Source organism: Syngnathoides biaculeatus, chromosome 15, assembly GCF_019802595.1.
Source record: "Syngnathoides biaculeatus isolate LvHL_M chromosome 15, ASM1980259v1, whole genome shotgun sequence".
NCBI classification, from domain to species: domain Eukaryota; kingdom Metazoa; phylum Chordata; class Actinopteri; order Syngnathiformes; family Syngnathidae; genus Syngnathoides; species Syngnathoides biaculeatus.
Genome location: NC_084654.1, coordinates 17,484,276 through 17,556,364, shown reverse-complemented (window position 1 = coordinate 17,556,364; position 72,089 = coordinate 17,484,276). Strand labels below are relative to the sequence as shown.

Sequence of the window (72,089 nt, the reverse complement as noted above, 5' to 3'; positions counted from 1 at the left end):
TCAACTATGATTCATCCAACCAAACAACATTTCCCTTTTTTTTTTTTTTTTTAGAACAACTCTACAAAACAAGCCATCTCTTTCATGTTATACATTTGTTGATCCATCTTTCGAGTGAAATCGGGCAGATGGCGGAGACGCATTACCCGAGCCCACGGATGTAACTCATGAGGAAAATCTGGACCCGAGTCATTTTTCGTTTCTTGAAGAATTATTGGGCAAAACTTAGCAAATCACCATGTCAACATCCTGTGATGAAGCGATTATTTTGATTCTGTTTGTGGCTTATGCGGGGGATGATCAGCGGTGTCATCATCCATGTCCTTATTTTGGATGGAATTCAGGAGTAATAGTGTCAAGATGTGATGTAGCCACGTCCTTGCAGAGTCAATGGGATTTATCGCTGTGACGCAATGCAGTATTTTTGGGTTTCTTGCTCCTTCTCCTCTCCCAGCCAAAGCCTCACCTTTTTTTTTCTGTACATTTCTATCATCAGTGCAGATTTCATGAGCGAGGAAATGACCGTCTTTTTTCAAATTTGCATCTGCATACTCCTTATGTCGCTACTCCGGATTCTAAATGGAATTCCGGTCACGCATTTCGAATCCAACTCATCGATGTCACACCGGTCCTAACTTGTTGACATTCTGAGCAAGCGGGGGGCTCGGAGAGGGGGGGGGGATGCAATGGAGCAAAGCAAGCTAATGCTGAGCAGAACGATACAGAGGGGAGGCAGCTGCGTATTCGCCGTTTCATCTCTAGCCGAAGTTCAGCTGAGGACACGCTCTCACATTCACTGCCTCGGGATGAGCCACACTTATTTTGGAAGGCAGTAGACGGGGGTGGGGGTGCATTTCAGTCATTTAAAAAAAAAAAAAACTGCACCGCATCAGAAACAAGTTCTGCTATTTCTCAGTCACGATAATCCGCTGAGATGGGCTGCAGTGTTATAGTTAGGACCACATAAACCAAGTCAAGACAAGGACTGACGCAATAAGCGCATTTGCGTGCGTGCATTAATCGCACAGAAAACTTGAAAGTCGTTTGGTTCCGTCAATTGAAGTGAGGTGGACCGCACTGCACCAGAGTTCTCGTGACTCTCTATCACATAACTATCTAGGTCTCGGTTTGTTTGCTTGGTGCAGACCAGTAGTTCACACTTGACCAAATAAACAGCCCTAACAGAGCAATTTCACTAAATTTTAACACTGTTAAACAAGATGTGTTGGTGTGGAACTGAATCGGATTGTTTAGTGAACACCTGGATTTAACACTTGATTAAAAAAAAAAAAAACACACACTAGCTTAGTACTCAGATGAGAGTTTGTTTTAAGAACCCTAAAACGAGTGTGAGGAAGCAATTCAGAAATATGAGAATGCAGCATTCGGTGACCTAAACATTCAGTTAGAGGTTAGAGAGAAGCAATATTGAAAGTTGATACTGGTGTGGTGGATACGTCATTACTTTATGGTACATTATCATTTTCCTTCACGTATCAGGGGAGGACTTATGGGGTCAGCAGTTTAAAAAGGGAAGTCCAGATTCCTCTCTCCCTAGTCACTTTTGCAGCTCTCGTGTGGGGATTCAGGGACATTCCAAGGCCACCCAGGAGAAAGTCTCCCCAGCATGTCCTAGCTCATTTCCCGGACCTCCAAGAGACATCGTTACCTGAGCCTAGTCTGAGGCTCTCCCGTATTTTATCACTCTATCTCTAGGGGATAGTCCAGAACCCCCACAGAGGAAACTGATTACAGCCGCTTTTAGCCGCGATCTTGTTCTTTTAGTCATGGCCCACAACTCATGATCAGAGGTGAGGGTGGGAATGAATGTTAACAGTAAAGTGAGAGCTTCATCTTTCGGGTAACCTCTGTCTTCTCCACGGCAGACCGGTACAAAGGCTGCATCAGTGGCGTGCAAGGGGGCAGATGGGTCGGTGGCCACGGGCATCCAAACGGTTTTGGGTGGCCGTCGAAACGCTCAACCCCGATTCACACAAACCTTGTGTGACCCAGGATTCAACACACCTTTGCACACCACTGGTCCGCATCACTACAGACGCCACACCAATCCATTCTTCCCTAACTCGTGTACAACACCCCAGCATACTTGATTTCCTTCACTTGGGGCAGAATTTTATCTGCGACCAGGATATACAACCTTTGTGAAAATCCGTCTGTCTTCACCCTTTTATTCATAAAAACAAATGCATACCCTGATAACCCAGCAGATTTGAACAAATCCAAAGCCCTACCCAAGACCGAGTTAAAACACAAATGATTCCAAAACCAAGACCCCTCAAAAGCGCTCTGAGACTATTATTGAGACAAAGACCAATCTTGAATACTACACCACCGGTGGGATGTTCTCACAGCTTACCATGGATATGGAGGAACCATAAGGGGAAGATTTTGGGGCTGGTGGGCGATCCAGTATGGAGTAACACATCAGAGGCGAAGAAAATTGCTGAGAGAAGGAGTTCATCAGAGACATGGCAGCTCTTCCGTGGTAATTGTCTTGACATTTAAATGGCTAAAAGGCTATGGGCCCAAGGGAGAGGTGGCCCTGAACATAATGGGAGGCATGTAATGAGAAGCAGGACGTATGTAAGGCCCTCATGCGTGCTCTGCATAGGAGAGGGCACCCATAATTGTTAGCTTCCTTATGAGCATTTAGCGCTATTTGGAAATATTTATGTACCCCAATATTGCTCAAATTGCATCAAGATAATTAACGGCAATTTCACGGACATTTAATAAGATTTGACAAAAAATTGCGCTGCTGGGTTACCTCGTACATGTTGCAATAACCGGGGGTTTCCTTAAACTTTCTTTAACCTACTGTATCTCTCTCTTTATGTAAACAGGGGTGTGTGGTGGTGGTGGGGGAGGGGGGGTCGCTAACCTAAAACAGCTTTCTTCCCCATCTCCCTTTTGAATATCAGCCCAAGTGCACGGCCTTGGTCTAATCACTTGAGGTGTTGTTTCGTGAGCGAGAAACTATGGTCGCCTCTCACACAAAATCAAAGATCAAATGAGAGGAAGACGAAATAAAGAAGGATGCAAATTCATTTGCAACAGCTGAACTTCTTGATAGGAAACTTTAAGGAGGCATTTGTTGTCGCTGGTTTTTTGTGGACATGGAAGGTCGCATTCCTGTGCTCCCGAATGGCTAGCAGTCAATTAAACATGAAAGAATAATTGCTGACTAATCATTTTTACTGTGGTACAAAAGCTGCCCTGTGATCGAGATGTTTTGCTGAAAAAAGGAAGTAGGGGCGTGTTTTTGTGATTTACTGAACCCGGCAATGACAAGAAAGGAAGTATTGCCTAGAAACTCTTGGGATTTTTACTGGAAGAACGCTAGACAGCCTGATGACTCACTTCAGTCCGGCTGAAGTGGTTCTGATTTGTTTTGTTTTCTTAACGCGTGAGGCTGCTTTTGATTTCTTCATTGTGCCACAAGTTATCCATTTGTTGTGCCTCGCAATTACATCCATTCTCCTGAAGTCTCCCGATCCAGTGTGCGCCCTTGAAATCTGATTGGCACTAAGGATGATGACCTTCTTCTTTTCCAGACCAAACAAAATCAACGAGACATTCACGGGAGACTCTTACAAGATGATTACACCTTTGCATGTTTCCAGTTTGGATAAAGCTGTCCATTTGAAAGTTCTTAAAATATCCTCTTGGTCTCTTCACTCGTAAAGTGTGTCGCCAGTACGGTGTTCTTCTTTTCTAATCCTTACTGGGAATGTTTAAATGAGCATTTTAATGTAATCGTAAAGGTTAAAGTAATGCTCTATTTAAATGTTATTCTTTTACAGAATCTTGCAGAACCTTTCAAAGCAAAAAAAAAAAAATTATAACGTTAATGCGTTAATTGCAAGGCAAAGAGGGTACCATTTACATGGGTTTATTTATATGTATTAAGTCATCTGTCTGTGATTAAAAATGATGTAAGTGCCTCAGTGAAACTGCTGGAAAGGTTAAGATGTGAAAGTGGTAGAAGAAAAGTCAATGTTTCAAATAACTGTGCACATTTGGGATTTTGTTATATTTCTGTAAAACTATCAGTCATCTTTTAACTTTCCATTTTAGTGGATGAAACATGAGCGATTCAGGAGGTTCCTACTGTAATGGTACAGTTGGAATCAATTCCAGAAAGTCTCTCCTCCCCAGTGGCCATTCAAGCAAATATTATAAAGTGATGTATTTCAAAACAACGTAGACTTCCCCTGAAAACTTCCAACACTTTTTTTTTCTTTACAGTTTAGTGTTTTAACAGGCCTCAAATCACCAAAAGTTTCGCAATGGAATCCAAAATGTCCATTTCCATCACTTTATCCCAAACACGAGTATCGGATGCTAATCCCATTGCTAACTTGTTGGACTGACAGATGCAAAAAGAAGGGGGAAAAAAAACAATTGACAAAAAAAAAATAAAAAAACCATCAGAACCATTGTGGCCCATGTGCTTCCCAGGACTGGGTTTCAAATCGAGGGCTTAATGTAATTCTCTAGCACAACAAGATTTGTGTTAGTTCCAGAGGAGGTCGTTGAGGTTAAGAGCTGTTAAGTAGTAGTGTTTAAATCCTTTCTAAGCCCAACCATCACAATGCCGGGCCCCCAGACTCCTCTGGACTCATTTCACCTCAGGGTGTGGTGCGGACAACCCGAAAGGCGGAGGAGGAGGATTTAACGCAAACCGCCATTTCCTTAATTTTTGCTATGTTGAATTACACCTCAGACAGGTTAAGTTGAAGATTGATAAAATGGCATTGACCTCCCACAGAAGAGTGTTGTTAACAACCCAAGAAAATTTGAACTAGTAAACTGAAGAAAAAAAACTACGTGCATCAAATGAGACTCATGAAAGATCAAGCTTTTGTCCCCACTTTAAAATGATGACATCAACAAAAATATATCTGCTTAAAACCTCCAGTGGGTGGAATATAGCCGCAGTCGTTCTGGGACTTTCCACACCCTAAACGAGAGGGACTGGCTGACAGCTAGTTCTCGAGCTAACAGATTCTGGGCTCATCTGCTGCGTCACTTCTGCCCGTGGAGATGTGTCGGTGTGAAGGTCCACATAACAGACGCTTCGGGGAAGTCGACGGTTTATTCAACATGGCTGCACAAGTCATTCAACCTGTGGCTCCCACTACACGACAAAAATTTCAACACCTACTTCCAGGTACAGTAATTATAGTTTATACCGACAATTTCGGAATTCAAATAACCGCGCAATTCACTAGACTGTGGCATCCAGGTAAGATGCATTTTCATGGTGTAGACACAGCTTGCTAGCTAACTGCATGCTGTAGTAGTGGAAATATGCAACATAATTATTAACCAATAACGCCCAATTGTGCCGGATAGCCATTGATACGAAGCCTCTGATCTGTGTTTATAAACAACAGTAGTTCCAAGTTGTACAACTGGGGTAAAATACTTTCGAAAGCTGATCCTGATTGATTTGCGTTATTTTTTATTTGCTTGCCAAGCAAGAAAAAAAATGCACATTTTTGAATCACAGATTGAGTGTGCCAAACGTGTGTGTACACGATGAAGACCCATTGATATTTTGGGGGATTTTTTTGTATCCCACTAGAATGGGTCCATCTCTGCATTGCCAAGCAACAAAATCCCATTTCCATACTTAAAACTAAAATAGGAGCATTGCGTACGTTCAACCTAAAGCAATCGACAATCGTTTGGAACCGGAATCAAAATGAGGAACCAGAATAGTTCAAATTCAAACGATGTCCAATCCTAGTCATTATTTGGATCAGGAAGGGCATCTGGCTTAAAAACTGTGCTAAACAAATATGAGCGTTCATCTGAGATGCTACGCTGTGGCGACCCCAAACGGGACAAGCCGAAAGAAACTTTCTTTCTAATCCGAGTCATCCAGTACCATATTAGACATACTCCCAAAAATCTGGAAAACTGAAATGGTGAAAGGGTTTATTGCCGTAGTTACATAACTGAGTCTGCAAATTTTCAGTATTATCTTCATAGACAAATGTATTTACAAATAAATCTGAATTCACGTTACAGGGTCTTGAATTTGTCTCAAACTGTTTATTAATACAAATTAAGGTTTGGCCATTTATCTCAATGATGTAAAGTGGCAAGCAAAGCAATTTTTCTTCCATCAGATGGCATGCATTCCATAAATTATCTATTTATTGACTTTTTGTTACATTTTCCTTTGGTGCCGTGAAATTTGCCTCAAGTGAAAGACCTCTGCTATGGCTCAGCAAAGGTTGGGAAACGCTGCATTCAATGAAGACTATACCAGATAAACTACATGTAGTCCTACATGAAGAATACATTTTTGGAGACAGAATTAAGAAGCCGACAAGTCAAAGGAACCAAAATGACATTTATCATAATTAAGCATGAAGATTGACTCACATTCTAAGACAGATTTTGTCAGACATATGTACCCACCATTACATTACGAAGGTATAACGAGCAGCTTTCAGCGCTCACAAAGGTCACTGCATCCTTAATGCATCAATTAAGAACGTGATGTCGGGCCCCTGTTAATACCACCACGCGTGTAGAGTTGGACAGGAAAATTTAATAAATGTTATATCTCTACATGCACGCAGTGGAAGGACCCCCTGATTAGATCTATATCTACATGCATAGACAGACAGGCGGCAGGAGAACAGTAGGTCGTAGGTCGCGGGCTCCAGAAATTAAGTTATTTAACGCACCAATGCCTTCTTTGAACCCTTCCAGAATATAGAATGGTATCATTTATCTCCAAAAAACAAGGTAGGAAAATTGCCTTTTCCCGAGTGTGCGAGTCACTTAAATTGAATGGAACGGCAACTGCATTTCTTCTCGTTTGTTGAACTTTCATTTAATTCAAAACGCTTCTTCTCTTTGAAATTTACAGGAGAGTCTGTTTTTCCATACTGCTTATCCTCTTCAGAGTCACGGATAATTGGAGCCCATCCTAGAACTATCAGTCCTGGAACGGTTGCCAGTCAATCACAGGATGGGACACATATAGAGACAGACAACCGTTCACATCGAGTGGGAACAGAACCAGCGCTGCCGAAGCTGAAGACAGGCAAGTGTACTATTGCCCCCATCGGTGAAACAATGGAGAATCCAGCTATCATCCATTTCAAATGAAGCGTATCCTCACTAGGGTTGCGGGTTAGCTGGCGCCATTCCAGGACTATCCCTATCCTGGACTGCTTAGCAATCAATCACATACTGTATCACGTTAAGAGGCAAACAAAAACATTGGCACGCACATTCATACCATCGCTGAGTGGGAACTGAACCCACTCTACCACCACTGAAAACAGGGTAATATATTACTACACTGGACAAATGGCGGTGGGCCATCCAAGTCTGGACTAAGCCAAGATTTCTTGCTGACCCATGGCCAACTGCTGTTAATAAAGATAAAGTACTTGCACTGTCACTCTCTGTTTTTTTTTTCCTGGTACAGTGGCGCTGTCATTGTACTCCGGTACACCTTGTTGTCATGAGCAAGGTTTGGCCACTGCCAAGAGGGCCGTGGCCAGGCCACTGCTCTGGGCGGTGACACCTGTCACCGGTCACAGCTGTTTCACGTTCGGACTGTAACACCGTTCGAACAGGCATTTAAGTTGGAGTTTTTGTCACTGGCATTTGCCAGTTCGTTGCCTTGCGTTAGTGAGTTGCATTCACTGCCTGTGCGACTCTCCGCTTCTATGCGTAAGTTAGAGTAACCGATTAAGAACACAGCGATTCAGTTAGTCTCAGAGTCATTGAACCCTTGCTGTATGTCTTTTGGATCCCGCCTAGCCTAGCATTTCTGTACCTCTCCCTTTTCGGACTGCTACACCGTGTATGACCCAGTTTCCGGAATAATCCACATTGAACATTATGGCTCTGCCTCGAAGTCCTGCATTTGAGTCCGCGCCTGCACCGATGGTTTGTGACATTGTTGTGATCACGTGACCATAATGAGCCAATCAAAAGCTGCCTGGTTACCAGAAGAGATTTGCCAAATTCAGGACAAAGCCTGCTCAAAAGCTCAGAACATTCATTCAGGAAAAAATATATTTTTAAAGTTATTGGATGGACCAGTACTTTTGTGTTCTTCTGGAACTCAGCACTAAACTGTTCTCTCATAGACTGCAATGTCATGTTTTTCTTTTTTTAAAAAAAGCAGGACAATTAAAAACCACTTCCAAATGAAACACGAATTCTTTGATCAAACGTATCCACTGCACTCATCGGTGGAAATACACAAGGAAACCGAAAACCCAATACAGGCGCGCTACACGACTGACACCCATACAAAGAGCAAATGAATGTTTCCTCTGGATAGCATGGCTTTTGGGACAACGTAAGCAAACATTTAGTGACGGTTCATTGATAAAGAAATGTCTCAATGCAGTCGCGGGGATATACAAATGTCTTTTTTGGAATATGGAATGCAAGGTGCAAACTCCACCAGTTCTGATTTCAGTTAGGCTTCAATGTTAATTGAAACTTGAGCCTGAAGTATAGAAGTAAATATGTGCCACCAGGATTTGAATTCTAAATGTAAAGTGATCACATTTTCAATAGTTGCAACAATTCCCCATCTGAAATTCAACTGGCTACAATTCGCTGTCTGAAATTCACCGTGTGTGTCACCAGGCAAGGTTACTTCAGGTCAGAACCAAACAGCCAGCCAATTCAGTTGCGCTTTCTTAGTATGTGACGTCACGTGACTAACAAAACGCAACTGCGATTGGCTGAGTGTTCGGTTCTGACCTGAAGTAACCTTGCCTGGTGGCACTGACGGCGAATTTCAGACATCGAATTGTAGCCGGTTGAATTGTTAACATTGAAAAGTTACACCGAAATACAACCATTGAAAATGTGATTGCTTTACATTTCAAATTCAAATCCCGTTTTCTGTGCCATTTCAAATTCAAATCCTGGTGGCACATATTTACATCCATACTGACGATACCTTTGCACGTTTACTTCAATTGTTTTCCAGCCTTTTTTGACTTGAAGACATTAAAATACAAGTTGAACTGAAACATAAGCCTGATATGTGTGTAACCCAATTAAATTATAGGTGTTCTTTGTATTTTAATGTGAACTGTTTTAAGGGTTTGCGTTTTTACGAAGAACATTGTATTTTTTGGCATTTTCCTGCATTGTTGTCCTGCATAATTTATGATAATAAAAAAAAATTCCTGGACAACAAAACACCTTTTCATGTCCGAACCTATTCCCTGGAAAAACTTTAGCAAACGGACACCTCGAAATATCTTTACAAATCTCTGGACTTCCACAACACCATCCCTGATGTGATGATAATGTGTAAATGAAACAGAAGATCTAATGGTTTAGTAATAATCTGCAGACAAAAATTTGATCTATGATTCTTTTACTCTCCTGTTGCCACGTTGAATTGTCAATCCAGGCCAAATCTCTCACAATTGTGCATAGATCCCCTTCACGGCCAAAGCACCCGCACTACGTTCGGTTCAATTTTGGATTGGTCCAGAAAGGCAATGCTGAAAAGACTGTGGAAAGTTCACCAGCAGCCCAAACTACTTAAAGCACTCCCGGTGTGGTCTTTCTACTTGGAATGAATTGTATCGCAACAGAAGCAGCTTTGTACCTATCCTGAATGTATAGTTGGCAGTGTGGCTTTATCTTTAATTCCTTGGCAAGTTACACACAGTCACACTGCTGATGATGTCACTCTTTATGTTGCTCCGGTCTATAGCCCCTGTGGAAGAAACACGAGTCTGGACAAGATTAACCAATTCAAACTATACAGCGGCTGTGCAGACGCTCATATTTTCTCAAGTGCTGGAAACAATCTTTGCTACCTTTATTTATTTTTTTGTTCTATTTTGCCATTAGGAGTGCTGATAGCCTTAGGTTTAACACACAAGTGTGAAAATGTAAACAATAAACTGCAATAAGGGATTTTTGAAGGTTGTAATTAAATAGTAGATATATCTTTCGTTTGACAGAACTGGTGCACGTTCCAAAGAACTTTTCGGAATCTCGGATCCCCCGTGGTGTTTTTTTTTTTTTGTCGCCCAGTGAAGATTTACCTTGGATGAACCAAAGTATTTGGCTGTGGGTGGATATGGGGGAGAGACAGACAGGGAGAGAGAGCGAGAGAGCACACTCTTAGCAGGCTGAGCAGCAAGAGGCTGATTTATAATTAGAGTGAATGTCGGTCCAATACCCCTGCTGTTCTGCTGATTGCTCCATTGCACCGAGACGTAGCTTTTCTGCTGTGATCTTAATTTGAATTCTGCAGCGCAACGACATCTTTCTTTCACAGTGTACACATGGCCTTGGATGTCCCACATGAAGACTTTTGAGCACCATTCTTTAAATTTCGGATGGCCTATTCCGTACCCTAAATCCAATTGGGTATCAGATTTAGATGTGATGGAAATATGCAAAGTACTGCCTGGAGGTAATGAGGAAAAAAAAAAGAATGAAAATACTTATGGACGAGAGCAAAGGGGGTTGGGTTCTACGTTCACTTTTTTTTTTAGTTATATTTGAGTTTTAAGTTTTCAAAAATATCGGCTGTAGTTGCCAGTTGATCGAAACTGATCCGATGCTTTTTGGACAGAATTACATCGAACGGTTGGGATTTTTATTTCATACTCAAGATGAGGCTTCACGGTCATTAAATGATCGGCATTATCAGAATGTGTTGTTGTTCTTCGGGTCGTCGTCATGAAAATGAAATTTCGGCATACTGAAGATATTTTTCCATACGTCATTTCAATATCCATCTTCTCCCGCTTTCCCATCGTTTCAATATCATTTTTTTTTTTCAAAGCAACCTCAAAATGTAGCATTTTGTGAACATGCGTATATTAAGAATAGTTAATGCAGAGCTCTTACGGATGATTAAATATAGAGTCGATCTACATCACACTTGGTCTTGTGTCTCTAGTTTTAAGATTCCGGAAAACCTTCAGGACACAGAATGGTCAGTGGTCCAAAAACGACTGTAAATAACTCCAAGGAAAATATGGTCCAAAGGTCTATCAACAAACTAAACAAAAACAGGTTGAGGCAAGAGTGTACAATTCACAAAACCTCCCCAACAGCTGATGTCCCTCTCTCCCATTCTATATTTACGAGTGTTGTGTATTTTCTTTGGCTTTCGTGTATTCAGTACATGACTATCAGCAGTCACTCACATTTGAAAAATGTAGGGGTGTGGTCAGTCATGCTCGCAGATAAAGTTTCGGCTGTGATTAGGGATGGAATCGCAAGACCTTAAAATAACTTACAGGATTAATATTACTGTAAATTAAAAATAAAATACATAACCAAAATAAAAAAAATAAAATCAAACTCAGAAATGATCATTTCCAATTTCAACTGATATTAGTAGAACATGATATAAAGCGGCATTTAAAATTTATCACCAATAAAAATTCTTGATCTGACAAACTTAATCTGAAGAAAAGCTCAATGCACTGGCCTGTCAAGGAATAAACACGAACGGTCTATACCTGCAATGTTTTGAAAATGCTGAAAGTTTAGTTCAACGTAATCGGCGTTAGTGGCAACAAGCTAGCGATACATTGGAAACAAACATTCCTGTCGGCAATCGTGATGTGTTGTTGTCTGTGTGTGTGGGGGAGGGGGGCACCCACCGCGGGACTGCCATAAATAGGAGGCTGGCTTCCTAGAATGCGCCTTTATGTGCGTGCGCTCGACGTATTGGCTACACCTGAATCAAGCGACGAGATGGATGATAGTCTAACGTCATTTTTTGGGTGGGGGCACGCCGTCACACGACCAACCAAAACTGCCTCACGATCGACGCATTGAGCACCCCTGGTGTAACTGAATTTCCTTTGACATTGCTCAATATGTTGATGACTTTCGACGTAAATGCGCTCGGAGTACGCGAAGCAGAACATGCATGAACATGAACATGTGCTGTCGGCTTAATTTCCGTACATGCTCAGTATGGTTAACTTGCATTTCCTGTTTCCGGGTGAATACTGATTGTTTAGGAGCAGGCTTGTTTAGTTAACGTTTATGAAATAAACACGTAAAATGATGTCAAAACTACACAAAATACGCGACGTCTTTCAACATCTATTTTTTACTAATTGTAACAAATTTTACGTGCGTGATTTTTTGTGCTCGACTGTGCAGATTTGCGAGCACGAAAATGTGAGTGACTATCAGTGATAAATCGGACGGTAAAAATGGTAATGATAACATTAAAACGAAAGTAAGGAAATCACGGGAGGTGGTAGAAAACAAAAAGTAAGTCTTGCTGGATATTTTGTTGTTTTTACAGTAAGTAGTACATGACAACGACCCTTTATACAAGTCGCAAACCAGGAACGCAAACTGGCCATTTTTAATTTTCAGTATTCAAAAAGGTTAGGCTGCATTTTCTAAAATAACCAACCAGATAAACACAGACTCTGAATAAAAACAGTCACATTCATTTGGACCCGTCAAAAATCAACAAGCACCCACCCTTTGTCAACTTCGAGAAATAATAATATGACGTGAGATCCATCACCAAAAACAAAACACTATGCAACTAATCTGTGGCGCTACGCATTTTTGACGTGCAAACTCCATTGTAAACTGCTCGATGGCGTCTGACCTCTTTTGTTTATATTTTGCTTAATGATGTCATTTGTTTTTAGTTAGAATTTGACAAAAGTGTTGCCTCGGTAAGAGGAATGCAAGTTATGCTCTTTTGTGGGCCTGATTTTTACAGACAGTACTGTAATGTGAAAACAAGGATAATTGTGACTTTCATAATCACAGTGAAAATACTACGTTCGTATTTAACTTCATGTGGTTAATAACCAGGCAAACATCATAACAACGAGGTCACAGATGGCATCGACTTAACATACAGACCACCAGTAATTGATGTAACCGCAACTATTTTACACTCAGTGGACGCATTTATGAATTCAGTGCGACGCCACACAAGGAGCCTGTTTGCCTTTTCACGTGTGGTTGTGAGCAGTGTAAACAAAAACACATTTTATTCGACAACATCTTTGACAAATAAAAAAATAAATACTAATAATAGCTTTGTCTCATTGCAAATGCTCCAGCAATTAGTTGAGAATGTAGCCGTGTAAAAGATATTTTTAAAGCTAATGCAAAAGACTGGAGGAAAAAAAAAAAAAAAGTCCTTCGTTCCCATAGATGCTCTCAAATCAGAGTGATACGCAATGGAAAATTGCACCCCTTTGCACATTATAAAAAAAAAAAAAAAACAACAAAATTATGGCTAAGGAGGGAGTGAAGCTAATGGATGGAAAGCTGTTGAACCTTGCCAGTGTTAAATTGTCAGTAGATGTCGCTTACATAATTAAATTGAATACACTTATTTCATTCTCTTTCTCAATATATAAATATATATGCGGCCACAGGTTTCTTGGCTGAGCAGGGAACGGCTCGGGATTCCCCCAGAAGAGCTGGAGGAAGTGGCTGGGGAAGGGACGACGCACGGATCACTGCCCCTCTCCTTTACAAATATGTCTCCATGTGTCACAGTTGGCGCGCCACATTTCAAAGCCACTTTGATTGGCTGCGGATAAAGTCGGCTGTGTGCGCGCCTACAATAGTGCAGACCTTCTTTTTTTCCTTTCGGCTTGTCTCGTGAGGAGTCGCCACACCGTGCCATCTTTTTTTCCATCAAGGCGATCTCCTGCATCTTCCTCTCTAACACCAACTGTCCTCATGTCTTCCCTCACAACATCCATCAACCTTCTCTTTGGTCTTCCTCTCGCTCCTTTGCCTGGCAAACCGCCTTATTTAAAAATGCAAGCTCGCGCGCTTCTGCAAAATTATGACAAAACTGGTCTCACCTCCATGAAAATTTACAGGGATGACGAATATAGTAATCTAACCTCTGTGATAAATGTTGGCCATTCAGCATCCATTACAGCTTTGCTATCCCGAACAGGGTGGGGGGTGCAATCCCTTTATCTGTGGTCTCTTCTCAAGGTTTATTCTCCCCCCCTACGTTTTTGCTTGTCTTGTTTGGGGGTTAGATTAGGGGATCTGGATGATCTTGGTCAAATGTGGACCTGTAAAGCCGTTGGGATTCTTTTGTGATTAAGTGCGATACAAATAAACTTAACTCGACAAACAGAATAAGTCCGGACATTCTACATCAAGTTTGACTTCAATTATACACGGACAGATTTCACACTGAAGTACATTTTGTCATTAAATTGAGACGAGGTCATTATTTCAGTATTAATACTTTTTGTGACAGTTTTGCTTGGTGTATCATGAGGTCTTCTCATGTAATATGAATGCCTCAGCTCACTCAGGGTTGGGAAATATTATTACATATCATATATTGTATACTCCACCAGCAAACACTATAGTGCAAAAAGCTTTTTTTTTTTTAGGAAGATTTAAATCTTTTATAGAAAAACCTGAAACGTTATGAAAGTTATTTTCCCTTAACGTACCAATTATTCTCCCATTAATTCCCATTTCTGAAGAAGAGCTTCCCATATTACTGTTATATAGCAACCCTTGCCAAGGTTCTAAAACCCTAGTCCCAATCTTAATTAGAATCAGCACCCAATTGTGCACTTTTAGAGATAATAAATACCTGTATCCCCAAAAATGTCTGACGATGTCAATTTAAAAACCAAGCATTATTATCTTTGTAAAGGCGCAATGTTGGGTAGCTCTCTGGAAATGGACTGCATTAGGATGTGTGGTGTTCCTCATGTTGCGGCCCGCGGGGGAAGACAAAAGACGGTTCATTCAAACCTTGAACACGCAACATCTAGACCAACTGGGGCTTCACGGGACCGGCAACCCTCTTGCGAAAAAGCTACCCCATTGTACAACACTGTGCTCTCTCGGCTGTAAAGGATGTGATGAGAGGACGTGTGAGACATATGAGGGGTCGATACGGGGCGGTGGTGGTGGGGGACTGGGGAGGATGGGGGGGCATGAACCCAATAGGACCAGTCAGAAAAACAGCTTACAAGTGGGAGGTGAGCACGCAGTATAGCAATTAGTGCACCATGAAGGACATTTTGTACAATACTAATTCGATTTTTGTGAAATGTACTGTCTTTCATATAAGATACAAATTTGTACAAACCACAAATGTGCATATTGGTAAATTTAGAACAGTGGTGTTCATAAATGAAAAGAATTCAAATGGTGACACATCAAGCGCAACACTATCTTGCTGTCTCATGTGAACTTGTACGGCATAAAATCAGTTAACTGTGACATTCTTTATCAAAGGAGACTAAAAAGTGCTCCATCAAAATCATCATAATAAAATCAAGCTGTAGATCTTCCTTTACACTCAAATACAACAAGCTTGCCGTTGTTAATATTAAAACATCACAAATGATTTTTTTTAGAGCTAGCTTGTAGCCCCGACAAGTGAACAGAATTGCTTGGATTACAGTTTTGTTTAGTTTTTTCTCACCACAATAAACCAGAATTGGGGGAAACACAATCATTGGTGCCCCAACCACACCCCAAAAAATTAAAAGATGAAACACTAATTAGGTATCCCCCACATCACTTTTCTTTTCTATGCATTCAAATCAGTCTGAATGACTTGATTTTGAGTACCTGCTGATACAGTACCAAACTTATAATTTACCAATGCATTAAAAGGATGGAGATCAAGATCATTTCACTTTCTTTTTTTTTAATCCAAATAAAGCTTTCCCAAGATGTTACATTTTTACATGGGTGGATGGATTGATATATTTTGATATATTTATTGTTTGTTAAAATAGACAACTGCAATCTATTTTAGGATAGCGTCACTTATTGCTTCAAAAATGTGTTATTTGTAGTCTGGTTCTGTCTGCAGGACTCCTTTACTCTACGCATGATCTAATGTTTTTCAATCATATATTTAAAAAAAAATACAACAACTTGTGGTAGTAACAATGAATTCGTCACTTACATGCACATTTCGGTTACGTCGTCACTGTAGGAACAAACTAATTGGAAACCGAGGAGCCCCGTGTAAGTGCATCCATCACACAGCCCACCATTTATCCTTCAATTTCGTTAGATGATCTACTCCCCATCGCAGTAGAAGCTATCTGGCAGAAACTTTTGTTTGGCTACCTGCTCATTTGTACAATTTAGTAGGACATGTTCGAGATAGAGGTTAGCTTGCTACACTCGACGATACACAGACAACCAGATAAACCGATGGACACGCAGATGTGGGGAAAACTCCCTTCACAAACTTAATTAAAATAAAGATAGCATAAAGAGAGGCCAGAGCTCGTGAAAAGGGTTGATTAGATTACCCTGCTGCGGCCGCGGGGGCAGATTTTTGGGCTTGTCGCCGCTACCAAGCGGAGCACCTCCGCTCCTCACCTCAGTTGCCCTCTGCGCTGCTCCGTGCGGAGCGACACTGCCCCCTGTCGACTGGCGGCGGGACTGCGCCCGGCGTCTGGAGCGAGAGACACTTCTACAGTACATGCAAACATGGGGGGGGGGGGGAGACCAAAAGAGAGAAGCAATAGACATTTATATGACATTTTCTATAAATAAATGCTCCAATTGACAATGTTTATCATTGCAATTTGTGAGTTACCGTATGTTGTCAGTAGTTTTACACAAAAATATACCAACGGGTACCAAAACCAGAGAAACTGATCATTTTGACGGCCATCATAATCCATCAAGGGGGAAATTAAACTCACACTCTGGTGTATATTTGTGCTGCACAGCAACCACACGGAAAACCAGACCGCACGCATGCGGCCTGCTGGGAAAGATGTCGAGAGCGAAAGGGGAAAAGCAAGCGGTGCTGAGTGGGTGGGTGGCGCGCACACACTTTCCAAACACATTACATATGAGGCTTAGTGACGATTTTAAAACGTCCACTGGTTATTTGTGTGGTTCCCCCAAAGTCAGCTGGAACGGGCTCCGCCTCACCTGTGACCATCATGAGACAAGCGGCGTAGAAAATGGACGGCGTTCTTGGCGCAGCGAGTCTCGAGAGGGGCACACTGGTGGGAAGGGGGAATACATTTGCATGACATTACATTTTGGTCCGCAGCCAGGGACGTAACCGAAGGTGTCGCTCTTGGCTCGTTGCCACCTTCGCCTCCCCCCCCCCCGACCCCCCGCCCTTGGCAGGTGAGGGCAGCTGAGGCCAGCTTGGCAACTGCTGCGCCGCCGTGTGTGCGGGCCAAGGAGATGCTTTGCAATCTCATTAAAGCGGACGTCTTCGCGGAACCTACTTTTTAAAATCAACCGTGTCTTTCTGATCTCGAGGAAGGGCACGAGATTTACCGAGCAGCTTCATGCGCTACTCCTTCACTTGACATCCATCCATCGATTTTTATGGTCACGTGAGCTGGAAATGGACGCCACGTGGCTCACGACAAGGTAATAGAATAGTGGGATTTGTCCGAGTCAATTATAAATAAAATCACTACAATTGCAGTGTATAAGATAATGCAAGAAAATAACTGTACGCTGTACATTGAAATCCTGTTGTGATTACAGTGTTATAAAGGCAAATGGAGTCCAATTGTCATTTAATTCATTTTGAATTGTCACGTATTGATTCATTGATGGGGGCACGGTAGATCAGATGGTAAAACTTTGGCCTCACGGGTCTGAGGTCCCGGGTTCAATCCTGGACCTGCCCGTGCCTGTGTGGGTTTCCTCCCACATCCCCCAAAAAACATGCAACTTTAATTGGACACTCCAGATTGCCCCTAGGTGTGATTGTCAGCGCAGCTGTTTCTCTCGATGTGCCCTCCGATTGGCTGGTAACCAGTTCAGGGTGTACCCATTGACAGCTGGGATAGGCTCCAGCACGTCCGTGACCCTTGTGAGGATAAGCGGCTAAGAAAATGGATGGATGGATGAGTCCCTGATTTTATATTTTGAGGTAGATGCGAGGGGCATGCCGACAATCAACATTTTGTTGATTAAACATGCTAAAACTAAACCAGTGTTGGTCGAAATAAATTCATTTGAAGAAAAGAAACAAAGACGAGGTATTAGTGTCACAGCTTGTAAAAATAAATAAATCTGCACGAGTGTACTTTTCTTAATGTTTAATCTTATTTTTAGAATACGCAGATGGTCTTAGGAAATGAGTAAGAGGCCACAACAGGCCCCAAGGCCTGACTTTGGACACAGCTTGTTTGAAACAAAGTTATGGTGACTAAATACCAACAGACGCAGTATACTTGAATACGCACGCACCACACTGTAGTTACAAAACGGTACTTTGCATGAAAAAGAGTGAATGACTGAAATGATGTTGCAGTTTGTTTGTTTACAAGCACTCGAACAAAATTCCAGAATGTAACATTAGCATTGATAACCGGTCCTGGTCAGACCACCAATTTGACAGATCACTTGAGGTGATCTAAGGATACGTTCCCGCCTACAAAGCAAAGTTATTTTATTTTATTTTGGGTGGAACAACTAAAACGCATCGCTTTAAAACCACGTCTCGTCTTCCGTCTGTTACATCCGTGTCAACCCGGGACAAAAAAACTTCTTTGGGAAACACCAAATGTCTGTTTTCCCTTAAATCACGCCCACGCCATCCGCAATCGGCTTCGACGCCGCCCCCGTGAAGGTTTTAATACTGTCGCAGCAGTGGAGGGGGTTGGGGGGGGGATAAGCTAGTCCAACCAACTGTCACGATGTACTTTGACAACACTGAAGTAAAAAAATTAAAGAAAGCAAATACAGGAAGTGAAGGCCTAAAAAGAGTTATCATGGCAGGCAAATATGAAAGGATGAAATTCCTTGCTTACTATAAACTCTAGATGGCGACATTATTGAACAGCAAAGCCATTTCAATTTTGCTTTTGGGAACTCAAGCACTCTTAAAGCCCCACCGTCAGGAAATAAATGATTTTTAGTATGTTATAAATGGGGGGGGGGGGGGGGCAGCCGAAAAGGACCCATGCATTTTTTCACCCCAAAACACGATTTGGACGTAAATGGCTTTTTGTAACTCCCGCCATGAAAATCCTCTGGAGGGATTTGTTTTCAAGAAGAAGCAGGAAGTGACGTGAGTAGCAGATGCCCACTCAAACGATCTCGTCTGTTTCTACTAGTTTTACCCGCGGGAAGGTAGCTCTTTGTTCCTTCGTGTTTGCCAAAATGCCGCCTCGTTGTATTGGTGGATATTATTCTAACACTTGGGAAGATGGATTCATTCTTCATACTTTTCAAAAGACCTGATTTGTCGTGAAAAATGGATTGCACGAGTGCAAAGGACGAGAGCTTTGTGGGTTCCAAATGACAGGTAGGTGTGTATACAGCTACTTGAAAAAAAAAAAAAAAAAACAATAGTTGGGCTGGGGGGGGTAATCTGTCTTTCAGCGAGCTCTGGCGGCGAGCGACCGGCCGCGAGTACGCTCCATACAGTCATACATACTGTCGGGGAATCTGTTGTTAGTTAGAAGTGATCCGCATATCATCTAAATTTGGCTCGAAACTATAGGGTAATACTGCCTGGTGACTTCACTCGATTGTCATATGTGCTCTTCTTCGAAAAAAAAGCTTCAATGTCCCACAGCAAGTTGCCACTATGTGTTTTCAATGTCGAATGTTCCAGTGTAACGTCTCCTGATGACGTTGCAGACAATATGGCGACCACTAGGATGTCGAATGAGACTTCCGCAACTTTGCGCACGGATGACACCCTCTCAGCTCATATTTATTTTTTCGTATAGACATTGAAGTGAATAATTTTGTACGCATTTTTTCATTACAATATCTATTTTAGAAGGTGTATAGGCATGACAGTGGGGCTTTAAGTTTCCACAGTTGAGACTTAAAATTGGAAGGCCTCAAAGTGTTGTAAAATTTCTCATCAGTTTGGAAACTTTGTAATCATACATTTGCAAGAAAAATAAGCCTCAAAACCGCTGCGCTGAAATATTGTTTCCCGATAGCGCTTATCCTCATTATGGATCCAGGCAGCGGTGTAACAATTATTAGTCGATCAATGGACAGATGAATGCCTTGACTCAAGCGCTGTTAGGAGGGCAATGCCCTCGCCTCAGAACCGCCACTGAGGGTTATGCAAAAATATTCCCTGGCATCTCGTGGTTGGTTCTTTCAAATTTCGTCATATTTGCTTTGCCATAGTTGTCTTGGCAAGCTAAGGGTGTATTGTAGTTGTTCCTTCTCATTCAGAGAACATCGTGGCGCTGGCCGCTTTAGAGGCCCGGTCGTAAACCGTAGTGACAGGCAGGGATCCTGGTTAATTCGTACAACCGACCATTCACCCTCACGCCCGCAATTTTCTCTCTTCAATGAACCTCACATACATGTTTTTGGAACAGGGGTCAAAATCCACGTACCTGTAAAAACCCATGCAGGCATGGAGGTGGACAACATGCAAACATAAAGGCCTTAGCAAAGCCTCAAACTGGGGACCTTTTCAGTGCAAGGCGTACCCACTGACCTAAAAAAATAAACTGGATAGCGCATACACATCAGCACATGTCGATTGGTTGAAGCCAGTTGGCCACCATCTTGGTACTCCCAAAACGTGTGGAGAATATGGTTTACAGGTTGGACTACGGCGGGGTTTTTCCTCAAAGTTTGACATGCATAATTAAAACTGGTCGTGTGAGCTTGACATTTTTTTCAGTTCTGGTAAGAAGATGAAGGATTTTTGGTAAGCCATAAAAGGCTTAGTGCAAAGGAAAAGACAATGTGATGACCAAGAAACCTTGCATATTACCTTGGGCCCGATTTCAGTGACATGTTAACTTTTCCCAAAATGCACCGTGAAGCATTGTCGTCATAACATAGCAAAAAACTAAGCATTTTTTAAAATCATAAAAACATGACATTTCAAGTCAATCAGATATATGTTTGGAAATGAGGACTCCCAATGGGAAAATACACACTGAACACATTGTTCATTTGTTGTCTTTGCGAAGTCCTATTTCAAACTTGTTTCCTCGCATTTGAAAATCAAATTCAATTTGCAGAGTTCTGCATTACGAAATTCATCAAAAAATTTCACAGAAAATGTGTTTTCTTGCCTATCCACTGATGAAGTTTGGGAAAATATTGACATCGCTTTTTCGCAAAAAAAAAAAAAAACGTCGGCCTATGAAGGTGAAGCAGAGAGTGAATCGTGAACAACAACCGTAAACAAAACGTTGTTCAAGTGAATTAAGCTCATCAGAAAATAATTTTTTTTTAAAAAACCTTTACAAACAAACTTCAACAGTCTCAAAGTAAATCTTTCTAACTTACCTGTGAAATGTTTTCTCACAGCTGCACAGGTCGGAGTATCAAGATGGCAGATGGAGACTTCAGTTTTGGTGGCCAATGAGCCATCCCGGTTTTATTTTTTTATTATATCAGTGGGCGCACCTGCTTATCAGTAGTTCACAGATAAATGTTAACCACGAGAAGTAAAACCCGCTTAGCAAAAAAAAAAAAAAGATTTCATTTTACAGTTAACTTTGACCAGTGTGTGCATTTGTCCCACTGAAATTTATGTATACAGTATATACACAGACACTATTTATTTTTCAGTTTTATAGAAATTAACTGTGACAAAATGTTTCTTTGAACATTGCCTGAGCAGTTCAGATTTAACGGTGGCCACCATTTTGCCCCGGAATGATATATGTACAGACATTACTTTTCAATAACTCCGAGTGGGGGTTGGTGTAGCGAGGACTTACATTTAACACATGGAAAGCATTTTTCCTTTAGGATTGGCCATATTTCGGAGCCATTTGTCTTTTCAAACTATACTTTTAACACATGGAAAACATTACCCCTTAGTAGCGACCATTTTTTTAGGAGCTATTTTCTGTCCAATCGAATACTTATGGCTCCCCCTTGTGGTTTGTACTGGTCATTACAGATAAAGCGATAAAAAAAAAAAAACATTTCATCGTGATCATGTCAGTTTAAACTGTACTGAACAATTACACGTTGTAGTCAAAGCCACCATTGATGCATTGGGAAAATATATATATATATATATATATATATATATACACACTTAAGCTCTTTATTTATTCTATACTGCTGTACACTACTCGAGACGGTGACTAGAGCACATTAACATGGATTTAACAGTAGAAATATGCTTTTCAAAATCATTGCTTGGTCAAAGGAGGGGAGGGTGGTGCCAATAAAACAATGTATGTACCAGATTGAAGTTTTCACTTGCTATGGAGGTTTTATTCTGTACAGAAGGACAATTTGTACAAAATTAATCTAGATATATATTTATATATAACACTACATGAAACAAGGTAAATCATATATACAATAAATGAATCATATAGTACAGGTCACATAAAAAAAGGACACTTAAGTTATGTTTTGGAAATAAAAATGGTAAAATGAAAAGATCTGCAAAAAGACAAGCCACCAAATAACTTTTTAATAGTCTTTATCGAACGGACTCCTTTGAAAGCACTAAAATAAGTCATAAAACCCATAAAAGAACGTATTTCCCAGCAAGCATGGGCTATATATAGTTTTTTTTTCTTTTTTCAGAAACAAGAAAATCAAGTTTGGTTGAATGGCATTCCTCTGGAGTAAAAGGTACATGTTTAACATGGTACTTTCGAATGTACAACTTTTTGCATTCAAGCAAATACAGTATTAACACAAACGAGCCAAGTCACAAAGTAAGTTCACTGTTCAGCATCTGTGTGACAGCGGCCGTTCTTTTTTTTTTGGGGGGTGGGGGGGAGGGGAAGGCCTGGATGGCCAAACTACTTCACCTCCAGGGACAAGACAACTAGCACATCAAATATAAAGGAAATCAGAACACGCCTGATGCGTTAGTCCAAACAACACTACTGATTCTCCGATGGACAAACGGTGACGAAGCAAACATGCGAGCTTGATGGAGGACATTTTTGGTATTGCTATTTTAGTATTAAGTGCATCTATACCTAGCGAGGTAACTAGAGCTTGATTTTAATAAATTAAAAGCTTTTACAAAGTCAATTCTGGGTTATTTTATGTTAACTCTTTTGTCCAAGTTTATAGGGATCCTAAGTCACATTCAGGAGTACCATTGTTTGAAGTGAGCGGGCAGAACAGCCGCCTGGTGGTCACACATTGCCCGTGAACACAAAGAAGCAAGCATACGTAAAAGCGGCAAATGGCACGTAAAATCAAAAAAAGAGAGAGATGTCCACAGGACAACGTCTTCTTTCCTCGCTGTCTACCTGGACGATGCAAGGCGACGGACAGGCCTGAGTTTGGTCGATAAGTGTGCAAAACTAAAAAGGAAACAAAACAACACGAATGACCAAAACCAAAAGGCAAGTGCCCCTGCTTGAATCTGAGATTTAAAAAACAAAAAACGCACACAGTCTTGGTTGGCACTGACGAGCTGTCGGTTCAAAGACACGAAAGGAAAAAAAAAAAAGTGGTGACGGGAGTTCTTTCCTTTGACCTTTGTTGCCTTGTGTGCTGGAGAACAAAAATCCTTTCAACTGTCCATTCCTGCAGCTCAACCACCAGTCATAATGAAGGAACCGGTGCAGTGTTGTCATTGTTTTTATCCAGGTTCCATACTTAAGATTGAGCAAACGGAGAGGGGTGGGGGGTGAGAGGAACAGATGACACAGAGACAACGGCGAGGGGCTAAAAGACACACGGACGTCCTTCTCCAAACAAAACCAAAAGAACCTGAGAAAGCAGAAATCTGAGGAACGTCGACGAACACGGGACTTCTGCACTGGTCACAGGCCCAGTGTGCTGCACTCCAAGTGGGCAGCCGGAATGGACGAGAACGAAGGAAAAAGCATGGTTGGCCCGGGGGATGTTTCCATGGCCGCGGAGGGACAGTCAGGCGGTTGGATCTAGAGGCCGTCGCGGGGGGTCAACATGTCTTCAGCTCTGCGGTGGGTCTCCAAGGCTTTTGTGGTGTAGATGTCCTGAGGCAACTCAGATTTGCGCCGCACCATGGGCCGATCCTTCCACTGGCTGTGCTGGAGCTGTCACACACCAAGAAAAAAATCAGAGTGAATGAGTCTTCCCGCTGAGCTACTAGGCCGAACTAGGTAACTGCAGCAGGTGTACGTACCCCCTGCAAAACGATCACCGATTTAACACTGAGGAATATCTGTCACGGCCCTGGTGAATCATAACCTTTGACACTTACTACGCAACTTGTACAAACTGTCCAGATAAGACGCAAAGTTTCAGAAAGGAACTTGTGCTCAATTTCCATTTTTTTTTTTTTGTAACGGACGCTAGGGGTTACTCAAGCTGAAAAGGTAAGAATGAGACCGGTGGACTATATGTGCCGAGGAAGTGACTTTTACCGGCCCTGTTAGCGCTGCGCTAGCGTGTTGCTCCTGCGTTACTGGCGCGTCTCAGTGATATTTACCAGTAAGTTTTATTTTAACCCGCCCTATTAGCGTGAGCGCTAGCACGGTACTCGCATTAGGGCAAGCATTAGCACCGTGCTACCATTAAATTCTCCGTGTACCGACCGTCTTTGTAAATATCCCATGTTTCAATGTGGGCACTTGCGGCTTTTACACAGCTGCGACGTATGTATGTACCAAATGGTGCGTTTCCTTTACAAATGTACTCGGTGAGGCTTGTAACCAGTTGCGCTCTGTACCCTGGGAATTAGGGTACTCTTTTTATCCTTTTTGTGTTCCTTTGATGCTTATTGATTAATTTAGTGAGTACATAATATTTTAAAGAGTATTTGGATGTCTTGGGTTAATCGAGCTCCCACTTTCATCAGCCAGTTAGCGACTTTAAAAATAGTTATAGCTTAATAGCAACGTATTAAAACAGTCAAATACTCTCCATGGAATTCATGTCTTTGAAGAAATTGTCTTAATTATATATATTTTTTTAACTAAGCAGACAATTTATCAGTTCTTGGATTTCTTCCCTGGCAAATATTGATACGGGAAAGCAAAATTCCATATTGATGGAGCCCCAAATGTCAGTACAAGGGAAGGTGGTCCTTTGTGATGAAGTTCCGAGCTTGTGGTAATTTTTCTTCGACAAACGGTTATTGAAAAATCTAATATTGGAAAATTTGGTTAAGTTCTACTTACCAGTTGAAAGATGGTGTCATCTTTTATTGTAAAAAATTTTCTATCTAGGCTTATTATTTCAGAGGTTCCCCAGGATAACTTCCCATGAAAAATAACAGGAAACTTTCCACCCAGTTCTCCTACACCGTTTGTTTGTGCATTGTCGTAATTAATACTTTTAATCCTGCATAGTTTAGACAGTATAATTTTGGAGTGGAGTCCAGACATTACTGTGCAGTGGAAATGCAACCTGTGGAAAGTTCAACAGGCTTAAAATAAATGCTTAAAACTCACGGAACAGCATTCGACATCCTGCATTAGTACAAAGACAACTTAAAACACATGACCAGGTTTGAGGCATTCTTGCATATGAAAGCCTTGGTCCTTATAAATAAAATGAACTGTAATTTGCACAGAGCACATGTCTTCTTCTGGTGGGGGGGAATTAAAAAAAAAAAAAAAAGTCAAAACAAAATTTAAACAGGAAAAGATGAAAGGAGACAGAGAGAAGTCAGGTTTACCTGAGTTGCGCCTTCCTCAACTGTCTTTTTTAACCTCTGAACATCTATATAAGAAACATCCGTATCCATTGCTACTGGACTATTGAAGTCAGACGGATCAACAAGCACACAGAACTGAATCCAAGAAAAAAAAAAAAGGGGTGGAGAAGAGGGGTGGGGGACAAAAAAAAAAACAAAACCAAACAAAAAGGGTAGGGGACGAGGTGGAAAAAAAAATTGAATGGCATGCAGAGATGAACGGATCAAGAGCTTCTGCACAAATTACTTCAGTTTTGATTTTTGCACTAAGACCTTTAAAACTTGGAACAGTGTCGGTGTTGGGAATAACCACAACACCAGCAATTTACCTCACATGGCAAAGTGAGCTATAAAACTACATTGTCGGCATTCATAAACCTCGCAAGTCGCTTAATAGATTGACTTGTAGCCATGTTAACCAATAACCATAGACATTTATTTCTAAAATAATTTTCATTTAATACGTATTTACATTGAAGTTTCTATGCTAAACAAATTAAATTTCAAATGTGACAAGGCTCTCCCACAATTGTGTAGTTTGCCTTAAAAAAAAAAAAAAAAAAAAAAAAAATTAAAACTCGAGGTGCACATGCCTCCATTTTAGGATCTACAGCAACTAAAAGGAACTGAACCTAAGATGACATTTTGGCCATGAGTGACCCCACGCGGTGCTCACCTGTGGATTGGACTTGGCGAGGTTCTCGATCTTGTTCCAAGCTTCTTCGCGTTCTTTCGACTTGGCCTTCTCCCTGTCGGGTCAAACGTCGAATCGTTGTTGTGAACTCGGTGGTTTATCACTCCAAGGAGATTGAAGATCAATGGTTTAAAAATCATTATCAACCAAATTATCAGTGGCACCTACTTGTTCTTCTCAGCCCGGAACTGCTGTGTGCAGTCGTCAAAGAGCTTCTGATTCATCTCCATGAACAGCTTCAGAGCATTGTAGATGAGGCCATGGATGGTCCTGCAGATTCACACGGGATTAACGAATGACTTTACATAATGGTTTTGGCTAGTCTGTCATCCATCTGCATGGCAACCGACCAGACAGCAATCATGTTCATTTAGTCTGTTACACACTAAAATGTAATTGTTTAGTTTATCTGGCTTCTAAAAGTGTTATGGTGACTAAACAGTTTCAAACTTTAAACCCGTGTCCCACACATGCAGACGTGTGAGCCCTCGGACAAATAAACGCCTTTGGTTTCCGTGTGTACACAGTTTCTCAAATCACAAATGTCCTATTTATCAATTTTGAGGATTAGATAGCTGAGATGTTGTGGTCTGGCAATCAATTGATCATGTGGGGCCAATCCCGTTAGCCCTTGCAGATGCACGAGAAGGATGAGATATACCATTTCCTACCCCGTGAAACTGAGTGTGGTCTGCGGGGAGCTCACTTGAACGCAATACGTATCGGGACACCACCCTCAATGACTTGCTTACAAGATGCCGGAACGCACAAGGGGCTACATAAAAGGTAAGTGGGGATAATGATTGATATTCATACTACTGTTGATCATGTTTATATTATTGTGAATATAAGCTTGTTTTGAATTGTTGGCTAAAAAGCTCGTTTTACTCAGCCTATGATGACAAATTCACAGCTAATTTACCTACAGTGTAAAGCATTTTACTGCAATGCTGCAAAATGTTATTCATTGTTCTCGTGATAGTCTTTTTTTTTTAATTCTGTTCTATTTGAGATACTTTTTGTGTGAGTTTTCAAATGTTTAGTTGTGTTGTGTGATGTTATAAATTGGTGTCATTTATTGGATGATGTTAGGCCATGAGGTTCATTTATTAAAATATTTGCCTTCAACAAAAATGGGTATTTAGAGTAAAGATCAACTACAGAAATGGATGAACCTAGTCACATAGTAGGAAACATTTGATAAATTTAAAAATACCAGTCACCTTTAGATGCTGTACAAACAATAATAACAGTAGACTAACATTCTTTTGACATAAGACTACTTCAAGACTTGTAAAAATTGTCACCTCTACCTAAGACGCATCCAGCAGCGGATGAGGGGTCACGATGTGTTGTCTCAATTCCTAGCATCAACTTACACTCTTCCCTTAGCCAGGTAAGACAAAAGGAGAGGGGCTAATTGCTAGAATTGGAATTAATTAAACCAATCTACTTGATTTGAAACGGAATTCATTTTAATTTTAAATAATTTCACAGGACTACCTTTTCAATTAAATGATACTACATTATACATTTTATAAAATTGAATTATTAGTATACACTGTTCTATTTTTTAGATGTTTTAATTTCCCTCATGGGATGAACAGTTGCGTTATATACAATTTGACAGCCGTCAATGGACAATTAGGGGGTAATTTGTTACTAAAATGCCTTTGTATACAATTGCCCAGAGTAACTCATGCCATTGAATTAATTATGTACAGTAAAGTGTACATCCATATTCCATATTCGCAGTTTAACTCTTCATATATTTGGCTGTAGAACGCATCTGTGAAAAGCCCTAATATGTCGCAAGATGCTGCCAAACCCGTCTAAATGGAAATATACCATAATTAAAGGCCTATAAATTATGACTTTTTCCCCACACGCTTTCAACCCTGCGGATTATGCGGTGATGTGGGTAATTTGTACATTTTTTCCTAACGGCCGCAAGGGGGCACTCAAGCAGAAAATGTGAGAGTGACATTGGTGGAACATATGTGCCAAGAAAGTAACTTACTGTACGTTTTTTTTTAACTGGCCCTGTAAGTGCTGTACTACTTTGTAGCTGCCGCGGTGTTTTTTTTTTTTTTTTTTAAACCACCCCAGTTCGTGCTACCGTGTTGTTGCTATATTAAGATAAGCTATTAAAACTTTGAAAACGCTGTGTGGCATCTTTCTTTGTAAATAGCTTGTGTTTCAACGTGGCTTTTACACAGATGCGGCTTATGTATGTACCAAGTGGTATTTCCTTTCCAAATGTACTGGGTGAGGCTTATAATCAGATGCGCTCTGTAGGCCGGAAATGACTGTAACATATTGGTGTCAAGGAAGTATGTTGACATCGACAGAAATAATTCCAGTTTGAGGTTCTGAGAAAGTCTTCGCTGTGTGTGCATGGACACACCCACTTTGGGCACGTCAAGTCATACATTTTTTAGGGTGAGTGAGATTGAAATAACCTTTTGATAATAAACTATTTATGTTTACAACTATTCATGCAGGAAACACTTAGGGGGCATCAATCATTTGTATTTGCTTTGGTCTCAAGTGATGCATCTCAATTGAGCGATTAACTTTGTTGGGGAGAAGCAAAATTTAGGCAGAGTTGTTAGTGAATTATCCAGTTTTTGCTGCATCTCTTCATGCAATTGTTTTTTCAAACTCAAATCACCTGTAATCCATTAATTTATGAATTTAGATATTCATGTGTATTGTTCCAGGTTTGATATGGTAACCTGTTTCAGAATCATTTGTGGTACATTTTCAATTTCAATATAAATTATTTTTAGGGGGCCCATTTGCAGCATTGTCGTTGTCGCAGCTAGCATGTCACACTTGCATTCACCGTGTGACATTTGACTAGGCATTGTTTCACATGGGTGTGACGCGCCAGAGCGGTTAGCGCAAGCAGAGTCCAAATGCAGCACTGAAGTGTCAAAAGTGATGCCTCTCACTTGTTCCAGTGGGTCTTTGAGTTGCGGTACAAAGCGGGGAACATGATTGGGAGAATCTTGGCCGCGTTGTCGCTGATCAGACTCATGATGTACTCATTATTCCAGTAGTACAGGGCTCGTTCTGCCACCTAAAGAGCACACACAGAAACTCAGCAGGGTGCACAGATAACGAAGGGACTTCTCGAGAGGAGCTTGTCGCCTGTCTGACCTGGAAATGCGGGCTGGACACGCATTTAGCCAGCTGCCGGAAGAGAGGCTCTTGCACCTTAACAAACTCGGACGGCTCAATGACATCCAGAATCTCCTCGAGCTCATTGAGGAACATTACCTCCTTGGGACTGTGAGTCTTTGGCCAGTACTTGAGGAGAGCCATGACCACCTGTGGAGAAAGCAAAAATCAGCGAATGACGTTAAATTCAGAGGTTAAACCCAGCAACTGAACATTTATTCAACATACCGGCTCAGTTAGAGTGCTGTCCTTTTCTAAAAACTGCACCACACAGTAGGCCAACTAAAAAGAGAAAAGTTTGAAGATTTTAATATTTTAGCACCCACAAAGTATTTTCTCTCTTTTTAATCCAGTATCGCATTCAACCAAGCGCCAATGGCACTTTCACAAATACAGAGCCCAATAAAGTATAAATGGTTACATAATGGACCCCCCCCCCCCCCCCCCACACACACACACACACACACTACCTGTGGATGATAGACACTGAGTGATTTCACTTTGTGGAGAGGTAATAAAACCTTCAACAGGAAAATCTTGTGCTCTTCTTTTAGAGGTAAGGCAAACCCATTGATAATGCTGTGAAACAAACAAATCAAACAATGAACACTTGTTAATTAGAATTACACAATTAAATGTGACGCGTTAATGATTATCTGTTCTATATAAGCCATGCAGTTGACTGGTGACAAGCCTAGGGTGTACCTGACCAGCTCTAGTCCAAAGTCAGCTGGGATAGGCTCTAGCTAACCCAGAATCGATGTCTGTTTAGAATTGTGGCATAGTATTATACTGAGAGGGTAATGTGAATTCCGTGGATTGGATATTAAAGTCTGCAGATTTATTTTATCTTACAACAGAGTGAAAATAATCTAACAAACCTTCCAAGTATTTCCAGTAGTTCAGCAATACCATTGTGATGCTCTGTCTCATAGATAAACCTAAAACAACAAGGGGACATTTTTTAGCTCCTCAAAAACATGACGAATACCACATTACCTCAAATAATGGCATTGAATTACTCAATGTGATACCAGGTGCCTACTAGGGGTAAGGTGTTTTTCAAATTTTTTGAAATGCTCAAGTATCTGCTTTATTGATACAAGAATCCACATTCTAAATACCAGAGTTATACCCACTATAAATTTTTATAGATGCCATTTGTGGTCTGTAGGTAGTGGATGCTGGACTAACAACATTGTGGAACAAGTTTTGTTTCCAGACAGGGGAAAAAGTAGTCCATTTAGGGTAACATTCATTCAAGCACAAAAACACACTTGACACTTGATTAGTGACAGCGATTAAAATGGAGGCCACTATTAGAGCCAGTAAAGCATTCTTTTGCCACCATATCTAGCTTAACATATTGCCCAAAAGTAAAAAAAAAAAAAAAAAAATTACGCAAACTTGACTGACCTATAAAAAATGTTATTGATCTGTTTTCTGATGTACGCTCTCAGGCCGAGGAACTTTCCGTAGATCCTGTGAAGAGTCGTTTTGAGGAAGTCTCGCTCTCTGGGATCTTCGCTGTCAAATAGTTCTAGAAGCTTCAAGAGCAAAACAGGAAAAACCATAAGCATTCTGAACTTCACAAGGCCCTTTTAAGAGCTTAAGTCCTTTTCTTACCTGCATAACAAATTTCTGGTCGATGTATTTCTTTGCTATGTTGGGTTGAAAGTCAGACGATTCTAAAAACCTAAGGAAAAATTCATAGACGAGCTGCAATGGAAGCAAAGAGGGACAGAATTGAGAACAAAATATATATGAAACTCTTAAATACTTCTGTCCCCCCAACTCAGTCTTTAAGGCTATTTGAGGATGGAAAACAACTTTTTAAATTTGTTTTGGGATGAAAAAAAATATTGGATATGGACTTTTAGTCTCAATCAGTGGTTTGCGCTACAGTGGATCTGTATGGTGATGCTTTAGTACAGCGATAAAACAGACCATGGTTACTCTTGATAGTGGCCCAGGTGAACAAGACGTGTTTTAATCAAAATAAACAGCAACCTGGAGGTGTGGCCACGCTGCTTCAAGTGTCGGCTCATCCTCCTCGGGATCGAATTCAGCTCCCGTGGGGTTAGATGAAGGAGGCAGTGTTCTAAACATGTTCACAGCAAACTAGAGGCAGACAAAAAAAAAAAAAAAATATGGAAAGATCATAAATTTTGGATTCGATAAGGACGCGAGATGTTATAAAACAATTACTGAATTGTTATAATCACGTGGCTGCTTGAACACAGACAAACCAAAATAACAGAAAAGCAAATGTGTAATGAGACTGAATTCAAAAGCTATATTCGGTAATTAGTTCTGGTCAAGCTCTGGATAACGCTTGAATGAGGTTTAAATTCTTAACATTGTGTGGCCCTTTCAAGATTTTCTTTTCGTCATTTATGCAAATATTTGAAGCCATAATTAGTCATATGGACTAGTTACATGGCATGTTTGAAGCGGCACAATTGGGACGTGCGTCATGGCATCTTAAATAGAGAAAATTGCATGAGTCAGACATTTTAGATTGGAATTAGGCCTCTTTCAAGTGTGGATTAAAAAGATTGACACATCTGAGATGTGTGCCAATGCAGGTCCAGTGTAAACACACAGATCTAAACTAAACCGTCAATGCAAACATGACAAATTACACCAACTGCTGACATTTTCACAGCGGCATCGACCCGAATTCACACATTTTAAACCTACGGTAAAATGAAAATGCAGCTAAAACAACTATTAACCCTTGTGAAAATATGCTACATTCTACAGCCTTGTCCACCACCAAATTTGCAACATTATTCCAGAAGGAAGGTCGAGATATAATGTGGAGGTTAACAACATTTAGATTTTTTTTACTGTTGTTCAGTCCAGGTCAACTGAACCCGTAGGGGTAAGCTTTAATATTTGTATTATCGTTTACTTGTGCAGATAAACAGTAGATATAGCCATAATCAAATGTTTCCAACATAACTGGAGGTTTAACTTTAAATAGCCAGTCAAAAAATAAATAAATAGGTAAAGATATTAAATTACAATTGGCCACACAGAACCGCAGTGTTAATCCAGCCTATGAAGGTGGAAAATGTGTTCTATCACCCAAGCAGCACTGTACAGTAGTAATCTTTATAATAAAATAAGAAGCTCAAATCACTTTTCACTGCCTTTTGAATTAATACATATGGTAAAATGACATAACATTGCTGAAATTGAAGACCGGCGATTAAGGCCCATGTTTAAAACTCGAAATTTGCCATTCCTCCAAATAAAAACTGTGACCAAGGTTCTGCTCATTTAAAAAAAAAAAAAAAAAAAAAAAACCCAAACAAACAACAGACCTGGTGGACCGACGTCAGCATACAATTGGCCCATTGATGATGCAAATGCAATCAACTTATCTTCTCTGCTATCACGCCAAAGTCAGTGGTATTTTTAGTTTCCTGTAACTATAGGCTGCAAGGGTTCATCTGACAATAATGCATGTGTTTGGTACTGCGGCCTCCTGCAGCGTCAACTGATTCGCCTGTGGGCTCCTGTACCCGCCTGGACGATCATGGGACATCGCAGGTGGACCACAGACAGAGGAAGTCTTGGACTACAAGTGTTGTGGCAGCGGTACACTGCGCTCCATGTAAGGCTCGCAAAGATTGATGGAGTGAAAATAGAAACTGGGGAAAAAAAAGGGCCATTTATCAAAAAAAAAAAAAGTTAAGCTTCTCTAGCAGAGCATTTATGTTAATGGTTCAGTTTCTGTCAAATATTTCAAAAGATTGGCAGTGGAAAAGATGTACTAATGATGACAAGCAACAGACTGCTACTTTTGCTCCAAATGTCAACCACTGCACTTCTCTCGTGAGCAGGAAAATCTCTTATTGGAAAGTCCTCCCAATAGTCATAGCTCATCATTACAGACACTCTGTAAAATATTACTCTTTTCCAAACATGAGTTATCAAATATTATTTTGGTTATTCATGCAGTTATCTAATGATTCATATAATACAGTTATTGTCTCTGCGTCTGTGAAGCAAAGTTGAGAAAAAGCTTGTGCTGTAAAAATAAATGTGTGACCGCCTCATTCCTCCCCACAAAAAATCAGCATCCCCAAATCTACCAGAATCCAGCCAGTCATCTTACCATGTGCAACCTGACATAAACACATCTGGTTAGAGAAGAGGGAAAAAAAAAAAAAAAAAAAAACTAAAACTAAAAACATACATATTATTGTTCTCAGCCCAACTGTATTTCATTACCATTAAAGTCGACAACGCTGTCAAACTCATTTTTTTCGCAGGCCAAAATCATACTTTTAGTTTCTCTTACAGGGCTGTTATGATCACATCACATTATAAAACAAAATCAACGCACACGATTTGCTTTCGTAGCCCACATAAAATGAAGTGGTGGGTCTGATCTGGCTTCTGGTCCTTGAGTTTGACACCTTGGGGTCTAGAGGCTAACAAAAGCTGCTATCCAAGTAGGGATCTGTACGTAAATGGTTGAGTGCTACGCTACTATGAATGGGTCCATTTTTGCATTTGCATGTAGAAAATGTAAAATAACTACCAACAGATACTCATATATGAAGTTAACATAGATTGAGTATGTAAAGAATTGCATTGTGCACACTACATTTCCTAACTGCACCCTCCGAAAGTCAGACAATGCAATCATCTTGGCACTCTTTTGTAAAACTGTACTAGTTACATGAATAAATAAATGATAATCAACCAAATTTAGCCCATGACCAATAAAACTTGGAGAGCTATATCATAAATACGTCACAAATTACTGTATAAGGCATTTGGTACCCACGCGTAAAATATTTAATCATCGCACATTGTCCACCGTTTTAAAAATGTAAACTGTGGTTTTGCCATGAGATATTATTCATTCATAAGTAAACGGCTAATTACGCCACATGAATTTAATCAGTATCAAACTTGATTCAGTAAAAACATTGTCAATTAGTTTTGCTTGTTCTTACAAAAAAAACAAGAGCATGTCATGGCCACATTGAGAGCCAGCTTACCTTTAAAAAAAAAAAAAAAAAAAAGAAAAAGTGAATGGAAAGTGAATCTTATTTTTCCACTAACAAGAACAAAGTCAAGCAAGTAGAATTATTGATATTATTCAAACTTCTATGGCAACTCTGTGGGAGCAAATCAAAAAAAAAAAATTGATGAACCGTAATTACTGTATATTGGTAAAAACTGGAACTCAAAACATCAGTTGTTTGAGTGAGATGTGAGCCTTTAAACACAGTCAAGTGAGTCTTAGCTTTTGAACATGAGTGTTGTCATTTTGTATTTGTTTGTCCAGTTCAATAAATCTATGAGTATAAGTCTCCTTGATTTTCACTTCACTCCAGTGGCGGTATAGAGCTCATACACGTGATTTTCACGGCGCCATATTGCCGTTCAAACAGAGCTGCTCGACATTGTGGTAGACGTCAATCCGGAGGAGAAAATTTACAATACCCGAGACCTGTTGTGTTGTTGCTTGTCAAAATAGACGAGACAGATATTCAAAGAAATCATTCTATGGAATGGCAGCTGAAAAGACCAGAAAATAATCAATGGACTTCGGCAATTAAACATGATAGAAGGTGCGCAAACAAAATACACACACGCTGGTGTAGCGATCGCTTCATTTCAGGTCAGAATTATTCTTCTCAATCTCAAATTCCCAAAAAGTATTTATAATGCCAAGTTGGCTCATTAGAGAACAATGCATAATTATAAAAAAATAAAAGTCTGTTGCAGAGGTTTACGGAGGTTAAGTCACGTGATTTTATGACGTAGGTGGACGAGCTCTATATCCATAGCTCACTTGTGAAACTAAATTTGTCTCATAAAACAAGAGAAAAAAAATGAACACTTTTTATTTAAATAAAAAAATTGTACATAAACCACTGAATAGGCATTATGTGCACATTCCTATAAGAGTTGGTTAAATTCATTTCACTACACTAAAACCCAGTCAGCCTGCCTGCCCATATTTGCTGACTGAGTTTCACCCACATCATAATCAACTTTGGACACAAACACGCTGGCGAACCAACCAGCATCCCCACTGACCATGTGAACCACCTCCGGGTAGATGGGCTCTGTGATGACATTCCTGTTGTGGGTGATGTACTCCACCATCTCGCTCAGGGCCGCCCGCTTCACCTCCTTCCATTTCAGGTCACTCAGCGGGTCGGACAGGAAGTCGAAGAGGACGCAGCACTGCCGCAGCTTCTGGATGAAGAGCTTCTCCTGCTCGGCAGGGGCCACATCTGCGGGAATAGGCAGGCAGGAGAACAGGGTCAAACATGGCTGACGGACGGGCCAACTCCAGCTACATCTGATAAATGGAGCGCTTGGGAATGTCTGACAAGGGGACGCCATGTTTTCACGAGAAGGAGGGCGAGCTCTACGGGAGGATGGGGTAGGCTGAACTGTCAAGAATGAATACTGAACATGGCGACTGAACGCTAGAGATGTAAGCTGCCAAATGAGTCATGAAGACCCAAGTGCGGTGACTATTCCAAACCCACGGGGGGGGGGGGGTGAGCACAGAGGAGGCGAGTAGGCATAAAAGAGAGAGATGCGAAGACAAGGCACTTGGGAAGTGGGTGAATGGTCATGGCCCAGATACTTGAAGCACACGAGAGGCAGAAACGGTGGTCACTATTATTGGTACGTGGTTGTTCCAGGACTTCCTGTTTCGCATCATTTCCAATTGTAAACAAACGAGAAGAGGATATGACAAGGGTCAACCACAGTCATTACAAGTCAACCGATGCGACGGAGAGTATATTTTTACTTCCCTCAATTTCAATTTAGAAAAAAAAGTGAATATTTTGCCGTTATACCGCCACATGTACTGTATCACTGTTGAGTCAAGGCATATATTTTGCATTTGAAAAAGAACTTCAAAGTGCGCCACCAAACAAAAAGTCACAAATTTTCGTGCCAATTTGAGCATTTCATTGTTTTGCCTGTCCACGATACGTTGCTGGCATATACAACAGTATAAATATTTTTCAGATGTGAACTTGGATCATTTTGTGAGGCACAGCTGACGTGCTCTCACGGATTCTGCAGAGGGTGTACTCAGACTACATTGGCTCTGACATACGACATTCCAAGGATGCTCAGTTATTGCCGTACTTGAGTATTTAATTTGATACATGTACCGTATATTCATAGCCTTAAAGTGTTTTCCATATAAATTTTCACTCAAATTATGATTTAGGCAATAGACTAAAGTGTGCCGAATTGGATGAAATGTTGGGCTTCATTTCTGGCAGAGAAACAAGCAACTTCTTCACTGTGAAAGAATTATTGGACGCTGCTCCGTACAACACTGGTATTAAAACAGGAGATCCGAACATCCAAAAAGCTTCTCCTTCGTTGTATATATTTAAAAAAATAATAATGCCATTATAGGCCGGAGATTCATTAACTTTACAGTAAAATGATAACTAGCAGTCATTAATATTATGTTTAGGAGAAGCTTGAATGAAATTCTAATAATTCGCTGGAGTGATCAATGAGTGATCAGCTCCGCAAGACATTTCCTCCGTGTCGCCATCATGCCCAGTATATTTGAATATAAAAGAGTTTATTTTTAGCCTTCTCATGTGTCCTTTGACGAAGAACTGTAAATATCTGCCGGTCAATACGTTTTGTTTGTTTTTTTTTTTTTTTAATGTTGGCAGCACGGGAGAGAAGACAAAATGTGGCGAGACCCTTGTGAGGATAAGCGGCTTAGAATATGGACGAGTGGATTTTAGAGGCGTTTGGAGTGCTTATTCCATGCATTTTCAAAAATTCTATCAAAGTGGGGGGCCATTTGTCACGTTGCTACTGACTGAGTTACGAACTTAGTGACTTGTTAAAAATACTCAACAGCTTGTTGTGTAACAGAGAGAGACTGCAATGTGATCACAAAATTGACGGGAACCACAATGTGACTTCTATTAATGTTACCAACTGTGTGCTTTGGGGGGAGGTCAAGACCGAGCGTGCACACACAGGCTACTGTGATCGTGGAGAACAGAATTTACGAGCACTGTCGTCTGTTCAAGACAAAAGACTAAGTACGGTCACATTGTAGCCACTTTTGCAAGGACATGACTCAATTGCAATTTGCTTTATTTAAGAGCTATGGTCTATGTAAAGACCCAAAGGATGCCATTAATGCACTTATGTAAGGAGACAGACTATTACAGGTTGGCAGGCACATACGAGAACAAGCAACGTGATTGCATGTAGGATGGTGTCAGACTTTACATCACAGGCAGCATTAACAACCAAGACTGCGAAGCGATGTCTTTCTTTAGGGTAACACAACTGGAACAGAACAAAAAGTCATACAATTTTAGAAAGGGACCATTATGTTCGCTTGTACAAAAGCCACATGCTCAATTGTGTCCAGTGCTTGAGTTCAGTTGAAGGAGTACAAGGACCAACCGCATGCTTTTGGGTGAATGATTCCAAATGAAGGACAAGCCTCAACAAGCGTTGTAGTGGTCAATTTCTTTTTGAACTTGGGACAGTTTAGAAATGAATTAAAAGTGCGAGAAAAAAAATATAGCTTCAACTTATTACCCACTCAATTTAAGAGAAAAGCAGTCGTTTAGACCAGTAGTTCAACATCAACTGCTTCCTGTGAAGACATTTTGACAGGCCCATATAGAAATTGAATTTTTAAAAATGAATAAATACACAATTCATCTTTATGGTGAATTAGGACTGCATGATGGTGGCCTAAAATTACTTATTTTCCTCAATACTGTAATCACAATCATTCCTTGTTAGAGGAAAGTATTTCTATTACACTCTTTAACAATCTGTAAGTCAGTTCGAAATGATTTTTTACTAAGAATAAACTATAGATAAAAAAAAAAAAAATCATTGGAACACCCTCCCCCCCAAAAAATTATATTCTACTTTGGCGAGGGCTAACCCTATATAAATGGGCTATTCCAAGATGTAATCATAAAGTGCAAATTGATAGAAGCAAATACAGTTAATGTAGAGAAGGAAAATAGGCTGCAAGTACTGACTTTTCATTTAAAAATCCATCCATCCATTTATTTATTTAACTGCTTATCCTCACAAGAGTCACAGAGTGCCGGTGCATTGACAAACACTGAGCGGGTTGTACTTTGCAACAACGAGCAATAATGCTGAACCTGACGTACGACTGCTGATAATCTCTTAAAAACAGCTTTTTCTTGTTAGGTTCTTATTGTTATTTGATCTGTTCCCTTTTCAGATAAACTCTCCAAACAAATTGTTTTTTTAAAGTTTATTTTCTTCCGGGCTTATTCCCCCACCCTCTCCATGTATCCTGTGACAGAGCATTTTGAGAGAGGGGGGGGGGTGTTGCACTTGATTTTGGAGATAAACGTCTTTCAGGCTGTGATGACTTCTGTTGTCACTGCCTAAACTAGCTGTATGTTACTTGAAAATTACATATAAATGGATATAGGAAGTAAATTGAAATGGGGTACTTAGACCTGCAGAATAAAGCTAGTGTAATTTGCGAGCAATAAAAGCACCCAAACAGAGGACATATTGACCGATATTTACAGGTGGTCAAGTTTTCTAGGTTCAAGTGCTCGGTGTCGATATAAACGCAAAGGCAGACACCGAAGCGGCAAGTATTCAATTGACTCAGAACACTACTAAAAGAGAGCTGATTTACAAAGAACAAAAACACAGCACAAATCGCAAAGGAACATGTAAAAAATATGCACGTGTGCAAGGGTCATAATGACAGAGACCGACACAGAAGGCAACAGCTTGTGCAGCTCAATAGAATTTAATCAATAATCGCCGTGGGTTGCAACTAAGGCTGGGCTGCAGACTACAGTCTGCCTTTCAAACCCAACCACGTCCCTTTGTACAAAAGTGTGAGAGGGGAAGGCCGGCAGCACTGCGCCCAAAGAATGAAACGTTTCCACCTGGGAGCCCGACTGACTGTTAGAAAGGTTTCAAGGAAGGAAGAGATTTGAAAAGTCTCCATCTTCAATGCCAGGTTCCCTCCCCAGCATTAACTTCCATCAACTTGCACAGAAAAGATTCCTCGTTTATCATTTGCATAAATAAGCATTTGTTTCTTGAAAGACGAAAATCAGGAATTTACAATGTCGCAATCTCAACCATTCAACCAGATTCAAGCAATCGTCATGAATTATGCACAAACTTGGAAATTCATCTGATCACAGCTACTTGGGAATAATCGTCTGAGCTTTCTGTAAGTTCCACCAATCATAGGAGTCCCCTATGCAAACTTAACACTATTATGCCAAATTCACTTCCTGCTTTATGGTGTGCAGCAGCAGGCAAGTGCAACTTCAATGTCTCATCACCCAAAAATTATGCAAAGACTGTGCAACATGTCCTACAAGATCACAATATGTTTATCGTAAATTAAATTTGCTCAAAGAATGCACGTCTGTTGAAGTGTCTAAAGACCTTTTTTCAAGAATACAAAAGTGTGCCAGCCACTTCAAATGGACAATTAATTCACTGATGAATTTGGATTTACGGAATCTGTTTTGAGATGTAATATAATAGCCACCTTCAAATGAAAGACACAAATATGGTTTGCATAAGTGACATGCCACTGAGTGAAGCAGCAGAATGCAAATATTTCAATCACAAGTTAGCAACATCTAAAATCAATGTTTTTTTTGTTTTTTGTTAAACGCTGCCATGTAATCAGGCCTGCAATACCACAGGGGGACCAATAAATCTAAGCAGTGCATTAGAGATATTGATCAATATTTTTTTTCCACGGTCGATACCCATTGGGAGAAATTGAGGAGATTCGATAATAAATAGAGCCAATAACTAAATTGGAAAATATTTTGAATACTACAAACTCCAGGACTTAACATTGATTAAACACCTTTAGGCAAATGGTAACAGCTTTTAAAATTCACATTTGTGAGACAGACATTTTTTTAAATTCTAACATGAAGTGCAACATGTCTAATTAAGTTCAATGAAATATTTTCTACAGTAAATGAAGTTTTCTCAAAATATCAATACACACAAGGTGAAATTTTACTCTCATTTTGTAGTTAGCTTAAACTAAAACAAAAAAGTGCAGGGATGAGCAGAAACTCATTAGGTTAACAGAAAATTCAAATCAGTAGTTGACTGAAATTTCCGTACGTTTATGCAAATAAATTGTCGGTGTAGAAGTTGAAACAAAACGGAAGGGGGGGGGGGTCTTATATCGAAGTTGATAATTGTCCTGCAGTGCATGCATCAGGATGCACTTTGAACAATTGCAGCCGCAATTAAAAACTCATATTGGGCAATAAACTCCTCTCAAATCTATGAACTACCCAGTAGAGCAAGTGGAACTATTTAATCGTGTCAATTTCTTGGAAAAAAAAAAAGTTTTAGCCCATTTCTTTCTGTGCCCAATATCTTTTAGGAAATAGTCAATTCATCCCAAATTTGTTGCCCACTTTCATGTTCTACATTCTTTTTCCCAACCACCTGGTGACATACTGGTTTGAAATTGAGTGCCCTTGATATCCTCTTAAGAGTGGGGGGAAAAAAATGACGAATATACACAATTGGAAGCACGCGCTTAACCCCTCCTTAGAATTCATCAACGCTAACCTGCAGAAACGCCACCAAAAAAAAAAAAAAAAATCCAACTGGAGACCTTTTTCGTCCCCTGCCGTCACTTCCGTCGACGTCATCTCGGTCGCGAGGGGGAGGGGGGATGGGCAAAAAAAGAGAGTGCGGCTAGCTAGTTAGCAGGCTAGTAAAAACGAGCCTTTAAGGCAAGCCGCGGCGAGCTTTATCTCTTCGGTTGCCATTCAGCTGACCCGGACTGATATTTGAGCTAAAATCACGCAGCTAAACGCGGTGAAGCCGAGCTGTAAGCAGCGGACGGGAACCGGAGCGTAGCAACACACACACACACCTTTCCCCGTTGAGTCCCAGCGACAATCCAGGAAGAATCATTCGTCCGTACGTACCTCTGAAGTGCATAAGGGCCACCGGCTGAAAAGGCCCGTTGGAATTAGGCGCATCCACAACCATTCTGTCTTCAGACTGAGTGCATGTCAACATGGAAAGCTCAACCGGGAAGGCGATCCACTCAGGGCGAGGGGCCAACCTCCATTTTAGCACAAAGCAGATCAGAAAATGAAGCTCCCTGCCGCGGGAGGGAACTGGCTACTTTGTGACGTCGCGGGCGAGGGGGGACGCTGATTGGCTGATTTCGGATCGCTCCGGCGCAATAGCGAAGGAGGCCTCCTACGAGAGGAGAAGGCTATTGGCTGAGAGTGATAAAAGGGGCGGAGTGTATACTGGATTATTTTGTATTTTTTTTTATCATTATCATTATTATTTTTTCCCCTGGCACCGCCTCCCAATTTGCTTACCCCCCCCCATCCACACACACATCAGAGAGCGGTATCGATTCCACACTTTGGCCCATTTGTGAAGAAGTCTGTCGCTGCAAATTACTGACTGGCGGGCGTGTGCGCAAGAGAGTCATTCAAGGTCCCCTTACATCACAATCATTTTCTTTCTCTCCTGTTTTCTAAATATTTGGTCAAAATGAGCCCGTGACATGGTTTAAGTTAGACACTTCAGCGGTCTGTGAATGGAATGCAAAAAATAAATAAATGAATAATATTGAAGTACATATTGCCCACTTCGTGGTTGGGACCCACCGCCCCATCGGAACGGGAACTCGGCAAAAAAACTATTCTAAAACTTGCATCGAGGAACGCGATGTCGCTATGAATGTGCGGCCACTCCGCGCTTCGCAGAGTGACGCTAACCGACGCTGTGACCGAACATATCACATTATGAGAATACATTGTTATACAAAAATTTATTCATTATATCAAATAATCGATTTCAATTCCTACAATCCAACTGGATCTATCTGTCCTTGGATTTTTAGTCTTCTGGAAAAAAATACTGTATCCATCCATTTTCTTAGTCGCCTATCCTCACAAGGGTCGCGGGAAGTGCTCGAGCCTATCCCAGCCGTCAATGGGCAGGATGCAGGGTACACCCTGAACTGGTTGCCAGCCAATCGCAGGGCACAGAGACACAAACAGATGCACTCACAATCACAACTAGGGGCAATTTAGTGTGTCCAATTAATGTTGCGTATTTTTTTGGGATGTGGGAGGAAACCAGAGTGCCTGGATAAACCCACGCAGGCACGGGGGGAACATGTAATTTCCACACAGGGAGGGCTGGAATTGAACCCGGGTCCTCAGAACTGTGAGGGCAACGCTTTCCAGCTGTGCCACCATGCTGCCCCAAAATACTGTATAGCGATTTAAATCGTTTTAAATGATAATCAATCAATTTCCTCGAGATTAGGAAATAATGCATTGTACTTGTGCATGGAAGAGTTCACTTTGACTGATAAGGGTGTAAAGCTTTACATTGTGAAAATTTCCTTCCCGTAACATTCCAGTATCAAACTGTGTAGTTTTTTTTTCTTTTTTCTGGTACCTGTGAGTGAACTGACCTGAGAAGCACAACATCCCATTTTATAAAATTTCACCAGCCTTGTCTAGTACCTGAGTATTTATTTCAGAGTCACACCGTTTGAAATTTTTAGCTAAAAACCGACTGAACTGATTTCCAAATCCAATTTGTGGATCGGATCATATCGTTCTGGATGAACCGATATCGTCGTTTGGCATATTAAAACAACCCAGTTGTGGAAGCTCCCGAAGCCCTGTGGCACTTTTTGTTGCTTTCACTCTTTTGTCCAATTTAAAGTTAAAGTCTGGACGGAGACTGCGCCATTTGACCAATCCAAAGTTTCAGTAGCCACCTCTGGCCCACGGGTTCTTCATCAAGGATGCTGTGAGGATGACAACGGGAGGCATATGCACTCCATGGTTCATAAAAAGCAAATAAAGAGAAGAAAATACTTGAGATTCCTTCCATGTAGGGCTTTCGATGACAATTCATATTGAATGTAGGGTGGAGATAACTGACTATCAATCTAAAGTGCCCTTTTGTGCTAAATAGGAAACGTGAATTGGTACTTGCCACTCACTGCAACGGGGTGCAACATTACATTGTCGTGCTTCAAAAACAAGCGTGACTCATTCTCTCTATGTACAGGAAGTCGAAGGCATGAACATCTGCATTTTGTGACGTACACAAGCTTTGCAAAATTATCAAACAATAACGTGGACATTTAATGAACAGTCACTCCAAAGCAGCATTCAACGTCTTAAAGGTCTACTGACATCCCTATATACATTTTAAAATAGATATTGTTATAAAAATTCCATATAATATTATTCACTTCAATGTCTATACGGAAAAAAAAATGAGCGGAGAGCGTGTCATTCATGCCAAAGTTGCGGAGGTCTCACTGGGCGTCCCAGTGGCAGCCATATTGCCTGCAACGTCACCTACAGAAGATGCTGTGCCACCTGCTATAGGAGACGAACGACAGAGCTTTTCGGATTTTTCCGACGCCCCTTCTGACACGGAAGCTCTTTTCGAAGAAGAGTACATCTCACACATTGAGTGAAGTGACTGGGCCAATATTACCCTATCGTTTCAAGCCATATTTAGATGATATGCGGATCACTTCTAACTAACAACAGACTCCCCGACAGTATGTATGACAGTATGTAGCGTACTCATGCCGGGTGAAGTAACTACTTCAGGCAGGGGTGCCTAGACACCGGTGGCCGGTGGTGGTGAGAGCCCATTTCTCCTCCCGCACGCAGCCAAACCACCTTCTCACCCAATCCACCTCCAAGAACGGCGACCCCGGCGGCGATGAAGAACGCCAGCCTGCGCACATCAACACATTTAGCGCCCCTGACTTACATACTTTATTAAGTTATTATGACGCAGATCTTTTTTTACACTCTAACATAAGGATTACGTCGTCCCCGCAACTATGATTTTTTAAATAGCTCTACACACACCTACCTCTCATTTAGAACCCACAAAGCTCTTGTCCTTTGCACCCGTCCAATCCATTTTTCAGGACGAACCGGGTCTTTTGGAAAAGTGTGATGAGTGAATCCATCCTCCCGAGTGTTTGACCAAAATCCAGCAATACAATGAGACGGCGTTTTGGCTAACACGTAGGAAAAACAGCTACTTTGCTGCTGGTAAAAACACGCGAACCCGCCAGTGTGGGCGTCTGTAAAAAACATCACTTCCTGCTTCTTCTCCAAAAGAAATGCCTCGAGAGGATTTTCATGGCAGGAGATGCAAAACTCCACATAGGACAAAATTATGACGTGTGGCGAAGAAACGGATGGGTCCATTCTGGCTGCCTTTTTTTTAACATTGAAAACATACTAAAATCATGCTTTATGTGTCAGTACACCTTTAAAAATGACACTCAAATTGTAAAAGCTAAGATATACTAATAGAAATGGACTGTTTTGAGTGACGAAGCAGCATTTTGAAAATGATACTTTTGTGTGAGACGAATACATACGCTGTATTTGTTTATAATAGAGGAAGTCATTTTGCATGATGCAGCAAGAACACAATGCAGCTACATTTGTAACACACGACCATCATCTCAGAATCATCGCATAGATGTCATTTAATTATGTAGCCGTATTATAAATTCACTCTCAGATCCTGATTTACATCGTCAGAGGAGCAGCCGTTCTAAAGTACAGAACTCAGCAGGAGTACCCAATTTATTCTTTAACACTGGTTCATTTTTCCAAGTTGTTATTATTCCAAACATTTTTCTTTCTACGCACAAGAAATTGCGTATTTCATTTCTTTCAGCTGAGCCCTATAAATAAAGTTGAGTTGGGAGTTGTGTATGGACCGCGTGTTGAACATCATTTTAACTGTCACCCAAGCACGAAGAGGAGTCAAGCACCTGACAGACATGTAAACTTTAAAGAAGGAGAGTGGAAGGTTTCAAAAGATATGTTGTCACTTAGTGGCGTTAGTGATACTAGTAAAGATAGTTCATACATTGGAGTGCTCTTATTATACTGCTCTACCAGATACTTTACTCTAATGTCTTTGTAGTCAAAGCTCTAGTTTTCGGTTTCATGGTTGTCATCACAGTTTTTTTTCCCATCTCCGGTATAAATTGGTAGCACAACAAACCATAAAAAAGCCAAAGAAAAAGCAAAGCCTCCATTTTCTCTCCGACTTATCCTCACTAGGGTTGTAGGTGAACCGCTGTGCAGTTATAATAATGTTAGATATCTCATGAGGTGTAGTCTCACAGCATTTGCTGACATTCGGAGGGATCTACCGCAATTCCCGGCCTACAGAGCGTACACTGCTTATAAGCCTCACCCAGTAAATTTGTCAAGGAAATACCATTTGGTAAGTACATAAGCCGCACCCGTGTAAAAGCTGCAAGTGCCCACATTGAAACCCACAGTCAAACACGAGATATTTACAAAGAAAGATAGTACACTTGATGGTACACACACAATGCTAGCGCGGCGTTAATGCTAACCCTAATGTTAGCACCGCGCCAGCGCTCACGCTTATAGGACCGGTTAAAATGAAACGTTTTAATAACTTAGCTTAGCTTAACTAAATCACTGAGTCATGACAGCAAGACAGCAGCAACACACTAGCACGGCACTAATGCTAGCACGGCGCTAACAGGGCTGGTTTGAAAAAAATATACCAGTAAAAATCACTGAGACACAGCAGTAACACAGCAGCAACGCGCTAGCGCGGCGCTAACAGAGCTGGTTAAAAAAAAAAAACATACCGGTAAAAATCACTGAGACACAGCAACACGCTAGCAAAGCACTAACGGTAGCGCAGCAGTAAAAGGGCCGGTTAAAAAAACAAAAAACAAAAAAACATTGCGGTAAAAGTCACTTCCCCGGCACATATATTCCACCGTCTCACTCTTACCTTTTCCGTTCGAGTGCCCCCTTGCGGCCGTTAGAAAAAAATGCACAAATTAGCCGCATCACCGCATAAACTGCAGGGTTGAAAGCATGTGAAAAAATTTGCGGTTTATAGGCCGGAAATTACGGGAGGTTTGCACAGTTTTTGATATTTTTTTTTCAGCCAATTTTTTTCATTTATTCAGAAAATTCCTGGTTGTACTGCTCTTGACAAGCATGACTTTGGAGGTCTCACTGTAACAAGCGCATCAGTATGCAGTCCTCGCCTCTCACTGATACTTGAAAGCCCCTCAAACAGCTACTACGACATTCCACAGCCATGACAACAGGCAACAGCTTTTTTTTTTCTCTCTCTAAAGTTGCCACTTACTCCCTGATTGGACCGACTCAGAGTAGAATGCGCCAGGACCATTTTCGACTTAACATATTGTGCGCTGGATGGATATCCCCGACTCCCCACCCCCAGCCGAGTTTAAAGCGACGACGATACATTCCGTCTTCCCAACAAATCCAATTCAACCTCAAGAAACCGACACAATGCTGATCCAATCCAAAAATAAACACAACAGCAAACCTCTACGTCAGTGGGCCCCAAACTGCATACACCACATGCCACCTAAATAAATTCGTGGGTCTCCAAGTACCGCCATAATTACCAACGCTAAAATATATTAGCTTAGTAGGCCTAAGTGTTCATAAAAAACAAGGCGTAGTTTTTTTTTAATTAAAAAAATTGACTTTTTAATTGTTGCCTGTCCACCCATCGAGTGTGAAATGAAGCAAAGTTGTTGACGTGGGCGCGGGGTGCATTTGTGTTTAGTGACGTCATCATGCCACACTGCTACTGTACACTCCACACTTGTTGATGAAATGTTGCCACCTAGAGTGTAAATGCAATATTTTTTTAAATAGGCGATAGCTTTCATAAAATGTTGCTAAATTTGTTGCTGTTTACTGCAAAATGAAAAAAAAAGTACCGAGCAATTTCATCCGGCGTGTGTTTTAAGTATGCTGGAGTCTTGTAATCCTTTTATATATTTTTACAGAGAAAAGTCAGACATTTTTCCTTGGAAATGTTTGAAATTGTGAAAAAAAATCCCCAATATTTGTCATTTAAAAACATTTTTTTCTGGCATCAGTCACCTCCAACGTCTAAATTTGGTCAATTAAATCAAAATTTCCATAAATTGATGGTACTAGTCAATCTCCACATGGGTCTTCATTTTATCCATCCATCCATCTATTTTCTTTGGCGCTTATCCTCACGAGGGTTACGAGGAGTGCTGGAGCCTATCCCAGCTGTCAACGGGCAGGAGGCAGGGTACACCCTGAACTGGTTGCCAGCCAATCGCAGGGCTCATCCAGACAAACAGCCGCACTCACAATCACACCTAGGGGCAATTCAGAATGTCCAATTCATGTTGCATGTTTTTGGAATATGGGAGGAATCCGGAGTGCCTGGAGCAAACCCACGCAGGGACGGGGAGAGCATGCAAAGCCCACACAGGCGGGGCTGGTATCAAACCCGGGTCCTCAGAACTGTGAGGCCAACGCTTTACCGGCTGGATCACCGTGCCGCCTCTTCATTTTATTGTTACTTTATTTATTTTAAATAAATTACTGATTAATGTCAAGACTCAAAAATGCTTGCTCTGACGATGCAATTTTACCGGCATTTTTTTTTTTTTTGCTTTTCTGATTTTTTCATTTTTTTTGGAAACATGCATCTTCTGTGGCTCTGAAAAAAAAATTACAGGCACTTACATTGTTGTTCAAAAATTATGCCTACTATGCCTAGTGTACATATCAGTGTTTCTTAGGCTTACCAGATTAATTTGAAAATGTAATAAAATGCACAAACCACGCTGACCAGCTAAGAAGAAATGGGTGAGCCTAATCAAATGTAGATGGGAACAGAACCCGTGACAGCCACAGTAATGAACACTTTTTCTTCATAATAATAGAATCTGATAACATTTTATGCCGCAACAGCAGAAATAAAATGTATGTAAACGCACCGGAAAATATTGCAACATTGTAAGTGGGCTAAAAATACTCTTATCTCCATCTCCAAACATTCCCCGTGCAGTCACGAGTCATATTTGTGACCACATTCAAGGCTTTTCCACCGCATGTGTTGGTGTCATTTTTCCATACCATGGATTTACAGTTATTTCAATTCCATGTGCATCATGTTTTCATCAAATCATAAACTCCTTTTTTTTGCTATATTAAAGCCCAATGTTAATATTCACACTGTGTACAATAGGGTTACAGCAGCTGACCATAATATTAAATATACCAGCTCTCCTGCAACCCTTGTGAGGATAAGTAGCGAGCCAAATACTTTTTGAGGTACTTGATGTATTTGGTGTAAAAAGATTCAAAATCACTGCTCTGAAATGTCCATAAGTGTGATTTTGAGTTGAAATGGTTGTTCATCACTGTGAGGCAGAAACCGCATTTGTCCAAATATGGACAATTTGATATTTGTCCCATAAATTGTTACTGTTGGTTTGTCTCCAACTCATCTGGTATTTTTACGCATGATTATCAGCAGATTTAAAGCGCTGAAAATAGCTTGAGAACTAATCTATTAACACTCTTGGAGCATTGCCTGACGAGTGTGGGAGCCGTGCGGGGTAATTTCATTTTTTTTAGACAATAATTAGTAAAAAAAAAAATACTCAGGTTAGATACATCTGAGTAAGCTCATTTTGTGAAAATTACATTTGCATGGAGATTTTATCCCACGGCTTTGTTCGCGCACTGTTTTATTGAATGCATCATTCATAGCTGTAATCTCTTTGAAAAAAAAAAACAGTTTGGGCAATATGATATAACACAGTCGTTTGCGTTTGTCAAGTATTGAAGGCAAAGAGTCCCAACTGGGTTTGAATCCAGGTCACTGCAGCGAGCCTCATAACATGATACTCACCACGTGAACCACTACTTAGACAAAAACACATTCTGTACGTGCGCACTGCTGCAGGATACTGTAGTTCAGAGTGCATAAAGCTGCAACTCTCTCCATTAGGGATAAAAAAAAAAATTGATTTCAGCCTTGGGAAGCGTCACTCATAAGTAGAATATCAGTATAAGCTCCTAAGCCTTTTATAATGGGAGGTAAAAATTTTGTCAATTGTTCAGTATTTCATACATTTCTGCATCGTTCTTAAAGCCCAAGTGTCATCCCTATAAACATTCTAAAATAGATATTGTAATGAAAAATACAATATAACATTATTCACTTCAATGACTATACAAAAAAATAAATATGAGCAGAGAGCGCGTCATCCATGCGCAAAGTTGCGGAAGTGTCATTCGACATCCAAGTGGTGGCCATATTGGCTGGATCTACTATCCGTGACGTCACGCCGGACATTCGACTTTGAAAACACGCTGTGCCACCTACTATGGGAGCGAACACGCCGCTTCTGATAGGAAAGCTCTTTTCGAAGAAGAGAACATCTCGCAATCGAGTGAAGTGACCGGGGCAATATTACCCTGTAGTTTCGAGCCATATTTAGATGATATCCGGATCACAGCCAAACCACCTCCCCGGGTGATCCACCTCCGCGTGGCAGCGATAAAAACAACGCCGCCCGCGAGCGATGATGACACCGCGGCCAGACAAGGCTGGCGGCTGGCTCGGCCTTGTCGACCAGCCCGGCGCCGATTCACAAGGCCTGCGGAGGCTGTCCTTCAGCGGCTGCTGTACGGAAGCCTTCCAATTCGCACATCAACACATTTAGCACCCCTGACTTGCGGATTACACCCCCCCAACTATTGTTTTTTTTAGTAGCTGTATACACACCTACCTGTCATTTGGAACCAACGAAGCTCTCGTCCTTTGCACCCGTGCAATCCATTTTTCACAACGAACCGGGTTTTTTTTGAAAAGTATGAAGAGGGAATCCATCCTCCTGAGTGTTCGAGCAATATCCGGCAATAAAACGAGCCGGCATTCTGGCTAACACGAAGGAACAACGGGCTACCTTCCAGCAGGTTAAACTAGTATAAACAGACGAGCGGGAGTTACAAAAAGCCATATACGTTTTGTGGTGGAAAAAATGGATGGGTCCATACCGGCTGCTGTGTTTTCATTAATAACACACTAAAAATCATGCATTTCATGACGGTGAAGAGTATGATCTTCATGTAATGTAATTTACAACAGTAAACAATCTCCTTAAAACACATTCACTGCCATTGACGGCTATAGAAGTCAAATACCCATGCTGACAGAGGAGGCTGGCCGTGAATGAGTTTTAAACTAAAACCACTTAAACTCTCTTCACTCTTGTGACATAAATGAGGATCAGACCCCATTTAATGACCAATATATGCAGAAATTTGTATTTTGGATGTTGAAGATAAACAGGAGAGGCCCACAGCCTTCTGTATTGTGCAGATTGTCTATTGAAAAAAATGGATGTAAATTGCCAAACCTCGACCTCACCGCCTTTGCCTTGGAATTCGGACCAATACGATAAGCACAAGTGGTTGGAATCAATACCGTGAATTTAAACACAGCCGTGCTTGCTGACTAGTATCATGATTTAGATCATGGAAGGATGGACAGACTATCAACTGCGTCTGTGTTTATTTCAAGCCCATGTCAGTGTTATCATAAATAAAATATCTTTTCTGTTCTTCAGGTACGTCTTGAAATCCAACCGATTGCACATCATTTGCATCACAAATAAAGCCGGTGGGCAACGGCCCATCAATTATGCAGCGTGACCCCGGGGTTAAAAAGGTGGTTATGAGGATCCACCTGTGCTATGAATTGTTAATACGCCTGCCTTTGTTGATGCAAGACAAACATTCAATCCCTCCAAAAATGTCACTAAAAGCCGACAGCGGAAGAAGAAGTATGTGAAACACGATAAGGAGAGAGTGAGCGCACATGCACATCTAATGAGAATCAACCCAGTCGCATAATTAACTATGAATGCATCGCTGCAGATAAATAACCCACCGAAAATCAGCCCACATATGACAGCACAGATACATTATTGTGGAATAAAAAATAATGCATACTTTCAATTGGCCATATTAGAGAAATTGGGATTTTGTTGTCATTGTCGAGCAAAATCATATGCAGCAATCATCGCAAAACTTGATGAAGGGGTCAGGTATGGAAAACATAACAGTGCCGTGTGGATTTTTACTTTTCTTCACATAACATTTCTAATTCGAGGAGGACTTAGTAATCAGTGAAGTGATCCTTGAGAATATGGTTGATTAAGTAGAATAAATTAATTACATCTTGGCTGAACTCTACATGTGTGCGTTTAATTCAACCTTAGTATGGTAAGAAATGTTTGTTGGATTTATTATTTTATTTGTATTTATTTATGTATTATTTAATTTTTATTTTATTATTATTTATTATTTTATGGCTTTACTAATTTTATAAAATACTCCATGATATAATTCATGACAATGAAACAATAAAAAATTATTGCTTATATAATGTTGTGTCATTTTTCACATTCGTTGCCACAGTGTATAAGAATTATTTCAGAAAATGGATGGAATGCCTATTACAGGTACTTACAGAAAATATTTCCCTTTTTTTTTTTTTTTTTTTCAAGAGTAGCTGTTTACTACACAAGTGTACAAAAACACGATTCTCATACTCATGAAGACCTACCGCAGAGCGTTATTTGCAAAGAGGTCATTATGGCCACATGATCTAGTGCAGAGCGGCACATAAAGTAGCAATGCTCATCCGTAATTTCACTTTTCAAGAATCTGACAGTATACCTCAACATATTTTAGATATTTTTCCGACAGTTAAAGTGCGCAATTCTCTCGCTATTGTAAACAGGGCAGGAAGCTAATCGGATACTAGCTTGATGGCGAGATCGGTGGCAGGACTAAAGTGCTCCTTGGTGTTGGTGTGTGTACTTCATTTCTTGAGCCATCTAGTGGCATTTCTGTGCTAAGCAACTAAGTCGGACTGAAGGGCGAAGCTTTGTCCAATTGAAATGGTGGTTAAACGCCATCTTGTGGGACCCTAAGCCTAACTGTGAGGGAGATTTGCTAACCAGCTAGCTAGCTAGCGGAACTTGTTGTTGGTGTCATTATAATGTCTCTGATGAAGGGACCACTAAACATACCTGTGATCTGAGCCAGGGTGTGCAACTCTCTGTTGGCGCTGAGCGCGAAGCACGAAGAGCTGAACCTCTTCTCCTTCCTCACAGCCGAGTGTGACCCCGGCTGCTTGATCCTCATCAGCTGAGTGGTGGGAGGCGCTTTCTTATTGGAGGCCTGCGGAAACAAGCAATCAGTGTGAAAGGGCACGAGGTAATTCAATGTCGGGAGGAAGACGGGAGGAAGCGAGGCGTTGTGCTGAAGGGTCGGGTTCCGACGAGTCCGATCGGGTGGTTCTCGGCAGGACGGAATCCTGTCGCTGGCTGTCGTGTACCTAACAGTATTTAATCTTTGGACAAGGTTTGCAGTGGATCTCGAGGGGGCCTCGAGAATGGGCTGGAAGAGTGTTTACCAACCTCAAATAGTTGCCCAAGGAATCAGATCTTAATGATACTAAAGATAACCGATGCATTGATGCATCCATCCATCTATTTTTTATGGAGCTTGTTCACTGAGGTCACGGGGGAGCTGGAGCTTATCACAGCTGACTTTGGTTGGGGGCGGGGTGGGGGTGGGTATACTCTTAGCTGGTCTTGAGCCAATCGCAGGGCACACTTAGACAAACGACCATTTTTCATAGGACCCTCAAATAATCCAAATGACAATGCAACATCACTACAATGTGTAGCGTTGAAGGCCACAGAATTGTTCGTCTTATCAGGGAAAAATCAAAATGTTCAAGCCATTGAAAAAAAAAAATCTATTCTCGACCACAATCCATTGCAGAAAACAGTTTGAGAAGGGATTTGTTCGAAAACTGAATCGGGGTTTCCCATTACAATGAATGGAAAAAGAAATAATGCGTTCCAAGCCTAGAAAATTAGGCTTTTTAAAGCATTTTTATGCTTTTTCTGACAATAAACTGCATAGTACAAATGCATGTATAGTTTAAATACTTTATATAATAAAATCATTCAAGAAATAGATTTATTTTTTGCTTAAAATGTATAGTTTAGTATTAGCAAACGATTGGCTGGGAGTGCATTGCTGCAGCTGTAGCTATTCGGCCCCAAGCCTTGTAAACTTTTTTTATTAACAAAAGTGCAGAATAACTTTAAACAAGCAGCTTGCTGTCTTCGAGGCCATAATTGGGGGTTAATACGGAAGTCCTCGATAAGAAGAAAAACAACAGTAACTACCGGGACATGTCTGTGTACAGAGGCTGCGTTGTACAGAATAACAAAAAGTCCGCTGGTTGCGCCGTGCGCGTTATGTCATTTCCGTTTTTTTTGTTTGGTTGCGGAGGGCGTTCGAATTGACAATAACAAAACGCATCGTGGGTGTGTCAACTGCTTGCACCGCGCGCATTATGTTATTTCCAGGTTTTTTCGGCAGCATGGGAATTCACAACAAAGCGCGTCGTGGGTCAGCTGGTCTGGCCGCACGCAACACCTTATTTCCGGGTTTTGTTGGGGGCGTTCGAGTACCGATTTTCGTTCGGAAACAGAAGCAAAAAAAAAAAAAAAAAATCTTGACATTTTCATTCGTAAACCGATTTGTTCGAAAACGGGGACGTTCGAGAACCGAGGCTTTACCGTACAGAGTCAAAGTTTAACAAGAGGAGAAAGTCTTTTTTTTTAATCAGGTGAATATCAAAAGCATATTTTGTTTTCTCAGAATTCTGTGCCTTTTATTATGAAAGACACTTCTGTTCTCTAAAAAGTACAAGAAACTTTCAAAACAAATACACTTTTTGTTCTTAAAAGGAAAACACCCCACTAATGCTGTAATACCACTTTTGTTCAACAAAAAAAAAAGTTTGATTCACGCATGGATGTCAACTTTAGATTATGTCACGATCATAGCCGAGCTTTTAACTAGCCTAAAGCTAATGCAGGATGAAGTGCGGTATGCTATATTGGAAAACAAGTCCCCATATATACATTAGATAGAGTATGTTTTTTTAAAAAAGGAGAGACGGATGACAATAAATAACATAACATTAAAAAATGTAAAATAATTAAATAATTCTGCGGCTTTCCAAACTAAACCACGTGGGCCCCCAAAATCAAGTCTGAGATAAAATTGGAGGGACAAACCGAGGCATGGATGCGTGGGGATGGGGGAACATGGGAATATAAAGTCATAAGATCATGCCGCGATATCACATGAGAAAACTTTTTAAAGGACGAAATGTCACTGCCGCGAACGGTGACGTGGAAGCCATGAATTCATGCAACAATTGTTTATATTCCTGTGGCTTGACGATTTGCAAAAGCCACAGAAAATGGGTGAGATGTTTACCGCGTCGGCATCAGAATTTGGAGGAACAACCTAAGCCGACAGACAAAGAAGAAGAAGAAGAAGAACCTGTAGGAAATTTTAGAAGACATGATTCGAGAAATATCTTTAAACGCCGGCAGGGCAAAAAGTGAACACACAAAGGAACCATTGACTACTGGAGAAGAGCATAAAAACACAAATAAAATTTGTGCAATGTGGCTGACTCACTGTTACAGCGGCAGTCCTATTCAATCTGATGTAATTGAATGACGTAGCTGTCATGTGATGTTCTCAAAACAATACTCATCATGAACAGAAATACAAACAACACTTACATCTTGTTCACCTGCAGGCCCGTTTTCATTTGCAGATGTTTTGGTCTTTCCAGACTTAGCGGAGTCCTGAACCAGTCCCACCAAAAGAGCTCGGTTAGTCGACAAGTCCAAAACATTTTAGAATAATTTGAAAAAGGGCACTCTACCTTGTCTTTTTTGCCCTTCTGTGGCATAATGGAAGGCTGTGGAGTGTCAGCAGGGTGCAGGTTCCCGATGGACACCCGCACTTGACGCACCAGCACGCACTACTGTGTGTGTGTGTATGTGTGTGTGCGTGCGTGTGTGCGTGCGTGTGTGTGCGCTCCCACAAGTGAATATTCACGCAGCATGTGACTGATCCCGAGCTGACTGCTTCCCTGAAGGCCACACCGAGGAGGAACTGCCGTTGATGTGAAGGAGAAGTTATTTCATAAAAAAAATAAATAAATAAAAGAGAGAGAGAGAGAGAGAGAGAGAGAGAGAGAGAGAGAGAGAAAGAGAGAGAGGGAGAGAGAGAGAGAGAGAAAGAGAAAAGTTCATCGTGCAGGTTGAATACTTGACAAAAGACTTTTTGGTCTTTTGCGCCATCTACAGAGTACCTCTAGGGGGCAGTATTGCATTATCAATAAAAACCAAAAACACGTAAATCAGCGAATTGGAATTTTATGGTCATAGACGACCACGATATAAATACGTAGTATATCCATCCAACCATCCATCCATCCATCCATTTTCTTAGCTGCTTATCCTCACAAGGGTCGCGGGGAGCGCTGGAGCCTATCCCAGGTGTCAATGGGCAGAAGGCGGGGTACACCCTGAACTGGTCGCCAGCCAATCGCAGGGCACATAGAGACAAACAGCCGCACTCACAATCACACCGAGGGGCAATTTAGAGTGCCCAATTAATGTTGCATGTTTTGGGGATGTGGGAGGAAACCGGAGTGCCCACAGAAAACCCACGCAGGCACGGGGAGAACATGCAAACTCCACACAGGCGGGTCCGGGATTCAACCCGTGTCCTCGGAACTGTGAGGCCAACGCTTTCCCAGCTGAGACACTGTGCCGCCTCGCTCAAGTGACTTCTTTTTTAAAAATTATTCTTATTTTTTTTGGAAAAAGCAACCAGCGATTTTAAATCACTAAATCTGCTTATTAAATCCGAATTATTGAACTCCAACTTAACTGTTTGTACATTTTCCGGGTCTGAACGTGTACACGTGTCCCTAAGTCAATTATTAAATTAAATTAAAAATGCTACTGTCAATTTTCAATACTATAAAATATGCCTTTGCGCAACAAAGGTTAGGAAATATTTCTCTTAAATCGAACAGGTATGATTGATGTTTTGTCAAATTGCCATCATTCCTTCCTTCTTTGAGACGCTTCACTTGCATTTCACATCAACGTCCGTGGGGGGCAGTGTTGTCGTTTCTCTCCTGACAAGTTGGCGACTTGATCAAATATCCAATTTCTTTTGGGAAAGAAAATAAATGCATCTTAAAAACACGGACTGACTCAAGAAAAAGACAAAGAGCCAAAACTGATGCCTGCTTCGACTTCACATATCCACTGGAACAATGAACACACCCACGTGGGTGGTTTACAGAGTGGGATTGTTCTTTGTTATGGTTGTTGCGCCGTCCTTGGAATCCATCTTTATCTTACTTCGCCGCCAGTTCATCATCAGCGCAATGTTATTACTCGGGCGATACGCTGCCTTTCATTTCCTGGGCCACCAAGAAGGAGTGAAAGCAACACTGTGCCCCCCCCCCCCCCCCCCCAACTGTGTGTACATTGCATGTCTGCGTGCGTGCACATGGCTGGCCGGAAAAAAGGCCTGGGCATGAAGCAACAGTACAATATGTGCTGCTGTCGTTCAATAAACGAACATTAAAATGAAGGAGCGTCGCGCACAGAGTTGGAGTAATGGCGCATCTCAGCCGTCTGAAGTCAGATTTGCAAATCATGCACACCTCGAATAAATGACGCCAGTGTTACTTCACGTATGCAAAACAGCAATTTCCCAACATATGTACACTGTGCACTTCATTTACATCTTCATTAATGGGAATTCTTCAACCTGTGCTGCATGATACTCCACGTTTCTATTTTTTTTTTCTTGCACCGTCCTTAAAGTGTGAGTTGCCAAAACGAGAACTCAACAAGCGATTTTGTGTGTGTGTGTGTGTGTGTGTATTTGTGTGTGTGTTTTAATGAGCTGGCAGCCCGACCAATGAGGCTAACGAGTAGACTTGCATGACAAGCGCTTGTTTATTTTTTATTTTTCCCATGAAAGAGGAAAAGTGGGCGAAGTATAAAGCCAGTGATAAATGGATTGCTTGTTACAGTGGATAAAAGAAGAGTGGCGCATGGAACTGAGGAGACGGCGAGCAGGACGAGGAGGAGGTGATGGGGGGCTGGGGGGGGGGTGTTGGGTTCTTTGATTGAGGTGCACAACCATCTGATTAATATGCAGTCCTGTTTACGGGGGTTGGGGGGGGGCGACAGGGACTTACAGTAATTACAGTACATACTAAGTCTGTAACTAACAGACTGGTTCAACCGGACAGACCGTACTAAGCGAATCGACAGGTCTGACCGGGCCTGAACCAGAATGGATCCGGACTGACCCGAACTGGTTGGTTCGGTTCCGGTTTGGGTCGGTTCGGTCCAGTTCAGTTCAGGTCCGGTTCGGTTCCGCAAGGTGGAGGCCATCCCCCGCTGGCCTGTGCCCAGCTCACGTAAGGAGGTTCAGAGGTTTATTGGATTCACTAATTTTTATAGAAATTAATTCGGAATTTTAGCATGGTCGCGGCACCGGACTGTTCATCTATGCACACTCCTGAAGCGGATTCATAAACACTACAAATTTGAGTCTGTCCGTTATCTTTGTCGCTTATCCTCACGAGTTGTCGTAGGGAGTGCTGGAGCCTATCCCAGCTGTCAAGGGCAGGGGGAGGGGTACATCCTGGACTGGTCGCCAGCCAATCACAGGGCACATGGAGATAAACAGCCACACTCACAATCACACCTAGGGGCAATTTAGAGTGTCCAATTAATGTTGCATGTTCTTGGGATGTGGGAGGAAACAGCAGTGCCCGGAGGAAACCCACACAGGGACGGGGTGAACATGCAAACTGCACACAGGCGGGGCAGGGATCGAACCCGGATCCTCAGAACTGTGAGGCCAATGCTTTCCCAGCTGATCCAACATGCCGCTCTCTCACATACCCATCCATTATTTTCCTTATCCTCATTAGAGACTTGGGTGCAATGGAGACCATCCCAGGTGATTCTGGGCGAGTGGCTTGGTACACCCTCACCTGGTTGCCAGCCAGTCACACACACAACTGAAATCCTCTCACAGGAACAATTGACACAACTAAAATGGTCTCACACACACTACAGAAGCACTCACACACACAACTGACACACTCAAACACTTCAGACACGCAATACTGAAACACTTTCTTACTAACTACTGATGTTTTTAAACTCACACACACTGCTACACTCTCACATAACACCGAAAGACCCTCTCACACTGCAAAAATGCTCTCACATTAAATACTGAAGAAACACACACTACTGATGCATTTTTGCTCTCATGTAGGATGACTGAAACACTCTTCCAGCACCACTGAAACAAGGTCTCTCACAGGAACAATTGACACAACTAAAATGGTCTCACACACACTACAGAAGCACTCTCACACACAACTGACACACTCAAACACTTCTGACACGCAATACTGAAATACCCTCACAGTCACTCCTGCCATATTTTTGCTCTCACACACACTACTGAAACACTCTCTTACTAACTACTGTTTTTTTCCACTCACACACACTGCTACACCCTCACGTAAAACCAAAACACCCTCTCACACTACAAACATGCTCTCACACATAATACTGACGAAACACACACTACTGACGCATTTTTGCTGTCATGTGGATGACTGAAACACTCTTCCACACACCACTGAAACACGCTCTCTCACACACTAAATTGTAGTCTCACACACACACTAGCTCATTTGTTTTCCTCACCTTCACGACTAAAATGCTCTCATGCACACTCCCGAAGCACATTCATAAACACTACCAATTTTAGTCTGTTTCAGTAAATTAGATGAGTTAGTTTTATATGAGAAGATATGCGGGTAGAGTTTTTCATGAGGGGAGGGTTTTAGTTGTGTGCTCTATATGAGGGGGAACCCTGAATTAAAACCCTCACGTCCATCAAGATGCACGAGTAGAATGCAACTCGCCAGGAGTGAGACAAACTGATCAACACTTTCGACAGTTAAGACTCCAACCCGACTGACTCCCGTAGTACGAGAAAGTCGATTCATGTTTAATTCATGCGAGAGAGTGAATTTGAATGAATGTGATGATCTTTGACAAACAAGTTGAAACTCATCTGCGCTTGCGTGGATGGCGATCCTGAACACGCGATAACTAATTCATGTGCAAATGCGTAGAAATTAGAGCATAAGAGCTGTCACAAAGCACCAGTAAATTGCTTTGGTGTGATTAGAGTGAAGAAATGCCAAATAAAAACATCCACATGAGTGATAGCGGTCTAGCAAATGCTTGGTAAACAGCACTTTCATGGCAAGCATTGAAATAAAATTCTTTTGAAATATGAGGGAATCAGGGTGAGTCCCCCCCCCCACCCCACCCTTTTCATGACTGGCTCACACTTATGAGGTTCTGGGTTTGAATCTCAGCTCCAGCCTTTGTGTGTGGACTTGGCATGTGCTAGAGCACGGGTGTCAAACTCAAGGCCTGTGGGCCATATCTGTCCCGCCGCGTGATTTTATGTGGCCCGCGAAGCCAAATCTAGAGTCGATTTCCACGATTCTTGTAAAAATCTGTACCAAAATTTCAAATTGTCATACATCATAAATGATAAAGTTGAGATACTACAAACATTTTTGTGCTACCAAGCGTGAATAGTTGAAAAACATTTTACCCTTGTTTTCTGATTCCTAAATGAGTTCATAAATTGATGTAAATATGATGAGATGACAAAATATTTTTGTTTCAAAGTCGTAACGGCCCTCTGAGGGAAACAATGTGGCCCGCGAAAAAAACGAGTTTGACACCCTTTTTCTAGAGCAGGGGTGTCAAATTCAAATTCTCAGTGGGCCAAAATTTTAAATTGAAGAAAGCAGTGGGCCAAGGTTGAACAAATGAACCTTTTAATATGGAACCAAAAGTGTGTAATACTTGTAACACCGGCAGGCCAGCTTTAATACTAATTTGAAATTGCCTCGCGGGCCAAATATTCGAGAGTATCTGGGCTGCGATAGACTGGCAACCAGTCCAGGGTTTACCCTGCCTCTTGCCCCTAAGTCTTCTGGGATACGCTTCACCTCTCCCACGACCCGAGCGAGGACAAGCACACTAGAAAATGAATGTGCGGTCAGGTCCATAAATATTACAAAATAGAGACAAATCTCTCCTTTTTTGGGTCTCAAAATATTGCCACAGTGGGTTTTGAAAGATGTGCTCTAACTGCAGACTTTCAGCTTTAATTTGAGGGGGTTTATCTCCAAATCAGGTGATAGATGGAGGAAAATGCATGTTCAGTTGGTTTCGGGTCAGGTGACTAACATGGCCATTGCTTAACATTCCACATCTTGGGTCCGGTTTTGGGGCGGTCTGGTTCGAATCCAGTTCTGCTTCGGGTTCGTCCTGTTCGGTTCCGGTCTGGTTCGGTTTGGGTCTGAAGCTCAACAGAACGACTTTAATAAGACTTTCAATTGATCATGTAAATTGATAAAGTTGTGTAGTTGAGCTTGTAGGACTGTAAAAAAGTTTTATTGTGGCTTCAGGGAGGAATGGACCTACTCCGGAAAGTCCAAGTGTTAAGGGCGGGGGGGGGGGGGGGTGATTGTCGGGCACTTCGAAAACGCTGGTGGTGACTGGAATGATTTGAAAGACACTAAATCTGGCTACATTGTCCCGAAATTTAACAAGGAATGGCTGTTGAATCTCGTCATGCGGATGACATTTGCGCCATCTTGTCAGAAGTTGTGGTGCAGAACTGTATTCAATTTTGAAATTTCACTCAATTTGACTTTGGAGGGTGTATTTGAGGAGGGGCGGTGGGGGTCTAATGTTGATCACCATACAAGGTTTTGCTCATTTTAACAAGTCTACGAGCAGAAGAACATTAAATCTCCCCAAGTCCTCTTAAATACATCAAAATTGTCATCTTTAGTTGTTTACATTCGTAACTTATGACTTTATTCTTGTTGGATAACATCTTTTTTTTCTTCTCAACCTAATCCTTTTGTCTTGACTATCATGATTTATTCTTGTAAAGTGCACTTTTGGTTTTTTGTGTGTGTGTGTGTGGGAATATGAACATTTTCTTAAAATTATTCCTTGTCATATTTCCATCCATCCACCTTCATAGCCGCTTATCCTCACAAGGGCCATGGGGAGTGCTGGAGCCTACCCTGGGAAAGAATTTCTATAGAAATTCTATCGAAATCTACAGAATTGTATCGAATTTGTACAGAACAACTTGTTCTCTAGAACTTTGGCTGTGATTTTCTATCGAATTTCTACAGAAATTTCTAAAGTTCTATAGTTCTTTAGGAATTCTTTAGAAATGTTCTATATATATTTTTTTTAGCAGGGTATCCCAGTTATCAACGGGCAGGAGGCAGGGTACACCCAGAACTGGTCGCCAGCCAATGGCAGGGCACATGGAGACAAACACCTGCACTCACATTCACACCTAGGGGCAATTTAGAGTCTTCAATTAACCTACCGTGCATGTTTTTGGGGTGTGGGAGGAAACCGGAGTGCCCGGAGAAAACCCACGCAGGTCCGGGATCGGACCCGGGACCTCAGAACTGTGAGACCATCACTTTCCAGCTGATCCACCGTGCCGCCTTGTTATAATTATACTAGAAAATTAAAGTTGTAATATTCAGAGAAGGGTTTTTCTAGAGGAATCTTTTTTTTTTATTGTATGATATTTTTGGTTTGTGGGGGAAATATTGACATTCACTTCTTTGCCATAATTTACAAATGACACCATACTAATTGTTCTAAGGCAATTGAGTTGTGTTTTGGACAAAATAAAGTTTGTGCTGAAATCTTGGTGGAATGAGCGGTGACACTTTTCCATCTTGCACATTGGCGCATCGCAGACCGTAGATAGCAAGGCACATCCAGGCTGTGCCCCCCCGCGACTTGTTTGATGGGCATCAAAGAACATCCTACAGCCCCCCGCTTCAGGACGTCGTTTCTCCCGCGGGATTCAACTTTCCACTTCCTCCAACCTCCCTGTGGGCCTCGGTGGAGAGTGACCTTAGCATTCCACGCCACTTCTACTGAACCTCACCCGCTCTGCGGCCAAGCCAAGCCGGCCTTGATCTTGTTTCCCCTTCCCAGAAGTCCTAAAAGCCTCCCCAGAGAGCTCTAAAACCGTCCACCCTCTGTATTGTCCTTTGCCAAATAGTAAACAACCCATTTATTCCCCTCCCCAAAAGTAAAGAAGAAATAATAACTACTAGTCTGCGTTCCACATTACAGTTTGGGCCAATCTGTCAGATTTCACTTCAGAACAATGACCCAAATAATCAGTCATGAAAGAAGCATCATGTCTACTGATCGTTCACCATAATGGGCTTTTATTCATGAGGCATGCCAACATAATCACTTCTGTCTGATTTTTAAATTGCCTTCAGTGCAGCCGTCACACACACCGTCCGCGTAGCTAATTACTCAATTCCAAAGTAAACATTTGGATTTTTTTTTTTCAGAGGTCCAAAGTCATAGTTGAGCTTCGCACCGGCAGCTTAATGTTGATTTGTGTCAATTTAATCATCTTGTTGCTGACGCGAACCCGGCGCTGAAGGGAAAGGGTCAAGTGGCTTCGTGCGGAATGGAGGATGGGATATGAATAAAAGCATAAAAGTGTTACCGCAAAGTGGTATTTATCATTAAATTTGACTTTAAAATGGGGAGCAAACAAGCATTACGTTTGCTCATTATTATTTGAGATATTTTCACAATCATTTCACCAAATTCTTTTGAATACTCGTTTTTTTTCCACACACACGCACACACATAAATATATATAAATCAGGAGCTCATTATCAATAATTTTTTATCAGATGAATACAATGTAAATTTGGATCACTTGCGAAACAATCACAGGTGCAAAATATCACACACATGATCACATTTTTAGTGTCATGGTGTTGTTTTTCAATGAAAAGAAAGTTCAATGCTCCGCTATATGAATTATTATTATTTTTTTTTTCAAAGTCCCATAGGCGTGACTTTTGAAGCAAACGTTGATGCCGAGCACATCAGTCGGAGTCTCTCCACACATCTTTGCGCTGCCGTAAGCATCAACCTGATCGCTGACCTTCTCCCGACCTGCACTGCATTTCAGATATTCATCCACGGTTAAGGTGAAGGAGAGAGTGTGGTCAAAATAAATTTCATGATTCATCTGAGTTGATACATGATTAATGCAATATTTTTCATGTGTAATTAATCATGAGTGAACTTTGAGAAGCCAGACAACGCATTTGCCACAAATCACTCACGGAGTGGACAACTATAAACAAGACTCGTAAATGATGTCACGGATGGATGGATTTCGCCTCTTCAAACTTGTTGATGAATTGACGCTCACAAGTTCACGTTCGTCAATGTCGTTGCTGAACCCGGCTCCCCCTGCCTTGCAAAATTAGTTTTTCAATTTTTCATTTTGGATTGCCGATAATTACTTTTCAGTGACGTCACGCCGAACACGTGTTTTTTTTTTTTTTTGCAACGCCATCTTGGACGGCAAGATCGTGTCTACATATCACAGCGGACACCTCATCGTTGGACCTAAACTCAACAGTTTTATGAGATATTGCACAAATGTTGGACAGGGATCACAAACAAGTATATACAGAAATATATAAGCAATTCCCTTCACTGCCACTAACATACATATGTAAAGAACATGTACCTACCAAAAATGAAATGCTTGCTGCAGAGTCGAGAGTACATAGCGGGCGCCCAGTTGTCCCTCTTCATGGCAGATACTCATCTGTCGCACCTTTCTTTGTTGGCTGGGAAGCGTTAAAAATGTATACTCTGATGTTTTGGCTACGGTTATTGTTTGCTCTTTTATCTTGAAAGTCATTTGACAAACGAACACTGTAATCAGAAGTGATTGAGGCACTTGACCTGGAGTGAGGAATAAAGAAAGAAGCCACGTGTGAAATTCGAGAGCAAGTATCGTCTCGTTATTATTAGATTGAGCTATAGTACTTCTCTTATATAGCAAGTGCGGTGTGATTGTGTGGACGTTAGTGGGGCGCAACGAGGCAGGACGATAAGGAAGTGAGCTAGAGAGGTTGGCGGGGGGGAAAGCGAAATCAATATCAACCATGTTAAAAAGTACAGTTGGATTCACGTCTACGTTATTCAATAACACGACAGTAAGATCATAATATGGTGTCAGAGTGACGGTAGTATAACTATGGACTCACGGGGGGGGGGGGGAACACTAAGATGACGACGAGGCGTTCGGTGTTCAAACTCAATTTACCAGATGCGTGGCGGAGATTCAAGCAACACACCGAACTCATATTCATTGGACCGCTTAAAAACAAGAGCTGAAGAGGAAAATTGCAGTTTCCTCCTGCTGTGGATCGGAGATAAAGGACGGGATCTCGGCAATACGTGGACACTGACCGCAGACGAATATAAGTTGCTAACACCCTATTACGGAAATTTCTCTGTTTAACTCACTCCGAACGCAAACGCCATATTTGCTAGATATAAGTTTCACGAGAAGGCGCAAGGTCATTCTGAATCATGTGAGCACTTTGTGACAGAACTCAAGCTGTTGCTTAAAGACTGTAACTACACAAACAGTGATGAGATGGTCAGAGACCGCATACTTTTTGCTACCAACTCACCGAGTGTGCGCGAAAAGTTATACAGACGGGAGCCAGAGCTCACGCTCAAAAAAAGCGATCGGGATAGCCTGCTCGCACGAGTTAGCAAAAGTGTAGCTGAAGGCTATGGCTAGCGACAGCCACAAGGTTCACGTTATCCACTGCAAACCTAGAAAGCAAAGTTTCACTGCAGGTGCTAGTAGGCATATTGACGTGAAGATATGTAATAAATGTTCAATAAGCGGATACCACAGTAAATTAGCTGAATGCCCTGCAAAAAGTAATGGATTCTGTCCATTCTTGCAATCATAAGCTACACAATCAAACACCATGATGAAAAGCCCATAACACGCTTATAAGCAGGCCGATATTGACAAAAAGATCACAAAAAAACGCGAGTTGTTTTGTAGTTTTCCCATCCAGTATGGCATCGTAAACAAAAGCCATGTGACTCATGACGTCATGTGAAAAATATCTATTGAAAGGAGAGATGCAGATTTGTAGCGAACACACTTTGGCATTGTTGTTGTCACCTTGACAGAGGTCAGTGTGCGTTTATGATTAATAAATTCAGATCCTTTTTTTTTTCAACTCCAAAAACATCCTGAAGTGGTTCAAAGGAAAGTTGCTGCAGTCTCACCACTTTTATCTCCAAACGTCTTTCCTCCATCTTAATCACATTTCATCATCCGCTCTTCGTCATCCCCCCCCCCCCTCCTCTTATTCTTTGCTGTGCCTCAGCTGAGCTCAGGAGGTCATAAAAGAAAACCAACTGCCTGGGATAATCATGGGAATACAGGCCACTGGAGACAGAAAGGCCAGCCTTTTTTTGTGTTGATAAAAGGCTACGCTGGCGTCTCCAATAAGATAGCATCCAACTCGACCTATAAGTGTACGGCTGCTCAGACAGAAATGCAACTTCATTGTGCCACAGGGACCTCGGTGAGATGGCGACGAGGTGTCAGACTTGCTGTGAAGTTCTCGGGCAGCCTCAACAAAGGGTGTTAAATGTCCCATATTTGGGCCATTTGGACTTCTATTGGGTAACTGTCTAGCAAGGACTTACTGTAAAAGAGTCAATCCATCCATTTTCATAGATGCTTATCCTCACAAGGGTCACAAGACGGTTAGGGTTACGCCATAGGAAGTATCCGTAAAAGGACCCTCGACAGCGACTGCTTCCATTTGATCCAGATGTACCCCCCTCTCAAATTTGTATTTTCCCATAGATTCCCCACTTTAATTTTTAAGATCGGGAAAATAAGTGAACTGAAAATGCTGTTTTTGAATGGTGTATTCATTTAAGGACAAAACTATTCAGTTACACAGCCCTGTGTGAAAAAAAAAAGTTGTTAAATGATGAATTAATTTGTGGCTGATCAAAATTTTTGATACATTTTCATTGATCAAGAAATCAATCAAAAAGAATCTGTCAACCAATTCAAGTCAGACAAAAGTAAAAAAAAAAAAAAAAAAAGCTGCGACAAAATGAGACAAGCCAAAGAAAATCCAGAAGTAGAGAAATAAAGCAATTGACAACTGTCAGTCTGGAAAGGGTGAGAAAAGCGATTTCTCAAGCTTTAGGATTCCACCAAACCACAGGAAGAGCCATTATCGTTCACATGGAGAAAGCACAGAACAATAGTGAACCTTACCAGGAGTGGTCGCCCTGCAAAGATTACCCCAAGAGATCAGCGATGACAGATCCAGGAAGCCACAGAGGAACTCAGGACAACTTCTGAACTGCAAGTCTCTCTTGCTTCAGTTGAAGTCCGTGTCATGCCACAAAAAATTGCATCTATGTGAAAAGCACTGCCGATCAAAAAGAACACAAGGGCTCATCTCGCTTTTGCAAAAAAAAAAAAAAAAAAAAAATTGCTCTTTTTCGCGAAAGTCCTGAAGGAGAATGTTCAGCCATCAGTTTGTGAGCTCAACCTTAAGTGTACTTGGGTTCTGCAGCAGGATAAAAATTAAAAACAAAACAGCAAATTAACTTCTGAATGGTTAAAAAAAATTAAATGAAGGTTTTGGAGGGGCTTAGTTAAAATCCAAACTTAAATCTAATTGAAATGCAGCGGCATGACCTGAAAAAGGCTGCTCGTGCTTGAAAACCCTCCATTTTTAATGAATTCAAACAACGGACCTTTCCGACCTGTCAATCACTCGTACAATAATAGCCAATCAGATCGCCGCATTGTCTTGACACGCCCCTGTCGCCATGTTGTCCCACAAGCAATGCTGGTTGTCAGTAGTGTGCGCTTGGAAAAGTTAATGTTATGGAGAAAATGGTCCTCAGATGGGCTTGGGGAACCTCTATGTAGAACTCTCTTGGACAAGTCTGATGCATTTGGCAAAAAACATACCCCAATATCATCAGGAATACACGATAGAGAATCAACTTCAAACCTGTTCTGTTCAGTTGCCATTTTGGAAGCTTGTGGGACATGGCAACTGTAGCTAAGGGGGCGGAGCTTAAGATCACCATCACAAAGGTCCATTCTATTGGCCGGCCTGTCCACAGACAACGTGGGCATGTCTGCAGAAAGTCAGGCAGTTTTTAACCTTATCTAAAGCTCTTCTGCTTGAAGTCAGATGATGTGCCCACCCTTGTGAGGATTAGAAGCTTGGTAAATGGATAGATAGAACTTGCTGCTGATGCAAGGGGTTATTGATTATAGAAAGCACACAATTGCAGAACTGGGTACATCTCATCAATCTCCGTGGTCATACTCAAACAAATTTTTGATAATTGTTGATTCCTCACAGGGTAAAAAAAAAAAAAAAAAAGGATCTTTCGGTGTTTACTGTGCAACCCCGAGACATCCTGTACATATTTGATGACACACATTATGGTATGTCCCAAAGTTGACACAAAGACCAGCAGCTAGTCTGTTAAAAGAAAGTACTGCATAAAAGGTTCCACAGTGTAGCACTTTTACTGTAAAGTGATGACTGGTTGGGTTACTGCAGTCTTACCTCATTGTACTGAAAAGCCAAAATGTTTCCTCAAAAAGGTGCACAGTAGGTCAGAAGGGGTGGGGGGTTGTTTTCGGGGGGCGGGGGGCATTTTGATCCATGCATAAGTTCACTGTGGAATTTGACGGTGCAGAATTTATTGCGGCAGGCGGGAAGACGCAAGCGAAGTCCGCAGTAGCAGCGACGATTTAAGACATATTGTGACTCAATCTTAATTAGAACCGAAGTCTCTCTCATCATAGTCGGTGAAGGGTGCAGAAGAGAAATGTTCATATTCACGCAGTACATACAGTGTAATTTATGGATGTTGAATAATGCATGTCGAACAAAATGCTTCCTCTTCTTCTCCGAGGAGATTTTCTTTGTTGGCGACAAAAGTGTCATCCTTCCCAAACACGGATCACAAAAAAACATCAAGAATATATATTTTATACGAGATAATGAGCAGTGAGTTGGGAATAACTGCTCCCACTGTATCAAAATTCAAAAACCCCAGAGACCGAAGTCCCTGTATAGAAAGATGTAATGCATTCTACGGCGCTTATCCTCATTAGCGTTGCGGGGGAGTTAGAATTTAACCCCGGGAGACGTTAGATGAGAGGACGGGTACGACCATAGATTGCTCAGAAGCCAAAATGGTGACAAACAATAATTCACACTCAACGTTCATTGACAAATTTAGTCTCCAATTAATCTCGCACAGCGGTCGGCAACCTTAAATATTAAAAAATCCATTTGGACGGTCTCCCAAAGAAAAAGAAAAAAAAAAAGCCACAAAAACGCTTTTGACATCTAAAGTGAGGCTAACGGCGTCTTGTATTTATGAAAATGTTGATTTCATTGAAAGCTTCCTATTAAATAAATAAAAATAATTAAAAAATAAATAAATCTGACTAGAAATTTGGGGGAAATGGCCGAAAAGTGTGATGGATGACCTCATGACCTGTGATGTCATCATTTGGCATGCCGGCAGTGCATGTGTGATATGACATCACATACATATAAAACAACGCGAGATCATGTTCACATGCATTTTTTGTCACATGACATGTTCGGGGACACAAATAAGTTCATTCGTGATCATACCTGTGAATATGATCCTTTCCTTTCCAATCCCGCCCAGCGTCAACGGGACACGTCGCCGCGTCCCGAGGGGACCGCTGAGATAGCTGCAAAGAACGGGGTCGTCACGGGACTCGGGCAGGTGGAATCGGGGGTCCGAGATGTTAGGGGTCGTGACAAGTGGTCACACGGCAATCATGTTCATGTAACACGAAAAATTGAACCTTCTGTTTTCTCATTAAATTCTCTTTTCTTCGATTTATTCATGGTTGACCTAACCGGGGTCGAATAGTTCACTAAATCTTGGCGCCCGTGAAATATTTTGAGTGACTAAACAAGATCAACACAAGCTTCAAATTACATTTGGAAAAAAAACTGGTGACTGTTTCTAAAGTGGAAAGTTTTTTTATTTTTATAAATCTGACCTTTTTTTTTTTTAATTATTGCATATGTCAAACCGATCCGTCTCGTTATGTGACATTTGGCAGTGATTACTTTTTCCTGGGCAGGCCAAATATTGATTTGGAGGTCAAAAGTGATTATGAATAATTAAAATGTATCCAGGCGGAACGGCGGGGCAGCTGGAAAGCGTTGGCCTCACAGTTCTGAGGTCCCGGGTTCAATCCCGGACCAACCTGTGTGGGGTTTGCATCTTCTCCACGTGCCTGCGTGGGTTTCCTCCGGGAACTCCGGTTTCCTCCCACATCCCAAAAACATGCAACATTAATTAGACACTCTAAATTGTCCCAAGGTGTGATTATGAGTGCGACTATTTGTCTCGATGTGCCCTGCGATTGGTTGGCAACCAGTTCAGGGTGTACCCCTGCCTACTGCCCGTCAACAGCTGGGATAGGCTCCAGCATGCAATTTGATGAGGTGGCTGTGGAGTTTTTGACCGACTTCTTCAATAGAATACGAGCGGGAGAGAAGATGACAGAAGAATGGAGGAAAATTGTGCTAGTCCTCATTTTTAAGAACAAAGGAAATGTTCTGAACTGTGGAAAATACAGAGGAATAAAGATGATGAGCCACACAATGAAATTATAGGAAAGAGTAGTGGAGGCTAGACTCAGGACAGAAGTAAGTGTCTGGGGGCAACAGTATGGCTTCATGCCGAGAAAGAGTACCCGGGTTGCATTATTTGCCTTGAGGATACTCCTGGAAAAGTACAGAGAAGGTCAGAAGGAGCTACGTTGTGTCTTTGTTGACCTGGAGAAAGCCTACGACAGAGTACCAAGAGAGGAACTGTGGTACTGCATTCGCAGGTCCGGTGTGGTGGAGAAATATGTTGGAATAGTACAGGACATTTATGAGGGCAGCAGAACAGCGGTGAGATGTGCCGTTGGTGTGTCAAATGAATTTAAGGTGGAGGTGGGACTGCATCAGGGGTCCGTGCTGAGCCCCTTCCTGTTTGCGGTAGTAATGGATAGGCTGACAGAAGAGGTTAGACTGTAAAAAGAGAGCAGACTTTTAATGGTTTGGAGATGTTCAGCGGCGAGAGAGTTGGTTGAAGGGTGCTGAGGATGGAGCTGCTGGGAAAAAGAGCGAGAGGAAGACCAAAGAAGAGGTTGATGGATGTGGTGAGGGAGGACATGAGGGCAGTGGGTGTTCGAGAAGAGGATGCACGAGGTAGGCTTAGATGGAAAAAGATGACACGCTGTGGCGACCCCTAACGGGACAAGCCGAAAGGAAAAGAAGAAGACTCCTCGCGACCCTTGTGAGGATAAGAAAATAGATGGATTGAAAATGTATCCATGGATTTTTTTCCTGAAATAGAATGCGTGTCAATTCTGAAATATGGTTTATGGGAAGATATTAGCGCAATGAATCGCTTTCATAACAGAAAATAAGACATTCCATTGATTTTTAGTTTGCAGCATACAAATGATCTCACAGTCCATTTCTGAGAATCTTCCACGTTATTATTATTTTTTAATAGATGAGAATTCCCAGCCTTTTCACCTCTTAACACCCTTTAGGAGACCAGCTATTATATGTTTTTTGGATGATGATTGATCATCAAATTTGAGCACTACACAGAAGACAAAATTGAGATGAATGAAAACTTGTGACTGTCCAGAGGAAAACAAGCTTGGAAATCTGAGTAAACTCCAGAAACTTTCGGATTCTTTCTTTTTCCTCTTCCTAACTTGAATGACCAAGAGAAAATATGAAGTGTGAAATATTCACCGCGACGTTTGGCTTTCGCTGGCATGTTCCGACACGCACGGACAGAGCGCGGTCCAAGCGGCGGCGGCGCCGTGGCGGTGAAGGGAAGCTCGACAGATCGCATACGAGCTTGTTAATCACAGTGGAAGGCCGCCGCGCACGGCCTTTCGTTGCGCTCGGGAACATTTGCATAATTTAAATCCTCCTCGAAAAAAAGCAAGCGGGGGAAAAAAAAAACATACTGCTGAAAGAAAGTCGTACATATCTGCAACCAAGAGTCAACTCTTACGAAATGGAATCTGATATCTGATATAACTACAAATTGCAATTGCGTCAGAAATTCAGTGTTGAGATATACAAAAAAAATAAAACATTACGCTGCTTAATGCACCATGGTCCGAGTACATCGATTATTTGCAAAAGTTTTTACAGCGTGTACCGCTTCAAAGTTTCTTGGCTGTCTAAGTCCAACCATGTTGACGAAAATACAGTAACATACTCAGCCCGTATTTGGCGGTGTTCATCGAAAAAAGGAATTAATTTTTGATCTGCGAGCAATAGTATGGGTTCATGCCTAGAAAGAGTACCACAGATGCATTCTTTGCCTTGAGGATGCAAGTGGAAAAGTACAGAGAAGGTCAGAAGGAGCTACATTGTGTCTTTGTGGATCCAGACAAAGACTATGACAGAGTACCAAGAGAGGAACTGTAGTACTGCATGTGCAAGTCCAATGTTAGACTATGTTAGAATAGTACAGGACATGTATGAGTGCAGCAGAACAGCGGTGAGGTGTGCCGTTGGTGTGTCAAAGGAATTTAAGGTGGAGGTGGGACTGCATCAGGGATCCGCGCTGAGCCCCTTCCTGTTTGCACTAGTAATGGA

General features: G+C 41.4%; 1 protein-coding gene and 1 long non-coding RNA gene across 3 annotated transcripts; both read right to left on the bottom strand.

Annotated features, from left to right (window-relative positions):
* Positions 1-12,595: 12,595 nt before the first annotated feature.
* Positions 12,596-20,507, bottom strand: LOC133513248 (uncharacterized). The gene is made up of 4 exons (XR_009798429.1): positions 20,364-20,507; positions 16,320-16,483; positions 13,911-14,090; positions 12,596-13,839 (listed from the first exon to the last, which is right to left on the bottom strand). It is a non-coding gene; the product is annotated as an uncharacterized LOC133513248 (long non-coding RNA).
* A 1,683-nt stretch (positions 20,508-22,190) lies between these two features.
* On the bottom strand, positions 22,191-55,274 carry ppp2r5ca (protein phosphatase 2, regulatory subunit B', gamma a). 2 transcript variants are annotated; one of them, XM_061843926.1, is made up of 15 exons: positions 55,230-55,274; positions 55,084-55,149; positions 52,492-52,642; positions 35,553-35,752; positions 31,491-31,601; positions 31,107-31,199; positions 30,897-31,027; positions 30,362-30,421; positions 29,951-30,059; positions 29,709-29,762; positions 29,460-29,630; positions 29,252-29,379; positions 26,463-26,564; positions 26,277-26,349; positions 22,191-23,996 (listed from the first exon to the last, which is right to left on the bottom strand). In XM_061843926.1, exons 1-15 carry the CDS (start codon positions 55,254-55,256, stop codon positions 23,862-23,864), a joined length of 1,611 nt encoding a protein of 536 aa, XP_061699910.1. In that variant the 5' UTR covers positions 55,257-55,274; the 3' UTR covers positions 22,191-23,861. The 2 variants fall into 2 exon arrangements, with proteins under 2 accessions (XP_061699910.1, XP_061699909.1); XM_061843925.1 differs by lacking the exons at positions 52,492-52,642; positions 55,084-55,149; positions 55,230-55,274 and adding an exon at positions 41,477-41,695.
* Positions 55,275-72,089: the final 16,815 nt, after the last annotated feature.

What these genes read in the sequence shown, in the direction of transcription:
- ppp2r5ca (XM_061843926.1), bottom strand. Translation starts at nt 55,256, where the DNA reads ATGCCACAGAAGGGCAAAAAAGACAAG. An exon ending in CTACTGGAAATACTTGGAAG is followed by an intron (nt 30,060 to 30,361) that starts GTTTGTTAGATT and finishes TTTGTTTCACAG; the next exon opens with CATTATCAATGGGTTTGCCT. An exon ending in TCAGTGTCTATCATCCACAG is followed by an intron (nt 29,763 to 29,950) that starts GTAGTGTGTGTG and finishes TTCTCTTTTTAG; the next exon opens with TTGGCCTACTGTGTGGTGCA.